Below are 72089 nucleotides of genomic sequence, written 5' to 3'. Positions count from 1 at the left end.
TCCTTCTAGGTGCTCCAAACTCCTTCCAGGTGCTCCAAACCCCCTTGTACACTATCCGTTCCTTTGGCACTTGATCATTTCCTTTGTCTGATGATCCATTCCTCTCTTATAAGATCTATTCCTTTGTTACATGCTCCATGAACCCCAAGTGCTCCATTGAGTTCCAAGTGCTCCAAATGCTTCATGAACATGATCCAAATGCTCCAAATGCTCGCGTTACATTTAACAATCTTCACCTTGACTTGAGCATCCTCTGAACTCCACCTTAAACAAGAACTTCCTCTCCCGTCCTACCATTCGTCCCTGAAGGGACCTACCTCCTTCGAATATCAACCAAGTCCAAGAAAAGCTTGAACTTCTCCTTGGGCAACGACTTTGTGAACATATCTGTTAGGTTGACCTTAGTATCAATCTTCAGTATTGAAAACTTGTCTCCTTCTAGAATATCCCGAATAAAATTCAGCCTGACATCAACGTGCTTCGTCTTCTCATGATACACAAGATTTTTTGCAAGAGTCAAAGCACTTTGACTGTCACAATACAAGACAGGTTTTCCACCTTCAGACCAAGACTCTAAATAAGCCCTTGCAACCATATCTCCTCCTTTATTCCTTCTGTCATGGACATGTACTCGGATTCAGTTGTAGATAAAGCAACGGTATCTTGTAACGTTTACTTCCAACTGATGGCACAACCGAATAAAGTGAATATGTAGCATGTCCGCGACCTGCGCTTCAACAAGTCACCACTATAATCAGAGTCAGCATATCCCACCAAGTCACTCTTCGTATTTTCTCCATACACTAGGCAAACATCCATCGTTCCCTTCAAGTATCGCAAGATCCACTTTACAGCTTCCCAATGAATCTTCCCTGGCTTACTTATAAACCTGCTAACCACACTAACTACATGAGCCAAATCTGGTTTGGTACAAACCATAACATACATGAGACTTCCAACAACACTAGAGTATGGAACCCTGCTCATGTACTTCCTTTCTTCATTAGTAGTGGGTATAGTGCTTGGACCAAGTTTAAAGTGAGCCGCCAAAGGAGTTCCAACTGGCTTGGACTGATCACAATTGAAGGATTGCAGAACTTTCTTAATGTACTTCTATTGAGAAATACACAACCTCCCTACTTTTCTATCCCTTTGTATCTCCATCCCCAGTATCTTCTTTGTTGCTCCCAAATCCTTCATCTCAAACTCATTCTTCAGGGTTGCCTTCAAGTCATTTATTCCAGCCCTGTCTTTGTGATGAGCATATCATCAACATACATCAACAGATATATGTAGGAATCTGGTGACAATTCCTCTGAGTAAACACAATTGTCAAACTGGTTCTGAGTGTAGCCATTTGAGATCATGAATGAATCAAATATGTTGTACCATTGTCATGGAGACTGCTTCAAACCATACAGGGATTCTTCAACAAACATACATGGTCCTTCTTAGCATCAAGGAACCCTTCTGGCCGGGACATATAAATCTTCTCTTCTAAATTTCCATGAAGAAATGCAGTTTTCACATCAAGTTGTTCAAGTTCCAGATCAAATGCACTCACCATGGCCAAAAGAACTCGAATTGTCTTGTGTTTCACGACCGGTGAGAACACCTCGTGACAATCAATTTCTTCTTTCTGAGAGAACCCTTTTGCCACCAACCTTGCCTTGAACCTAGCAGGTTCAACTGCTGGTATCCCTTCCTTCTTCTTAAAGATCCACTTGTATCCCACTGGCTTTGCTCCCTTTGGTAATGGAACAAGATCCCATGTTTCATTCTTTTCTAAAGATTGAATTTCTTAATTCATGTCCATCAACCAGTCATTTTCTTCTTTACTCGCCACATCCTTTTTATACGATTGAGGCTCCTCAGTGTCAATGTCTTCTCCAGTTGCTAAAGAAAAAGCAATGGAGTCAAGTTCACCTGAATTTACACATCCCACATATTTGTTAGGTTGTTGAATAACCCTCTTCGATCTTCTCCTTGCTATAGATTCAGACCCATCATCTTTCCCAACATCAACACCACTGGACGAAGATACCATGTGTTGCTCTTGGGTTTCATCTTGTCCAGGCTGTTCACTGCCTCCTTGCTCTTTGTCACTTATCACAACTCTGTCTGGAGTTTAAGATGCAAACTACACCTTCTGGCTAGCACCCTGATCTTTGTTCCATGCTTGACTTGTTTCACGTCCTCCCTGTATACCCATGGCAGATTCATCAAAGGTCACATCTCTGCTCATGATAACCTTTTACTCCTGTACACCACAGTCGATAACCACGTCTTCCTTCTTCTGTACACCACAGTCGATAACCTTTTACTCCTGTCATGTATTCTAGAAATATGCACTTCATTGCCCTTGGCTCAAGTTTACCATCGTTCACATGAGCATATGCGGGGCATCCAAATATACGTAAACTAGAATAGTCAAAGGGTTTCCCGGACCATACCTATTGAGGAGTCTTCAAGTCTATTGTAGTTGATGGTGATTTGTTCACCAGATAGCATGCAGTGTTAACTGCTTCCGCCCAAAATTGCTTGGATAAGTTAGCAAATATCCGCATGCACCTTGCATGCTACATGAGTGTTTGGTTCATAAGTTCTGCCACTCCATTTTGCTGTGGTGTGTGCCGTACAGTGTGGTGCCTCACTATACCTTCCGCCTTGCAGAAATTATCAAATGGAGCATTGTAGAACTCCAACCCATTGTCAGTCCTCAGAGTCTTGACCTATTTTCCAGTCCTTTTTTCAACCATGGTCTTGTTGGGTTTTAAGCACTATAACACTCATATGGTGCACATGCAACCCTAGATTCTTTAGATCTATGTTTTCTCTAATTATACATGCAATTTCAATTTTATAAAGCATACATCCTAACTAGCATACAATAGAGGATATACAATATAAAACTCATAGTTATATGAATACCTCTTGATGTAGTTTGTAGTTCTTAGCCTTTTAAGAGCTTAGCACCTCAAGTGTGATGCCTCAAATGGTTCACAAACACCATGAGCAAAGGAGGACTTTGAGAGAGAGGTTAAGCACCACCAAAGTCAGCTAGGGTTCTTTTAGAACTCTTAGAATGCTTAGGGTAACCAATTTTGGCTAACGGATAACCCATATATAGTGTAGGATTCCAAGATTCATGGGTAAACCCTAATCCATACACTTAGGTTATGATCCATATCTCATGTGGGCTAATTCTTCATGGATACTTACATAAAACTTAGCCCAACATGGATCAATAGCCCAAACACTATATGTATCACTGATTTACATAATCAGTCCCCGTTAATTTAATTAGTCTCTTTTGATCACTAAATTAATTCCAAATTAATTCTTGATCAATACTATTTAAATATTATGATTTCATATTACTATATTATACTTGTAATATATTAATAAATCATAAATAACCTATTTCTCAAATATCCATTCTATCAGATTGTTCTGGTGAAGGCAACCCAAATGGACCATGCTACTCTCGGGTCAAGTACATACCAATTATAGTTATGGGCTTAGACACCTAATCCAACAGTCTCCCACTTGGATAAGTCTAATAAATATTATTGCAAGTACGACTCCAAAATCCCAACTAGCAGTCGTAGCTCTCAAAAGCCGCTATCGAACTTTGACCTAGTCAAATGACGCGTCCATTAGATAAGGGATCATATATTCCTCCATTCTAGATATCGTATGAACTGAGACATGGATTATAATCATTCTCTCTGTTCATGTGTTGTTTCCCGATTTCTGATTTATGATGACCGACTAATTGAACAAATCAAATCAGTCTAGGCTTGGCCAAGCACTTAGGGTTGTCATCACTAAATCATCGAGGGGCCCACATATATCGCTTTTATCCCACATTGGGTAAAAGGAATTGATAAACTTCGACTCAAATTCTTGCTTGTACTTACTCATCAAATCACACACAACAATATGTTTTATAACACCAAGTTACTGGTGCATTTACATATGTCAATGTGCAACCGACTTGTAAAATACAACTCACATGTCTTGGTTTCAAGAATACAAGATATTATCGTCTCATGATCGCTCGTGATAAAATCCATGAAGTGATACAAATGAGCGTGGGTTTAATCCAATACTCGAATCTTATTCCAGAAGTACTCATGAACACTGCAGCAAACTTGTGATATGTCTAAAACACTTTAGACAATCTACAGACAGATTCATGACAGTCTTGCCTCAATACCTACTCCCAAAGTATGATCTACGACGGATAGTTTGAATAACCTAGTTATGCGGGAAGTCAAAACATGCAAAGTGAAACACAAGAATAATCGAATCCAATATGGTCTCAAAACTTTTGAATATAAATAAAACACCTGTATTTAATCACCATATTGATTACACATTATTCATTGTATAATGTTTCGATTTATCAACTTAATACTTGAATTAAAACAATAGTTATCCCATGCTCCAAGAATGCACATTATGTTTGCCTATGGTCCTTACTTTGTGAAATAGATCAATTGTAAACATTTCCAATGACACTCATTTCACAATTCCAAATCCTTATCGTAAGTGAAAGAGTACCAAGTCCTTCCCACTTATTGTAATCTATTATATTATAAGCTTATATGCAGTGATCCTTTTGTAATGACTATGTACACAAGTCATGGAGACTTTGCCAATTACAAAACTTTCATTAGAGATTGTTACAAGACAATTCATAGATACGAAGTCTCATATTCAAAGCACATTCCTTTGAACATCCTTCTTGCATAAAAGTTTCTAACTTACTCATAGATTCTTGATATCCAACTCCCATTATGGAAACTTTTCCATAATTGCATTTGACTATCCATTCTTAATAAAATCCTATCTATTCAAAATCATATCAATATGGTAAATTCATTACTATACTTCCAACTCTCCTTAAGCAACCAATCCTCAGCGAACCTCAGATCGTCCTTGACAGTTGTTTAATAACTTTAGTCACATCCGGTTCTAGTCCTTTTTTGTCACACCCCCAAACCAGACAGCTGAAACGTCCGGGGGTGGAGGACTTCACTTGTAGTATCACAACACATGCATCATAGTAATCAAAGTACAAACAACCATTGTATTTAAAAAGTATAAGTATTTACATGTGTTCAATCATTGTATATTGAAACCAAAATAGTTATACAAAAGAAGAAGATATGACTCAAAATAGCTCCATCTTCTCAAAAAGCTCGGGGAGTACCTGTTTATTGTTTCCCGGAGAATACAAGTAATTTGAAAAGGGAGTATCAACATAAATTTGAGTGAGTGTATAAGTGTTTATGTTTAAAAAGGGTGTCTATGTATCTTGCATATGTAAAATGTTCCAGAAAATCCTATATTTTCTGTTGTATATGAAAAGTAGTTTTATTCCCATAAAACTGTTCTATTTGTAAACCAATGTTCTGTGTTTGTAAAACTTGTAACTGAGAGTGTGCCTGGCTTCACCAGCTGTTATTGAAAACTGTATTCAACCATTGTAGTTTGTATTCTGTAAACTGGTACTTTGAAGGTGTACTTACGTTTAGTTGATTATACACTAACGTATTGTTAATATCTTTTAAATGAGTTATTATATCCATACTGAGACATGATGGCCTGAAACAAACGCTTTGTGGGCGTTTAAACTATTGATAACAATTGCCACTCATTGGCGTGTATGTCTGACTGTAGTTAGCAGCCTGAGTGCGGGGTTGTCAATCCCGATATAGATCTATACACAACTTGTTTCGATCCCCTGGCTGGAGATTCTGGTTATAATGTCAGGACTTTACCTTGGTTGTCTAAATGAATTAAACAACCTGAATTGAATGCCTCATAAAAATCATATAAACGTTACATGTATATTAGTCATGAAAACCCAATCATTCTGAAATAAATGATTGACAGTATGTTCTTGAATTAGTATTCCGAACATGTATTTGACAATTGTAAACCCTTGATTTGTTTTGAATCAAAACCCTTGTTTCTTGTAAAACAGTATATTCTAGTATACTTGAATTATGAATTATTGTTCTATGAATCATAAATTATACCTATTATAATTTATATGTACTTTCTGAATCGGTATTTAACTATTTTTGCATGTAACCCCTTGCTCAACATGTTACAAAGGTATTTGAACTGATGAAATAACTTTTATATTTATATACATACACAATTCTATATATAAGTAAAATTTAAACGACACTCGGACAAATAACCGGTACTATAAGCGCACATCCAAACAAGGAAAAGGACCCAGAATGAGTTATCAGTCCTAAGCCTTTTAAATCTTATATATATATATATATATATATATATATATATATATATATATATATAATATGAATTTTGGGGAAAAATATAAGTTTATAAAAGAGTTTAATGTTTTGAGTATTTTTGATGATTTAATGTCGTTTTTATCATGTTTTGAATTCATGATTTTATAACACAAAGTTCTTGTGTTATACTTGTATTCCCCCCCGCCCCTTAAAACAGTAGAATTTATGAAAATACGGGGGTATGAACTCACTTGATAGGTGGTGATTTGGACAGCGTTTCGTTTCCTGGAAAGGAGTTTATTTGACGAAAAACCGGCTTAAATCGAGCAGAGTTTCGAATGGAGAAAGTTGTTTTTCTCGGGAATCTCGGGGCTTCGAGGCTTGCTTAGGGTTTTATACTTGATACCGGGGATTTAGGGGTTGTATGTGAGTTTGTGGAAGTGAAATAAGTGAAAATAAATGGAAAATGGGGTGAAAAGTGTGAAAAATCTGGAAGGTCTCGCATGCCTTATATAGGCCGAAGCCTCGGATCCGAAGCTGGGGGAGGCTGCCGCACGTTCGGACAGGTGGCGAAGGGAAGAGGCTCGCTTCGGACAGCTGGCTCGGTGTGTCGGACCAGGAGTGGACCGAACTTCGGTCCAATTGGAAGAAGCCGCGTGTCTGAGGGGTGTGGTCCTGCGAGGGTGTCGGCTGGCTACTGGACCTCGGTTGCGGTCCAATCAAAAGGCGACACGCACAACTTCGGTCCAATTAGAAGGTGCCACGAAGCGGACATGGGGAAGCCTCGCATGCGAGGTGACGTGGCCGAAGGTACACCATGCGAAATTGCCCGGTTTTCAATATTTCTCGATTTTTGTGCCAAAAACTTGCGAAAATCATAACTTTCGCATACAAGCTCCGTTTTTGACGTTCTTTATATGCACGCGTAGGTAAACGTATACTCTACGAATTTCGTTTGGACTTCGTCGGCTAATTTTGAATTTATTTTTAATATTATTATTTTTAACAGACCGGGACAGGAAATTTGTTAAAAATTCATAACTTCTTCATCCGACGTCCGTTTTTGTCTGTCTTTTTACCGTTGTACTACTATTGACGAGACCTTCAATTATCGTTTAGGTTGTGTCGGCTAAAAATCATTCGATCTTTATTTCGAGTTTTTAGCTGTACACTGCTATACTGAAACTTAGAAAAATCGTAACTTCCTCATACGAAGTCAGATTTTGCCGTTCTTTTTATGAAAGTTCTCGGTTTAACATAAACTACAACTTTCATTTAGATCGTTATGGCTAAAAATCCTTTTATTGAAAATTCAGTTTTTACACTGAACAGTGTTTTGCCGGTTTTGTCGCGGATCTTCGATTGGTCATAACTTCTTCGTTATAACTCGAATTTTAGTGTTCTTTATATTTTTAGAAACCTTGTTACAATCTCTACCACTTGGTTCATCCCAATCGAGATTGTTTAATAATTTATTTTTGAGGGTCAATTATGTAAATATATACAGTATGCTAAAATTTCTCTTTATTGTTTTAAAAAGAACTACAAATTGACCTATATTATTACATAGGTTTGAAATAATGGTTCTTTACATTATCCCCCGTTAGAGAGAATTTCGTCCCGAAATTAACATTACAGATAGACTAGGGAAAAAGATGTGGATATTTCTGTTGCATTTGATCCTCCCGCTCCCAAGTGAATTTAGGTCCCCGTTTTGCATTCCAACGAACCTTCACTATCGAAACGTGGAAGGTAGGATGAATGTTACTTAGTTCTTGGGGTAGTCGAAGTTTGTAAGCTACAGGACCGATTCTGGCAAGAATCTCGAATGGCCCTACGTACCTTGGATTCAGTTTGTCACGCTTTCCAAAGCGTATCATGCCCTTCCAGGGTGAGACCTTTAACAAGACGCGGTCACCAACCTGGAATTCCAAGGGTTTTCTCCTTTTTTCAGCGTAGCTTTTCTGTCTATCTCTGGAAGCTTTAAGTCGCTCCCGAATTTGTACGATCTTCTCGGTAGTTTCTCGAAGAATTTTCGGACCAGTGAGAGCACTGTTAGGAGTTTGACCTCTAGCTAGCTGCGTGTCACCCACTTCAGCCCAGCACAGAGGGTATCTGCACTTGCGGCCATAGAGGGCTTCGAATGGAGCAGCCTTTATGCTAGTGTGATAACTGTTATTATAGGAGAATTCAACAAGGGGTAAATGAATATCCCATGCCTTTCCAAAGTCTATCACGCAAGCTCGCAACATGTATTCTAATGTTTGAATCGTCCTCTCACTTTGTCCGTCAGTTTGTGGATGGTAGGCTGTACTCATGTCCAGCCTAGTTCCCAGGGAATTTTTTAAAGACTGCCAGAAACGAGAGGTGAATCTACTATCTCGGTCTGAAATAATAGATATTGATACACCATGCAGTCTAATAATATCCTTGAGGTAGGTTCTGGTTAGCTTCTCCATCTTGTCGGTTTCTTTTATTGGCAAGAAGTGTGCGGATTTGGTTAATCTATCGACGATTACCCAAATAGTATCATAACCACCCGTTGTCTTGGGTAACTTAGTTATGAAATCTATTGTAATCCGCTCCCACTTCCATTTAGGGATTTCAGGTTGTTGTAATAAACCTGAATGTTTCTGGTACTCTACGTTGACTTTGGCAAAAGTAAGGCACTTACCCACAAAGGTAGCGATTTTGGCCTTCATGCTAGGCCACCAATATTGTTTCTTGAGGTCCAGATACATCTTGTCTGAACCTGGATGAATGAAGTATCGGGTTTTGTGTGCTTCATTCATAACCACGTCTCTGTAACCACCGAACTTTGGCGTCTAGATCCGATTCATGAAATAATAGACTCCATCATCCCTGACTTCGAAGTTCTTATCCATTCCTCTCAGAGTTTCACCTGCCACGTTTTCGGGATTCAAGGCTTCAAGTTGAGCTTCTTTGATCTGTGTGGACAGATGTGAAGTGATTGTCATGGTCAACGACTTTACCCGGCGTCCCGGGTATTCTTTTCTACTAAGGGCGTCAGCTACTACGTTAGATTTACCAGGGTGATAAAGAATCTCACAATCGTAGTCGTTCAGCAGCTCCACCCATCGTCGTTGTCTCATGTTCAGCTCTTTCTGATCGAAGATATGCTGGAGACTTTTATGGTCCGTGAATATTGTGCATTTCGTGCCATATAAGTAATGTCTCCAGATCTTCAGAGCAAATACCACTGCTCCTAGTTCAAGGTCATGTGTTGTATAGTTGACTTGATGTGTCTTTAGCTGTCTTGAGGCATAGGATATAACCTTTCCTCTTTGCATAAGAACACATCCAAGCCCTTGATTAGAAGCATCACAGTACACTACGAAGTCCTCTGTCCCTTCGGGTAGAGGCAAGATTGGTGCAGTGCACAAAGCTCGCTTCAGCGTTTGGAAAGCTGTTTCTTGCTTTTCTCCCCAGCTAAAGGTTACACCCTTTTACGTCAGGGTGGTAAGAGGCTTAGCTATTCGAGAGAAATTATGGATGAACATGCGATAATAGCCAGCAAGACCTAAGAATTGACGGATTTCTGTAGGTGTTTTGGGTGCTGACCAGTTTTCAATTGCCTTTATTTTGGATGGGTCGACGTGTATTCCTTCTGAACTGACCACGTGACCTAGGAATTCAACCTTCCTAATCCAAAACTCGCACTTTGAAAACTTCAGATAGAGTTTTTCTGTTCTAAGGGTTTGTAATACTTGACGAAGATGTTGGCCATGTTCCTCTTTGCTTCCTGAGTAGATAAGGATGTCGTCAATGAAGACTATGACGAATTTGTCCAGGAATGGACGACACACTCTGTTCATTAGGTCCATGAACACAGCAGGTGCATTCGTCAATCCGAATGGCATCACTATAAACTCGTAATGAGCATAACGAGTTCTAAACGCGGTCTTGGGAATGTCTTCCTCCAAAATACGTAACTGGTGATCCCTGGATCTTAAGTCTATTTTCGAGAAGTAGTTCACACCTTGAAGTTGGTCGAACAGATCGTCAATGCGAGGCAGATGATATCGATTCTTGATGGTAAGTTTATTCAGCTCGCAGTAGTCTATGCACATGCGGAATGATCCATCCTTCTTCTTTATGAACAAAACCGGTGCTCCCCAAGGTGAGAAGCTTGGTCTTATGAAACCTATTCTAAGGAGTTCGTTAAGCTGGCTGGATAATTCTTGCATTTCAGAAGGTGCAAGACGATAGGGAGATTTGGCTACAGGGGTAGCTCCAGGGATTAAGTCGATTTGGAATTCGACTTGACGTTCGGGAGGTACTCCTGGAAGATCATCGGGAAAAATATCGGGAAAGTTACAGACCTCAAGAATGCTCGCGATATCTTTCACTTCTTGCTTTTTGTCTACCACGTGAGCTAAGAAAGCACAGTACTCTTTGCGAAGGTACATCTGTGCCTTGATGCAAGAAATGATCTGAAGGTTCGTTCCGGGTTTGTCGCCATAGATAATAAGAGTTTCATTAGTTGGCAAGTTCAAACGAATAACTCTTTCATAACATAGGATGTCGGCATGGTTGGGGCACAACCAATCCATACCTATTATGATGTCAAAACTTTTGATAGAGACCGGCATAAGGTCTATTGGGAAAGACAAGTCATTCAAGGTAAGGATACATCCTATGTATATATCGTTGGTGGATTCAGATTTCCCGTTAGCCATTTCTACTGTGAAAGTTTCATTTAGTGGTTGGGAGTTTTGATTTAGTAGATGTTTAAAATTATGGCTCACGAAGCTCCTCTCAGCACCACAATCAAATAGAATGCATGCATAAGTAATATTGAGAAGGAACGTACCCGTGACCACTGCAGGGTCTGCCACCGCTTCTTCATGACCCAGTGCTAGAATTCTCCTAACTCCACCGGCATTTCCAGCTTTTGGACAATCTTTCTTGAAATGCCCCACATCACCGTATTGGTAGCACGCTCGGCCTACTCCAGCGGCAGGTACTTGGTTAAGTGGTTGGGGTGGTATTCTATAGAATCAGGAGTATTCCCTTTCCTGTTGCAGTTACGGCACTGCATTTCTTGGCAATTTCCGTTGTGGTGAAAATTGCACTTGTTGCATTTAGGGAGGTTACCAGCATAGGGCTTAGTTGGTGCAAGGTTATTAGGGACAGCAGTAGGTACGGTGGTAGGTATGGTAGCAGGTACAGTAGCGGCATGGAGTGCCACTACTTGTTGCTTCTTTGAAGGTTCCAGAGGAGATTTGCCCTTCCCCTTGTTCCAACTCTTCTTCTTGCTGTTGTTGTCGCTCTCCTTAGGTTGTTCTGGAACAGAAACCACAGAGTTTTGACGGGCTCTGTGGTCGATAAGAGATTGTGCCAGCTCTTTGGCACTGTCAAAAGTAACGGGCTTCGAAGCTAAAACACTTGACTGAATTTGGGGCGACATACCCCAAATATATCTCTCAATCTTTTTGCTCTCCATAGGAACCATATCCGGACAAAGAATTGCCAGATCACAGAACCTACTGGTATAAGTTGATATGTCAGAACCAACCATTGTAAGACCCCACAGTTCTTGCTCCAGTTTCTGTATTTCCACTCGCGGACAGTATTCCCGCATTAACATGGCTTTTAGGCTCTCCCAGCTGATAGAGTTAGCCACTACCAGAGTTAGTGACTTAATGTGGCCATTCCACCACGTTAGGGCCCTATCTGAAAAAGTACAGGCAGCAAATTTAACTTTGCTACCCTCCGGACAGGAGCAAATTTCGAAAATTGCTTCTGTCTTCTCTATCCACTGTCTTAGTGCCATAACTCCCCCAGTCCCATTAAAGATCCTGGGTTTGGCATTAGAAAAATCTTTATAAGTGCACTCTCGCGAATGCCCATGACTCTCGCCAGGGTTAGAAGGATGTGCACCAACTCCCGACCCACTAGCACCAGGAGTATTGATATGCGACATGGCAGCCGCTACAGCCGCCGTGACCGCTGCTTGAAACATAGCAGCGTCGAATTGAGGAGGTGGTGGTGGGGGTGGCGTTGGTGCTTCATTGACATTGATATGTCTTGGATTTCTACGAGGAGGCATCTTTTTCTATAAAAGTCAATAGATAAAAAGATAGTGAGATATCAAGAATGAATATGAATTTGATATCTCTGAACTAAACACTTAATTCGACATGAATCTTGTAAAGAATTGGAAATAGAAATCCATTGCAAGTACAACTTGCAACAAGATAATATAAAATTGAGTGGTTATTTTTCAAAGAGTATGAAAGTACATGTCGAGTGTATTGGTATATTAAGTATATGTAATCTGGAACACTTGACCTTAAAGCAGGTCTATAATATACCACAATATGGAGGAAGTGTCGACATCAAACCGACCTACCGAAAATAAAATTTTCGCGGTCGTATGAAAAATAACACTATAACATATCTGTAAACCAAAACTTTGGAATAGAATGTTTATGAGAATTGTAATAAATCTTGTTGAAGTAAAGTGCTTATTGTTTTATTGATACCCAGTTTTGTACATATCATGAAAAGTAGTATATACATTCGATATAGAAAGTAAAAAGTAGAAGTAGTGCGAACACTACTTGCGGTGGTTGCTACGACGGTTGCTGGGTCCTGCCTCATCCTGCATCTTCCAGCGCCTTTCTTGTGTAGCTTGATGCTCTCTCAACTCCCTTATCTCGGATTGAGCAGCATTGAGTTGCCTTTGAAGGGCTTCAGTATAGTGCTGGGTGTCGTCCTTCATTTCATCAAGACGAAGGATATCTGCAGTGTTAGCCTGCGCAACCGTATTCACTTGTAGGATTCGATTGATCGAAATCCTTGATTGATCGAATTGTCGGGCTATTCGGTTTACTATAACTGGAAGAGCTCTATCGGTTGTTCCTCCTCTAGAGACGTTATAGAAACCTCGTGCCATTCCGTAAGGAGGGCGTTGGCCGTCTTGCCGACTCTAATGGTTTATATATTGGCCCCACTCGGGTATGGGTTCTGCTTCATCTTGTCTCAGGGGACGCTCCCCAGGATTGCAGACTTGTGGCTCTGTATCCGTACCACTTGATTTGCGGTCTTCAAAGGGTTCTTCATCTGGGTCTGAATTCCAACCTGCATTTTGTGGATTGTAGGGGTCCCCAGGTAAATTGTGTTCAACCATAGGTTCTGTATTAGAAGTACGGTTAGTAAAATACTCTTCGTAGTATTTTAATCTTTGTGTTCTGTTCTATAGTTCTTCTGAATATGTATGGTAAGTTTTAGACATGTCGCAACACTACTATCACTCCCAAACACATGTTGGTCATATCTCAAATCAATATAGTTGATCAGGCTATATTAATTCTAGATATGATTACATAACTGCCCAGGTTTGACTATAGTGTTCAACATCCAAATACTTTTAAGTTCTTCTGATTGTGATAATGTACTTGTAGGTATGAGTGTTAGTATACTTCTTGTAAAAATACTTAGAATTTTTAAAAAGTATACTTGTAGTCAGAGCTCTTAGCCCCGATGTATTTATAGTTTGTAAATCATTTATGGATTGATATACTAAGTTCACTATAAACAATGCTCTGATACCAATCTGTCACACCCCCAAACCAGACGGCGGAAACGTCCGGGGGTGGAGGACTTGAATTGTAGTATCACAACACATGCATCATAGTAATCAAAGTACAAACAACCATTGTATTTAAAAAGTATAAGTATTTACATGTGTTCAATCATTGTATATTGAAACCAAAATAGTTATACAAGAGAAGAAGATATGACTCAAAATATCTCCATCTTCTCAAAAAGGCCCCATCTTCTCAAAAAGCTCGGGGAGTACCTGTTTATTGTTTCCCTGAGAATACAAGTAATTTGAAAAGGGAGTATCAACATAAAGTTGAGTGAGTGCATAAGTGTTTATGTTTAAAAGGGTGTCTCTGTATCTTGCATATGTAAACTGTTCCAGAAAATCCTATATTTTCTGTTGTATATGAAAAGTAGTTTTATTCACATAAAACCGCTCTATTTGTAAACCAATGTTCCGTGTTTGTAAAACTTGTAACTGAGAGTGTGCCTGGCTTCACCAGCTGTTATTGAAAACTGTATTGAACCATTGTAGTTTGTATTCTGTAAACTGGTACTTTGAAGGTGTACTTATGTTTAGTTGATTATACACTAACGTATTGTTAATATCTTTTTAATGAGTTATTATAACCATACTGAGACATGATGGCCTAAAACAAATGCTTTGTGGGCGTTTAAACTGTTGATAACAATTGCCACTCATTGGCGTGTATGCCTGACTGTAGCTAGCAGCCTGAGTGCGGGGTTGTCAATCCCGATATAGATCTACACACAACTTATTTCGATCCCATGGCTGGAGATTCTGGTTATAATGTCAGGACTTTACCTTGGTTGTCTAAATGAATTAAACAACATGAATTGAATGACTCATAAAAAGCATATAAACGTTACATGTATATTAGTCATGAAAACCCAATCATTCTGAAATAAATGATTGACAGTATGTTCTTGAATTAGTATTCCGAACATGTATTTGACAATTGTAAACCCTTGATTTGTTTTGAATCAAAACCCTTGTTTCTTGTAAAACAGTGTATTCTAGTATACTTGAATTATGAATTATTGTTCTATGAATCATAAATTATACGTATTATAATTTATATGTACTTTCTGAATCGGTATTTAACTATTTTTGCATGTAACCCCTTGCTCAACATGTTACAAAGGTATTTGAACTGATGAAATAACTTTTATATTTATATACATACACAATTTTATATATAAGTAAAATTTAAACTACACTCAGACAAATAACCGGTACTATAAGCGCACATCTAAACAAGGAAAATGACCCAAAATGAGTTATCAGTCCTATGCCTTTTAAATCATATATATATATATATATATATATATATATATATATATATATATATATATACACAAATATGAATTTTGGGGAAAAATATAAGTTTATAAAAGAGTTTAATGTTTTGAGTATTTTTGATGATTTAATGTCGTTTTATCATGATTTGATATCATGATGTTATAACACAAAGTTCTTGTGTTATACTTGTATTCCCCCCCTTAGAACAGTAGAGATTATGAAAATACGGGGGTATGAACTCACTTGATAGGTGGTGATTTGGACAGCGTTTCGTTTCCTGGAAATGAGTTTATTTGACGAAAAACTGGCTTAAATCGAGCAGAGTTTCGACTGGAGAAAGTTGTTTTTCTCGGGAATCTCGGGGCTTCGAGGCTTGCTTAGGGTTTTAGACTTGATACCGGGGCTTTAGGGGTTGTATGTGAGTTTGTGGAAGTGAAATAAGTGAAAAGAAATGGAAAATGGGGTGAAAAGTGTAAAAAATCTGGAAGGTCTCGCATGCCTTATATAGGCCGAAGCCTCGGATCCGAAGCTGGGGGAGGCTGCCGCGTGTTCAGACAGGTGGCGAAGGGAAGAGGCTCGCTTCGGACAGCTGGCTCGGTGTGTCGGACCAGGAGTGGACCGAACTTCGGTCCAATTGGAAGAAGGCGCGTGTCCGAGGGGTGTGGTCCTGCGAGGGTGTCGGCTGGCTACTGGACCTCGGCTGCGGTCCAATCAGAAGGCGACACGAACAACTTTAGTTCAATCAGAAGGTGCCATGAAGCGGACACGGGGAAGCCTAGCATGCGAGGTGACGTGGCCGAAGGTACACCATGCGAAATTGCCCGGTTTTCAATATTTCTCGATTTTTGTGCCAAAAACTTGCGAAAATCATAACTTTCGCATACGAGCTCCGTTTTCGACGTTCTTTATATGCGCGCGTAGGTAAAATTATACTCTACGACTTTCGTTTAGACTTGGTCAGCTAATTTTGAATTTATTTTTAATATTATTATTTTTAACAGACCGGGACAGGAAATCCGTTAAAAATTCATAACTTCTTCATCCGACGTCCGTTTTTGTCTGTCTTTTTACCGTTGTACTACTATTGGCGAGACCTTCAATTCTCGTTTAGGTTGTGTCAGCTAAAAATCACTCGATCTTTATTTCGAGTTTTTAGCTGTACATTACTATACTGAAACTTAGAAAATCGTAACTTCCTCATACGAAGTCAGATTTTGCCGTTCTTTTTATGAAAGTTCTTGGTTTAACATAAACTACAACTTTCATCTAGATCGTTATGGCTAAAAATCCTTTTATTGAAAATTCAGTTTTTACACTGAACAGTGTTTTGCCGGTTTTGTCGCGGATCTTCGATTGGTCATAACTTCTTCGTTATAACTAGGATTTTAGTGTTCTTTTTATTTTTGGAAACCTTTTTACAATCTCTACCACTTGGTTCATCCCAATCGAGATTGTTTAATAATTTATTTTTGAGGGTCAATTATATAAATATACACAGTATGTTAAAATTTCTCTTTATTGTTTTAGAAAGAACTACAAATTGACCTATATTATTACATAGGTTTGAAATAACGGCTTGTTACATTTTTCCCTCTTAATGCCCTAGGCATTTGGAAAATTTGAACAGGAGAATATTATAGTACATACAATCGATCCTATATCCGAAGCATATGAGACACGATTCATAATGTCTTACATAACGACCTGATACTTTACCAGTCTCTTGCTATAACATTTCCATATATAGAATTTCCTTATGTCGAATCTTTTCAACATAACATTCATATATGTCCTTGACTAAATTTGATTAAAATCTCACAATCTAAGCTTTTAGACTTGAAATGAAGTATAAGTTCCTCTCCCTTAATTATATCAAAACAACTTTTCAAACCCTGCAACTTTGAGAATTGGAACCTTTGTTTTCTTTAATTAACATTGCTAACTCGCAACACTTACCATAATAATTATGCTCCCACTAGCATAATAATTATTATCTTACTAGCATAACACTTATGCTCCCACTAGCTTTGACATGTACCCAGAAATAAGATGGACTTCTAGAAATCAATACTTGTTGATTTTCTTACCAAAGTTCAGATTTCTGATACAAGATGCTTTGATAAGCCTTTATCTAAGCTTCTCAAACTCATACGCCTTTCCTTAGATAACTCATATGTGTGTCTAAACTATTCAGAACTTATAGCAATAAGTTCCAAATGTTTAGACCTTTTGCCATTTCTCACAATTCGAACTATGAAGAGGGATGCCGTAATCATAATCGAATTTGAGAATGCAAATATCATAATTGCGAACTCTTTAAAATCTACTTAGTGAAACTGTTTCCTCACAATCATTTTCATGAAGCGGAGAGACACCTTATGAAACTTAGAATTTATGGTGTATGTGTTCCTATCCATGTGAATTTGTCATAACCATAATCACAAGAAAAGGTTAGTGACAAATCCAAACTCATATGGACTGAACTTGTTCAATCTTAATTTCTTGCCACTTGGCAGCACGAGGGCCTACCATATCTTCCAAGTTGTTGAGCAGCTCACCCTTATTGATTAATGAACTTTCTCTGATCAAGTTTGTGACTGGGATGCCGAGGATCACAAACAAGGTGTGAATAACCATGCAAATTAGCTTGGTACACTTAATGTTACAAATCATCCAATCAATGTGCCGATTAACCATACACACTCCATTGATCCATGATTAACATCGAGCTACCCATTGCCATCCTTTATTAGTCCCAGATTAGTGTGCCGGTTAACCACACACGCTCCACTAACGACTAATAAGGTGCAATGTGCAATTTCATGAGTTAGCATCAAATTCACATTTTTCCGAAGTAACTAAGATTGAGAATTTATAAAAGTTTAGTTACTTGGTATTTTCATTATACTTTTAAGGAGAATTAATGTCCTATCCTACCCGTTCTGCTAACGACCCTCCACCAGTTAAGGAAGCGGTGGGTGAGAGTGGACACCCATTAAGCCACCATTTTATAGGCAGTAACCTTATACCACCTTATAGATCAGCTTCGTGAATGAGGCCTACTAACGGTAAGACTGACCTTTTACTTATACATATATAATATATTAAACTTTAAATTTTATATAGTATAAAGGTGTATTTTACACATTTAAAATACTTGGTGGTTTAATCTATTAATAAATTATACTTTTAATTTAATTTATCTCAAACCATGCTATTATGGATTTATTAAACTTCTCTTTTAATTAAACACTTTAATTAATTTAATAAAGTCAATAAGGTGTAATTGAACTATTCAAAGCATCTTGCTTATTAAAAATTCAAAATTAAAACTATTTAATTAATTTTTAAGTTATGAACCCAAGAGTTGTATCTTTTGAAACCATTCAATTACAAGTGTTAATGTTTTCATAATTTGAGACTTTTCAAATACCAAAACTTGAGGGCAAGTTTTGTAACTCTTGAAAACCTTTCCATTTTGATAACTTATGAAAACTTATGAGTTTTAATGTTCATGAATGAGACTCTTCATATAACTTGAGGACAAGTTACAAAACTCATTTGAAGAACAACTTAGATCAATTTTAACTACAACATTATCATATAATATTCTATTGATCTAATCTAACTCATATAGCAAGACAATTCATATCAAATAATACAAATAATTACTTTATTATCTTAAAATTTGACAATTGTCCTTTAATTGGATGAGGATCATCATTACCAAATCAGAAAATACATTTTTTATGATTACAAAAAAGTTTGTGGTAATGATCCTAGTCCAATTCTGGCCAAAAACTCGAAATTCTGCAACCAGAGCCATCTACTCGATGAGTGCATGATCATGTCTCGTCGAGTTTCCCTTTTACTGAGTGGACTTGTCGAGTCAGCCAGTGGACTCGGCGAGTTCATCATTCAGAGGCCAGAATAGTTCACATGCAAACCTAGATGCTTTGGATTTATGTTTTCTCTAATTATACATGCAATTTCAATTTTCCAAAGCATACATCCTAACTAGCATGCAATAGAGGATATACAATATAAAACTCATTGTTAGATGAATACCTCTTGATGTAGTTTGTAGTTCTTAGCCTTTCAAGAGCTTAGCACCTCAAGTGTGATGCCTCAAATGGTTCACAAACACCATGAACAAAGGATGAATTTGAGAGAGAGGTTAAGCACCACCAAAATCGGCTAGGGTTCTCTTAGAACTCTTAGAATGCTTAGGGTAACCGATTTTGGCTAAGGGATAACCCATATATAGTGTAGGATTCCAAGAATCATGGGTAAGCCCTAATCCATACACTTAGGTTATGATCCATATCTCATGTGGGCTAACTCTTCATGGATACTTACATAAAACTTAGCCCAACATGGATCAATAGCCCAAACACTATACATATCACTGATTTACATAATCAGTCCCCATTAATTTAATTAGTCTCTTTTGATCACTAAATTAATTCCAAATTAATTCTTGATCAATACTAATTAAATATTATGATTTAATATTAATATATTATACTTGTAATATATTAATAAATCAAAAATAACCTCTTTCTCAAATATCCATCCTATCATATTATTCTGGTGAAGGCAACCCAAATGGACCATGCTACTCTCGGGTCAAGTACATACCAATTATAGTTATGGGATTTGACACCTAATCCAACAGGTCTTCCACTCCTTGAACTTCCCAAACACCTCATCCTTCGTCTTCAGAAAGTACAGCCAAATCTTCCTTGAATAGTCATCAATGAACGTCACGAAGTATGAGCATCCTCCTTGAGACTTCACTGGTGCAGGACCCCACAGATCTGAGTGAACATACTCCAGGATTTGCTTGCTTGTGTGTTGATCGGTACCGAACTTCACTTTGCGATGCTTTCCCTTGACGCAAGCTTCATAAAACTTTATCTTTCCAGTAGCCTCTCTACCAAGCAGTCCTTGTTTACCTAGAACTGACATGCCCTTCTCACTCATGTGCCCCAACCTACGATGCCACAACTCTATCTTGTCATCACCTTCATTCAAGGATTGGGAGATAGCCACCGTTCCCATAACCGTACTGCCTTCTAGGATATAGATCTCTCCATAATTCATCTTCCCTTTCATTATAACCACAGGGCCTTTGGTCACTTTGACCCAGTCGCCTTCACCAGCGTACCTCATCCCATTCTTAGCCAATGTGCCAAGAGAAATTAGATTCTTTCGAAGCTCTGGAGCGTACCAACAATATAACTTCCTGACCATGCCATCATGCATCTTGATCTGCACCGTGCCACTACCTTTGATACTGCTCACCCAATCATCACCCATCTTGACCGTGCCATCCCACTCTTTGAAGGAGTCGAACCAGTCATGATTATACGTCATGTGATAGGATGCTCCAAAATCCAAGACCCAAGCATCAGCATAACTTGATGTACACACAGTCAGTACATCACCATCGTCCCCTTCATCAGAACTTTCCTGAACCACATCAATAGTGTTATGGCTGCTTGATTCACTATTGGACTTCCCATTCCTCAGCTGTGGACAATTTCTCTTGAAGTTCCCCTTCTCGTTATAGTTATAACATTTCATGTTTGATGAACCTTCGGACTTTGATTTTGAATGTGATCTCCCTCTGTTTCCCCCTTTCCTTTCTTCTGTCCTCCCTCTCCCTGCAAACAAACCGGAACTGGACACTTCCTCTCCACCTAAAACTTTTCTTTTCAGTTCCTTGGACATTAGAGAGTCCTTCACATCATTCACAGTGATCGTTGTCCTACCATAAAGAATGGTATCAACGAAATTCTCATATGAGTTAGGAAGCAAATATAAGAGAATGAGCGCCTGATCTTCATCTTCAATCTTCACGTCAACACCTTGTAGATCCAAGATGATACGATTGAAGTTAATCAGATGATCTTTCACTTGAGTACTTTCAGACATTTTGAGAGTGTACAACCTTTGATTCTGACACAACCTGTTCGGTAGTGAGTTGTTTTGGTACTTGTCACAAAGTTTATCCCAGAGCCCAGAAGCAGTTATTTGATCTAAAACCTCCCTCAGTACTTCATCTGTTAAGCTCAATAGAATGGCACTATGTGCCTTTGTCAAAATATCCACCTTCTTATCAGCCGCCATGTACTTTGGCAGTTTTGCCTCTCTTTCCAGTGCCACCGCACATCCTTGTAGAACCAGAAGAGCCCTCATCTTCACCTTCCACAAAGTGAAGTCATTTAAGCCATTTAAATTTTCCAAATCAAACTTGTGAGTAGACATCTTCAATCACAGGAATACAAACTGCAACTCTGATACCACTTGTTAGGAAGTAAAGTGGATAACTAGTAAAACCAAAAGCACACAAGACACAATATTTACGTGGTTCGGTCAAGGTGACCTACGTCCACGGGCAGGAGGGATTATTCTTTATTTTGAGAGCTCTCAATACAGAGGTTACAACTACAATTACACAGAGATTCGCCTATCACTCTAGAATTCAAGATACTAAATGAACTAGCATGCATCCTTATTTATACTTGAGGGATCAGACCTAAAACCCTAATGGGCCAAGCCCATTAGCCCATAGGCCCATGAATGGTGTCAACCAATCACAATACGCCATGTAGCTGTTGGGTTTTGAGCATTCTAACACTCCTATGGTGTACATGCAACCCTATAAACCTTGGATCTATGTTTTCTCTATTATACATGCAAATATTAACTAGTCCAAGGTTTCATCCTAACTAGCATATTATGAAGCACCTATACTACAAAGTTCTAGTTAGATGACATACCTTTTGATGTAGCTTGATGTCTTCAAGCTTTAAGAGCTTAGCCCCAATAGTGTGGAAGCCTCAAATGGAATCACAAATCACCAAAACACCTTGGAAGAACTTGAGAGAATATGTATGCACACTAAAATCGGCCCACTCTTATTTTCACACACTTGTGCCAATTTTGTGAGCCAAGGACACCTTTATATATTATGGGGGATTAGGGTTACATCCATGTAAACCCTAATACCCATGACCTTTCATTTACATAGGATCCATGGGTTAAAAGCTCCATGGACCATCCATGAAAGCTTAGCCCAACCTAAATGAACTTGGCCCATTTCATATATATAAGAGTCCATATTTAATTAGTTCTTTTTGATCACTTAATTAATTCTAAATTAATTCTTGATCAATACTAATTAAATAATATGATTCCATATTAATATATTAGAACTTATAATATATTAATATAAATCATAAATATACTATTCTCAAAAGACTATCCATATAAATTATGCTGGTGAAGTGCAACCCAAATGGACCATGCCGGGTCGGGTCAAGTACATACCAAATATAGTTATGGACTTAGACATTAATCCAACAGTCTCCCACTTGGATAAGTCTAAAACTATTATTGAGTATGACTTCAAAACCTAACTGACAATCGTAGCTCTTAAAGCCGCTGTCGAACTCTGACCTTGTCAATGACTTGTCCATTAGATAAGGGATCATATATTCCTCCATTCTAGATATCATATGGACTGAGACATGGATTATAATCATTCTCTCTGTCCATTTGTTGTTTCCCGATTTTTGATTTATGATGATTGACTGATTGAACAAATCAAATCAGTCATGGCTTGGCCAAGCACTCACATGTGTCATCGCTAAATCATCGAGGGGCCCACAGATATCGCTTTTATCCCGAAGGTAAAAGGAATGGATAAACTTCGACTCATATGGCTTGTTCTACTACTTGTTGAATCATACACAAAGGAACGTTTTATAACATCGAGTTACCAAATGCGTTTTCGTGCAATCAATGTATAACCAACTCATAGTAACAACTCATATCTCTAGGTTTGAAGAATATAAGATATTATCGTCTCATGATCACTCGTGATAAAATCCATGAAGTGATTCAAATGAGCGCGGGTTGAATCCAATACTCAGAACTTATGAGCACTCATGAGTGTTGTAGCACCACTTTGTCCACCAACTTGGACCTCTACAAACCAACCCATGACAGTCTTGATTCATATCTACTTCAAACATATGACCAACTGTGGATGGTTTGAATAACTTAATCATTCAGGAAGAGCGACTTAGTTATGCTGGAAGTCAAAACATGCAAAGTGAAACACTAGAATAAATGAATCAAATATGGTATCAAACCCTATGAATATAAATAAACACTTTTATTTATCACCATACTGATTACTCATTATTCATTGTTTCGGTTTTATCAACTTTATACTTGAATTAAAAACACTAGTTGTCCCATGCTCCAAGCATGTACACTATGTTTTTCTTAAACAATAGCTTTGCCATACTCCAAGTATGCACTCTATGTTTGTCTATGATCCTTACTTTGTGAAATAAACCAATTGAACATAGTTTCAATGATTCTAATTTCACACTCCCAAATCCTTATCGAAAAATGTGAGAATTTCAAATTCCTATCATTTATCAAAATCTGTTTAGATTTTAAACTTATATGCACTGACCCTCCTGTAATGAATATGTACAAAGTCACAAAGACTTGTCAACAGTCATTATAAGGTATTCCAATGGAGATCAACTCCATGGAAACTAAGTCTCATATTCAAAGTACATTGCTTTGGACATGCTTCTTGCATTAAGTTTTCTAATCTTACACAGATAACTTCCACCTATGGAGACAACTCCATATTCTCATTTTGACTATCACTTCTGAATAAGAGATGCCTCTTTTTAGAATATGTCAATATGGTCCTTCCAAAATTAGCACTATACTTCCCACTGTCCCTGAGCAACCAATCTTTGGTAAACCTCAGATTGTCCTCGACAATTTCTTAATCATTTTAGTCATATCCAATTCTAGACCTTTTCCCTTCTTAATGCCTCTGGGCATTTGGAAAAATTTAGAAATGACAAATATTATAGCACATGCAATCGATCCTATACCCAAAGCAAATGGTACACGATTCATGATGTCTCACATAAAGACATGATTCTAGACCAGTCTTTTGCTACAATATTTTTATTTGCCATGTTTTCAAAATTTGACTATGAAGAGGGATGCCGTAATCATAATCGAATTTTGAGAACGCAATATATAGAATTTCCTTAAGTTGAACCAATCCAACATGAAATTCATATATATATTCTTGACTAAAGATGATTAAGGTCTCAATCTAAGCCTTTAGAACGGAAATGAAGTATATCCTCTCCCTTAATTATAGCAAAACAACTTTTTCAATCCTTGCAGCCTCACGAATTGAAACTTTTGTTTTCTATAATTAACATTGCTAACTTGCAACACTAACAATAATTATCATGCTCCCACTAACATGATGATTATTAGCATAACACTTATGCTCCCACTAGCTTTGACATGTACTCAGAAATCAGCTGGACTTCTAGAAATCAATACTTTATTGACTTTCTTACCAAAGTTCAGATTTCTGATACGAGATGCTTTGATAAAACTTTATCAAAATCATACACCTTTCCTTAGATAGCATGCATGTGTGTCTAAACAATTTCAAAACTATGAAAAGGGATGCCGTAATCATAGTCTCAATAGTTTAGACCTTTTGCCATCTGCTTCAAATCTAGTTGGTGGAAGTGTTTCCTCACCATCATTTTCATGAATCAGAGAGAAACCTTATGACCCTTAGATTTTATGGTGTATGTGTTCTTATCCATGTGAATCGTCAAAACCATAGTCACAAGACAAGGATAATGACAAATCCAAACTCATATGGACTGAACTTATGTAATCTTAACTTCATCCCACCTGGCAGTACAGGGTCTGCCATTGCTTCCAAGTTGTTATGCAACCAATTGAGAACTTTCAGAACTCCTATGCAAAGCCAACTTTAACTGGAATGGGCACAGAATATGTCAACACGATAGGTTATAAACCTCAAGTCGTGTGCTAGTGAAGAACCTCAGGTTTTATTCTTGATTAGTTCTTGACATTCTTTTTAGGATCTTTAAGACTCCCACTATCCTCTTGACATATAAGACTATCTTGCCAAATATTCAAGAGATAGTGCGGATTCTGTATCAAGACAAACACTTCACACAATTGGCCTTAGTTGGTCTTTGTTTTATCCAAAACATCACAACTTACCAATTTCAAATGTACAAGAGTAGGACACTTTTACTCTTACGTTTGACAAGTGTTTTAAACCTTTCTTTAAGATATGTCACTCAAGTTACAATCTTGGAGTATGACTCTAAGAATTGTTTTGGAACGAAGTATGACTCATCTTCCTGATCTAACCATTTCAACAATTCATGACTCCTCTTCTTAGTCATAAGAATGCACTAAGATGACCTTTAGAGGACTAATTGTGATATTATTTCTAAATCATTAAGATGATCACAAACATGATACTAAAGTACTCTCCCATCTTTTCAGATTTGAGAAACTTTTATCTTTCTGCCTAATTTGATTCTTCCCATTCGTTCTGCCATACATTGAGACTTTTCCAATGTTTCAGAATTATACTTAAACTTGTAAGTATAACTATATTTACTAAACTTTAGTAAATCAAATAGTCTTAACGAGCTTTGTGGTGGACATGACCAGTGCACAAGAATGTGTACTCGATCCCTTTAGTCCTTCACTTGACTCACACATCCATGTGAACAAGTAATTAGTCTTGATTTTCCAATGCTTGAAAGTTATCATTCATCATACTATTCAACTTGCATGATTCCAAGTTTCGGTCCAATTGAAACTTGGGTGATGAGGAACTTTCCTGATTTGGTAAATTTAGACACTACCACAAATGAAAGAATCAAATCCATTTTCCAATATTGCTGTCAGTGGAATCATATAAGCAACAATTTTCCACAAATGCCATTGTAAGGATACTTCAAATAAATAAAATTAAAAAATTTTCTTTTATTTTAAAACTTTGCGGAAAAACTTATCCTTACAATCCACATGGAAAACTGTTGTTATCTATTCCTTAGCAATATATCATAACTTCTTAAGCAACTGCTCAAAATTCTGATGTGATCGAAATCCACCTTCGCGATCAGAATCAGCATATACTTCCTTTAAGATTTCTCTCTATTCTTTGATTCTTAAAACATCAACATGTGACCCAGTCACATCATGTAATGAGGATCTCAGAATAGAACTTAACAGAGTTAGATAATGGGCTCTACCTGATGTAGAGTCAAACATATTGACTTTAACATCCTTAGGTAAATTTGGCAGCTTTGCAATCAACGCCCCTTCCTTTGGCAAAATAAACATATGGACCCTTTGGTAATGGGACTATCTCAGACTTAGCCTTTCTCTTTACCATTTGGTCAACCGGGTTGACTATGGCCAATCCCTTTCCATTGGGAAGAGAATGCTTTTTCTGGATTTCCATTGTCACCATTGTCACTGTCCATAAAGTTTTTGGGAAGTTGATCTTCTAATCAAATTTACTTTACTATCGTTCCAAATCATTGCAGATTCAGCAGCACCAACCAAATAGATATGATCATTAAGGTTCATGTCATAGTCTGTTTCATAGTAGTCCCAAAGGAACTCACTATGTGACTTAGAAAGTGATTGAACATTAGAAAGTGATTGAACATCCAACTTTCTCAAGACTTTGACACCCAACTCTCCCGGCTTGTCAATATATGACTTCATCTCTAAGATGTGATCACACATAGACCTTGCTTGCCATTAGGGCTTGAGTGACCTTGAACTTGTCGGTTAGGGAGAATAATTGGAGGAGGTGGAGGAAGAGAAGTATGACTTCCATGAGCCAAACTCGGGAAGTCATATTCATTAGGAAAGCTTGGTTTGGGAAGATCATTGTTGTCTAAACCAGACATCAACAATGGGAGAAATTCACGTAAAGTTGATTTAAGTCCTTAATATAACACCCAATATAATATATTAAGGCTAGGACCCAACAAACTATTTTATAACTTGGAAGAGGGATGCCGTAATCCAAGCTATAAAATATTTGAAGGTAGGTGAATGACGATTCACCAATTTCCACCAAGATAAACGAAATGTATTATTAGGTTTTAATTGGTTTTGAAACTCCTAGATTCTTTTGAGATTCATTGAACTTTTCAATGACATGTTTCAATCTCGAGTGTGCCCTTCAGGTTTTGTGACTGGGATGCCGAGGATCAGAAAATAAGGTGTGAAGTAACCATGCAAATATACTTGGTACCCTTAATATTTACCCCTCAATCGATGTGCCGGTTAACCACACAAGCTCCACCGATACTATGATAAATATTAAGTTACCCTTTGCCTACTTTGTTAAATCCAGGTTAGTGTGCCGGTTAACCACACACGCTCCACTAACGGTTTAACCAAAGTGCAAAGTGTAATTTCATGGATTAGCACCTTGTTCACATTTTCCTAAGTAACTAAGATTGGGAATTAATAAAAGGTTTAGTTACTTAGTATTTATCATTAATACTTTTAATGAAGGGAGAATTATAGTCCTTGTCCTACCTGTTCGGCTAATGACCCTCCACTAGTCAAGGAAGCGGTGGGTGAGAGTGGACACCCATTAAGCTGCGATTTTATAGGCAACAACCTTATACCCCCCTTATAGACCGGCTTCGTGAATGAGGCCTACTAATGGTAAGACGACTTGCTCTTATACATATAATATATTAAACTTTTAATATTATAATAGTATAAGGGTGTATTTTAGACATTTAAAATACTTGATGGTTTAATCTATTAATTAAACTAGACTTTTAATTTAATTAAACTCAAACCATATATTTATGGATTTAATAATACTCTTTTAATTAAACGCTTTAATTAACTATTAATAAAGTCCATAAGAGTTAATTTGAACTATTCAACAAAACATCATAATTCCAATTATTAAACTCAAAATTAAAACCATTTAATTAATTGTTTAAGTTATGAACCCAAGAGTTTTAGAATTCAATTCTTTTTTTTTCATAAAAAACTTTTCTCAAATTCCAAAACTTGAGGGCAAGTTTTGTAATTCTTGAAAACCTTTGGATTCCATAACTTATGGAATTAATGGTGTTTTATGATGAAACTTTCCATGTTCCATAACTTAAGAACAAGTTATGGAATTCTTTAAAACATTAACACCAAATTTTGTCACTCCATAAAAACTTTGAATCAATTTTTTTTTAAAAAAAAACTTTCATATCCATAACTTATGGAAGTTTCAAAAACCCTTAAGATCACAACTTTGAAAAAAACTTTTGAGCTCCAAAATTTTATGACAAAATATGTAACTCCTTAAAACATTTAGATCAAACTTTTAAAACTAATAAAATAATCATATCATTTTATCTTTTACTAAATTTGACATAATTCAACTCATATAGCAAATGATTCAAATTTTAAAAATAATTAGTTTTTCACAAAAACAAGTAATTATCTTAAAATTTGACAAACGTCATGTTTTTTTTTCTCTTTTTTCCAACTTTGAAAATAAAACATTTGCATCAATATAACAGAAAACAACCCATGACTCTGATACCACTGTTGGGTTTTGAGCATTCTAACACTCCGCTGGTGTGCATGCAACCCTATAAACCTTGGATCTATGTTTTCTCTAGTATACATGCAAATATTAACTATTCCAAGGTTTCATCCTAACTAGCATATTATGAAGCACCTATACTACAAAGTTCTAGTTAGATGACATACTTTTTGATGTAGCTTGATGTCTTCAAGCTTTAAGAGCTTAGCCCCAATAGTGTGGAAGCCTCAAATGGAATCACAAATCACCAAAACACCTTGGAAGAACTTGAGAGAATATGTATGCACACTAAAATCGGCCCACTCTTATTTTCACACACTTGTGCCAATTTTGTGAGCCAAGGACCCCTTTATATATTATGGAGGATTAGGGTTACATCCATGTAAACCCTAATACACATGACCTTTCATTTATATAGGATCCATCGGTTAAAAGCTCCATGGACCATCCATGAAAGCTTAGCCCAACCTAAATGAACTTGGCCCATTCCATATATATAAGAGTCCATATTTAATTAGTTCTTTTTGATCACTTAATTAATTCTAAATTAATTCTTGATCAATACTAATTAAATAATATGATTCCATATTAATATATTAGAACTTATAATATATTAATATAAATCATAAATATACTATTCTCAAAAGACTATCCATATAAATTGTGCCGATGAAGTGCAACCCAAATGGACCATGCCGGGTCGGGTCAAGTACATACCAAATATAGTTATGGACTTAGACATTAATCCAACAGTAGCATCTTCTGGAACATTCTTGAGCATTATCATCTTCTAGGCATACTTGGATCAACATGTCACAGTAAAGGAATCAATATGGCGCATCATGTACCAAGATGGTCCATGATGGCGCAATAGCTTCTTCAAGGTGCAACAACAACCCTAGTTGGCGCAACAGGGATCGAAATGGCACAAGAGCATCAAATATGGCACACAACATCAATCTTGGAGCAACAACATCACCATGAGCAACAAGCATATGCATGGTTCGACAAGAAAACATGATGGCGCAAGAGGAGAATAAGATGGCGCAAGAGCATATCTCTTGACCCATCTCTTCATCATGTGGTGCAACAAGGACCCCTTGTTGCTCCATATCCCTTCCAAGTGCTCCAAACCTCTTCCAAGTGCTCCAAACTCCTTCCAGGTGCTCCAAACCCCCTTGTAGACTATCTGTTCCTTTGGCACTTGATCAGTTCCTTTGTTTGAGGATCCATTCCTCTCTTAGAAGATCCGTTTCTTTGTCACATGCTGCATGAACCCCAAGTGCTCCATTGAGGTCCAAGTGCTCCAAATGCTTCATGAAAATGATCTAAATGCTCCAACTGCTCGAGTTACATTTAATATGATTTATGTGGACAAGATTCATTTTTGAGTTCTCGATTAAATAGTTGTTCTCGTGTATTTAATCAAATGAGATTATATGTATCTAATCACATATAATTAAACGTATTTAATCACATGTAATTATATGTATTTAGTCACATATGATTTATATGCACAGGATTTGGATCTACATTCTCGATTTAATAGTTGTTTTTTGTCCATCTTAGTCATATGTGAGTAAAGACATATAATTACATATGATTAAATCCATGAAAAAGATTATTGAATAGAAGACATGAAAACGAATGTTGTTAATATAAATCAAACGTGATTAGATACATCATACATATATTCACATGTGATTATATACAAGAGAACAATTGTTGGACCAAATGTGAAAAAAATATTTTCCACATACATCATTTATGATTACATACATATAATCACACTTGATTAAGTACAAGAGACCAACTATTGAATCAAAAACGCTAAAATGAATATTGTTCACATAAATCATATGTGATTAAGACATATAATCACATGTGACTATATATGTCTAATTACATATGATTTATGTGCATCAGATTTATTTATGTTATGATCGTATATTTAATCACATATGATTATATGTATCTAATCACATATGATTTATTTAAACAAAAACCAATCTTTCCCATATAATTCATATGTGTTTAAATACATATAATCAAATATGATTATATACACAAAACAACTATTGAACTAAGAACATGGAAACAAAAGTTTTGGACATAAATCATATATGATTAGATACATATAATCACATATGATTAAATAAACGAGACCATCTATTGAATCGAAAATGCAAAAGTGAATATTGTCCAAATAAATCATATGTGATTAAATACATATAATCACATGTGATTATATGTATCTAATCATATATGATTTGTGTGGACATGTTTCATTTTCGCATTCTCTATTCAATAGGTGTTTGTATTTAATCACATGTGATTATACTTATCTAATAACATATGCTTAATATGGACAATATTCATTTTGTGTTTTTTATTCAAATTTTTTTTGTTTTCATATATTTAATCACATGTGATTATATGTATCTAACCACATATGATTTATGTGTAGAAGATTAGTTTTTACGTTGTTGATTCAAAAGTTGTTCTTTATCTACATTAATTATATGTGATTAAATACATATAATTACATGCGATTAAATACATGAGAAAAATTATTGAGTCCAAAATTCAAAAACGAATGTTGTGTATATAATAAATATGTGTTTAGATAATATTATGCTTAGCGGTTACTCTTCCCGAATATCAATCTGGTAGTTACTCTTCCCAAATCTTTAGGATAATATTCTGCCTAGCCGTTACTCTGCCCGAATATCAATCTGAATCAACTAAACTAATATAATTATATAGTAAAATATAATTAGATGAGCAAAGTAATAAAAGAAAAAGTATACTATAAGGATAATCAAAACAGATGTTAATGAGACAACTATTCATCAATTAGCTAATTAAACTTTAGCTCATCCCCGACTTATAATTGTTAAATCTTAAGTGAGTGGGAAAGGTATGTATAGATCTATATGTGGCTAATGCCCATACCTACAGTTGTTAGCTACAACCTTGGTGGTCAAGCCATAGTAGGGATAACTTTCTAATCTACTACGACGTCCGATGAAGCGTTGTGCGGGGCAAATATCAAGTCAAAAGCTCGATTATGGGAACTAATTGTAACATTCTTCCACCAGACTTAAATAATGAAACTACCTAGATGGGAATGCCTTGAAGCAGAAACAGTATACATAAAACAACTAGTAAGGAACATACTTTAAAAGGAACTAAACAAAATTAAACGATAAATACGATAGAATTCCTTTAAAAAGTATCTTAACAAATATCCAAAATACCTAAAATTTTATACAATGATGTATATGAGTATTTTCAAGACTTAAAAACTTGTGAACTCACCAACATTATGTTGACACTTAAAATCACATGTACTCTTAGGGAAATGAGAGTCGGAAATGGCAATGTCTTTGGAGATTTACAGAAGGGATTGATTTGCAATGTTATTTGTTTGTCGGCGTTTGACATGTAGTTTGTATTTGTTATGCTATTACTGCAATAAGACAATGTAATATATTATACTATTAATATAAGTAATGTGTGTGTTATATTTTTGTGTGTTGTTCAATTTATTCAATATCCGTGATCCCTATCAAACGTCGCACAACCTGATGATTCTACTGCCGGCCAGGGGAGTGACAGTTGAAGGATCTTTTATGGTCGAGAATCATATTAAAGGGATATTGCTAATTAACATATGATACTAAAGGGTCACACTAACAACAACTTGATATAATTGATTATTTATTAGAAAATGATTTTAATAAATATTAAATAAAATCTTATAATTAAAATTGGTAATTATTTATTAATACAAAATAATAATTTCAATTAGAAAGTAACATTATATATAATTCATATGGTATGAATCAATAAGTCATGCACAATATTTTTTGGACTAGATAAATGTTTTGTCTTTCACTGTGATAACCCGAATTTTTTTTAAAAATTTTTGCCTTGTAAAGCTCAGCCAGTCAACTCCGCTGAGTGTCAGACTTATTTTTGCTATCGTTTAGCCTTGTTTAGAGTCCGTTTAAAGGTTCAAAGCTCAGTACATTCAAGCCTTGGGTATGGGATTGGGTCGCGTACACTTCTAGCACCAAAATCGAGCCTTACACTCCAACATAAGGAGTGTACGGCCGCACACATGGGTGTGCGGCTGCACACCCCTCTCTTGGCAGCACACTCACGTGTACAAAGGCGGAACTTAACCTTGTTTCACCCCTTTTCACACTCCCAAGCCTAGAACATGATTTCTCTCTCAACTATCATCCGATTTGCAGCCTAGATCTTCGAGTTTGTAAGTGTTCTTCCTTAGCTTTGTTGTTAATCTTCATAAACTAGTAACATCCTTTGATTTCATCCATTGGAAATCATGTTTTGGCTAGATCTTCAAATCTTCATCCATTTCACCAAGAACACCAAGAACACACACTTGTTCTTGGCGATTTTGAGCCTTCTCGAGCCTCCGGATCGTAAGTACTCTTCCCCTTTGCTTGAATCTTGTTTAGACCACTTGATTTAGTCTTAGAAAATTCCCAGAACTCATAATCATATGGTGTGTGCGGCCGTACACCCCTCAAAACACCCTCAAACACCCTCAAAACACCCCTAAAGGCTTCTATCTTGTAAGTACCATTCCCTAAGCTTGTTACTTACTAGATATGAGCCTTAGAAAACGTCCAAACCATGTTTATCAAGGAGTTTGCGGCCACACACACTCCATGTGGCCGTACACCCCTTTGTTTAGTGCTTAAGGGCCTCCAAAGTGACTTTCTAGCTTCAACACTTGATGAGCATTAGTCCTACAAGCTTCCATATCATTAGAATAGACTTTTGTGCACTCATTACCATGAGTGTGCGGCCGCACACTCCCTGGCCGCACACCCATGGCCGCACACTCCTCAAAGTGGCCGTACACTCCCTCTTAGTGAATCACATGTGATTCTAACACTTGGTCAAAGTGTTTCCTAGTCCCGTAAGGAGTTTCTTTGCATTTTGTTGCTTCTAAACACTATATTTATGTCAATATATGCCATTATATTTCATTTAGGACTCGTTAAGTCTCGGGACTTCATTCGTGGAACTTCTCATCCTTACGCACATATTCGTTTGAATCACCCACATAAGGTGAGTTCATACCCGTGTAATCAATCTTTTAAACTGTTTTAAATGCTTTTAAGGGGGGGGGGGGAATACAAGTTGAACACAATGATAATTGTGTAATTGTTTGTTATAAACATTTTTAAGGGATTGCTTATGTCATTAGTAGTCAAAACGTTTCAAAAACTCTTTTAAAGTTATGTTACTTTATAGTTTAACAAAACTCCGTTTTTAAAGTACAAGCATAACTTAGTAGAAAAATGAGTCTTTTCAACAAAAGTTCAAGTAAATTACTATTAAACTATAAGGGGTATAGTGTAGGGGTTCAGTTCATACTATAACTAGAAGATACTAAGATGCTAGATACTAGAAGATACTAAGATGCTAGATACTAGAGAATACTAAGATACTATAACGAGAACATACTAAGATACTATAACAGAACGAACATAATAAGGTGATGCAGCATGGGACAACTACAGGATCCAATAATACCAATGAATCACTAACTCAATGTTCTAGGCAATTAGTGATAGTTATATTGGGTATACCTGATCAAATAACTTTAATGTGAATTTACACGGCCTAGCAACTGGTTTGCGGAAGTCGTGTTTGGTTCCCAGAATCTCTTGCAGGGAGAGCGTATAGTATGGGTACTAGCTTTCTCATTATGACCTTAATAAAGCAAACATATTTTAAGGTAATCAGTACTGTAGAATGTCAGTTCATAAGACAACTGAGTACTTATATTTTCCAAATACTTTCATATTGTGACAGTTCCACTTGAAAGTTAATATAAACTATTTCCGAGTCAAGATAGTTATAAACTAGGGAAAACTTACATTTTACAACCGACACACAGAACAGTCGAGTCTAGTACATTCAGTAGAAGGGGGCCTATAATGCTAACTTTATGATTCCTTAGTGTATGCATTCAGGGATATATATTAGTCGGATCCGACATGTTGTAGGATGTGTGCTTTCCGCTTCATTTTCTGTTCCTTGTTTGGTTGTGGGCTTAGAGCAGATACACCCAACCTACTATCTATCCGATCTTAGATATATATATATATATATATATATATATATATATATATATATATATATATATATATATATATATATATATATATATATGTTTCCGTATACACCAAATAATCATAAGGTGTACCAGGTATGGGCCAGGTCATAGGACATTAATTCAATGCATAATTTTCTAGTACAAAACATACTTTTCAAATAGAACATTTGGGTACAAAACTAGAAACTTACCAGTAAAGGGTTTAATCAATTTTATTAAACCAGTATAACTTAAAGGACCTTAGGTGGTTAATCCTATAATACCTTAGTTTATACACCAGGGTTATATATAATTAATATCCGATAGGTAGTTGAATGTGTGGTTTCCGCCTCATTCCCTGTTCCTTGTTTGGTTGTGGGCTTAGGGCAGATTCACACAATTAACTATCTGTTTGATATTAGATTATATATAGCTAGTATAAACTAAGTGATTATAGAAGGAATTACTGTGGTTACCATTTTTATTATAAGAAATAAGGGGTTTCTTAAGGAATTTTTTCATCAAATATAAAGGAACTATTACAGTTAACTCCGTGAGTACCAAGTGAATACGCCATGGTTATATACAACAATGATCTAACAAACAATGGGAGGTGTGCCTTCCGCCTCATTTCCTGTTCCTTGTTTGTTGTGGGCTTAGGGCAGATACACACAACCGATTGTTTGTTTACTCTGAGTTTTATATAACTTGTATCCATTTAATACTCATATAAAGGACTGTTGAGTCATTTTTACTTATCTTTCATCAAAGCAGGAAATATAGGATTTTCTGGAGGAACATGCAAACTTTTCTAAACAGAACTTACTACAACTTACTATAACTTTCTACAACTTTCTTACTACTCACTTACATCACCTAAATTTTATGAACTCACCAGCTTAAATGCTGATCTACGCTTTCAAAATAACTTGTATTCTCAGGAGACCAGTAGACAGATACGCGCACTGGGATTCAGAAGATGGAGCAGTATAACTTCATGTCTTTTTGTTATTTGCTGTGTATTTTATATTATGTGAATCGCATACTTTGTAAACACTTTCTTTCTAAATGAAATGGTTGTTTATTACTTGCTTACTATGATGCATGTCTTGTGATACTAAACATGACGTCCTCCACCCCGGAACGTTTCCGCCGTTCCGGTTTTGGGGTGTGACAGATTGGTATCAGAGCATTGTTTATAGTGAACTAAGTATATCAACCGATAAAAGATATACAACTATAAATACAATGGGGCCGAAGTGCTGTGGATAATTATATATTATAAATATATAAGTATACCTTATAAAAGTATACATACTTGCTTATACATATATACATACTAGAACAAGTATCACAACAAGAATAGAATAGAAGAAGTTAAAGGTTGAACACTATGGTCAAACCTGGACAATTCTGTAATCATAGCTAGGATCAATATAGCCTAATCAACTATATTCATTCGAGATGTGACCGACATGTGTTTGGGAGTGATGTGGTGTTGCAACGGTCTTAAAACTTACCTAATACTAGTCAAGAGAATACTAGATCAAGTACATAGAGTTAGAATACTATAGGAGTATTCTATGATACTATAATGCGATAACAAGTTTAAAACATACCAAGTACATTACGATAAAATACTATAGGAGTATTTTAGGCACTATACAAATAACTTATGTGATAACTTAAAAGTCCCTTACGGATAGGTCTATAATCTAGCAATGTATACTCCTAAGGTTATATATAATTGAGATTTTATAGACTTAGAATTTGTGATCTACGCTTCACTACCTGTTCCTTGTTTGGTTGTGGTTTTGGAGTAGGATCACTTATTCGAAGGTCTATCTCATCTTAAATTATATACAACTTGTATACATTGTGCAATTATAGAAGGACTCTGTAAGGATCACCCCATAATGTTTCACTTAAATCTCATAGATTCTTTAGTCACATCCATTCTCGCACGACAAACCCAGATAGATGTAACCACTTCCTCATAGTAGTCAATAGAAGAGTTAAGGAGGAACAAGAGCAAGTTCATGAGAAGTTTTCAAGGAAGGATCAACCGAAGTAACCAGAACGTCTTATGCGTCACACTAATAAATAATAATCTTGGTTAACTTAATGGGCTAGTGGAAGCACTGCTCACATTATATGTTAGGATTATTTTCTTACATGCAGCTGGTAACAGTTATACAGGTAACATATATTCATTCAAGGATTGCCATTCCAAATTCATAAAGTTTATATAGACTCTTTTATGAATTATCTCTAGAACCCTATGGAAGTTAGGACCCGATACACTTAGAACTAGGACAACCTTGTCTTTTCAGCTTTCGGCTTATAACCACTGCTATAGACTTATTCCGTCTCATCTTTGTATTCTTTTAGCAAAGATGCCTCCTCGCAGATCAATCAGACGCACTACTCCGATAACTCCAACTCCAACGCCACAATTCGATCCTGCTGCTCTCCAAGCAGCGATATCCTCCGCAGTGGCAACTGCTCTAGCTCACTTCGGTGAAAGTGGTACCCTTGGATCTGGTAGCGGTACCCACTTAACCAACCCCGGAGTTACTCACGGACACCCAAGGGAGTGTTCGTATAAAGACTTCATGAACTGCAAACCCAATTCCTTCGATGGAAATGGTGGAGTCATCGCTCTGATGCGATGGTTCGAGAAAACAGATTCGGTCTTCGCAATCTGTTCGTGCCCTGAAGGGCGCAAAGTGAAGTTTGCTTCCTGCACCTTCTCCGACAGAGCCCTGACATGGTGGAACAGCCATGTTAAGTCACTGAACCTATCAGTGGCTAACTCAATAGGTTGGGAAAACCTAAAAGAGTTAATGCTGGAAGAATACTGCCCCTTGGGCAAAGTTCAAAAGCCAGAACAAGAACTGTGGGAACTCAAGATGGTCGGCTCAGACATAGTGGCCTACACTGACCGATTCAGCGACCTAGCAGCTCTATGCTCCGGGATGGTTACCCCGAAGAGCAAGAAGATAGAAAGATACATCTGGGGTCTAACTGCCCCGATCCAAGGAGATGTGCTGTCTTCTAACCCAGCCACATTCGATAGTGCCAAACGCCTGGCACAACGACCCATCGACCATTGAGTCTGCCATGGTATAGAAGTCCTCGCTCCCGAGCCATCAAAGGGAGAGGACTATAAACGAAAGTCGGGGGAACAAGAGGAAGAAGAAGCGAACAACACAAGAATCCCCGCAGGAGGAACAAATGAGTACTATGTACGCCGCCACGACGCCTGCTACTCCAGCACCTGCCAGTCGATATGCTGGAACCCTCCCAAAGTGTGGAAAGTGCAACTATCACCACACCGGAGTATGCCGGGAAATGCAGTGTCTGAACTACCATAGAAAGGGACACACAGTCCGTTTCTGCAGGGCACCGGCTCAACCGATCTCCCAAGTCCCCGAAGTTGAAGAAAACCAAGCCTGCTATGGCTGTGGTGAGACTGGACACTACTAGAAGGACTGCCCGATAGCAAAGAACTCAGGAGCGGATGGACGGATTCTGATGATCACTGCAGGAGAATCGACCTCGGAGTCGCCAGCGAGCAGCGGTACGTTTTCGATTTAGTAATTACTTTGGAAAATTAATTTATATTTATATAAGATTAAAACTTGGGGATAACACTTCAAAGTAATTATAATAACTCACTTATTGAAATAAGTCACAGTATTCAAGAGAACTAAGGGATCCGTTCTGAGAAGCTATGATGGCTTAGTATGTACGTTAGGGTTGTGCATAGCTAAGATGTTGTAGACTTAGAGTGAGTGATTCCACCTTAATTCCTGTTCCTTGTTTGGTTGTGGAATTGAGGCAAAGTTACTCAGTCGACCGTCCAATTCATCTTAATTATTCGTAACTTGTATATTCCAGGCGATCGTAGTGGTACCAAGGAGGATCGTAGTTTAAAGTATCAATATTAGTTATCAAAACACTTTCACGGTATGTACGCGCACATCGCGGTACGATGCGTAGAAGTGTTAACAACAAGAGGAAAACAGAAAACACTTGAACATTTACAAAGAGTACATTTTCGAGCATACTAGGGAGGTACATCATCGTATAACAAACGTTTCTTTCAAATCGGCCAAAACTTTGTTCAGTAAAGAGTCCGTTACTATCGTTCGTCATGAGTTGGCGTGGTCCTCACCATACTAAGTTAATATGTTCCTATTTCCTCGACCGTCAAATTCACGAAACCTTCGTCATTTGTAACGACAGTCCGAGCTAAACCTCAGTTTTGTCTTTCGTATTCTAAACTCCGAAGTACTCGTGCGAAGGGTACTTTGTCTTCCGAAACCTTGCCGTCGTATGTTCCAGCAGACCAAGTTCGAGCACAGAGGCTAAGGACAAATACAGCCCACCTATCACTATTTAGTGTATACGTGAGGGTGGTATATGATTATGATTACGCAGATCTAGTATGTGTGTTTCCGCCCTATCTCCAGTTCCTCGTTTGGTTGTGGACCTGGGGCAGAGTCACACATCCGACCGTTTAACTAATCCTAAATATATACGAGTTGTATACATGAGGTAATGAGAGATGGACCGAGTATGAATCCTATCATGAACAGTAGGGCAAATTTGCCAAGGTCTACGAGTGGGTATTCTGCCAACCAGAGGAGCGCAACCCCAGTAGTACTATTAAGAAAGATAATTTCGGGACGAAATTCCATCTAACGGGGGGCTGATGTGACAACCCAAATTTTTTTTTAAAATTTTTGCCTTGTAAATCTCATCCAGTCAACTCCGCTGAGTGTCAGACTCATTTCTGCTATCGTTTAGCCTTGTTTAGAGTCTGTTTAAAGGTTCAAAGCTCAGTATATTCAAGCCTCGGGTATAGGATTGGGTCGCGTACATTTCTAGCACCAAAATCGAGCCTTACACTCCAACATAAGGAGTGTACGGCCGCACACATGGGTGTGCGGCCGCACACCCCTATCCTGGCAGCACATTCACGTGTACAAAGGTGGAACTCAACCTTCTTTCACCCCTTTTCACACTCCGAAGCCTAGAACACGATTTCTCTCTCAACTATCATCCGATTTGCAGCCTAGATCTTCGAGTTTGTAAGTGTTCTTCCTTAGCTTTGTTGTTAATCTTCATAAACTAGTAACATCCTTTGATTTCATCCATTGGAAATCATGTTTTGGCTAGATCTTCAAATCTTCATCCATTTCACCAAGAACACCAAGAACACACACTTGTTCTTGGCGATTTTGAGCCTTCTTGAGCCCCCGGATCGTAAGTTACTCTTCCCCTTTGCATGAATCTTGTTTAGAACACTTGATTTAGTCTTAGAAAATGCCCAAAACTCATAATCATATGGTGTGTGCGGCCGCACACACAGGTGTGGCCGTACACCCCTCAAAACATCCTCAAACACCCTCAAAACACCCCTAAAGGCTTCTATATTGTAAGTACCATTCCCTAAGCTTGTTACTTACTAGATATGAGCCTTAGAAAACGTCCAAACCATGTTTATCAAGGAGTGTGCGGCCGCACACACCACATGTGGCCGTACACCCCTTTGTTTAGTGCTTAAGGGCCTCCAAAGTGCCTTTCTAGCTCCAACAGTTGATGACCATTAGTCCTACAAGCTTCCCTATCATTATAATAGACTTTTGTGCACTCATTACCATGAATGTGCGGCCGCACACTCCCTGGCCGCACACCCATGGCTGCACACTCCTCAAAGTGGCCGTACACTCCTTCTTAGTGAATCACATGTGATTCCAACACTTGGTGAACGTGTTTCCTAGTCCCGTAAGGTGTTTCCTTGCATTTGGTTGCTTCTAAACACTATATTTATGCCAATATATGCCATTATATGTGATTTAGGACTGGTTAAGTCTCGGGACTTCATTCGTGGAACTTCTCATCCTTACGCGCATATTCGTTTGAATCACCCACATAAGGTGAGTTCATACCCCTGTAATCAATCTCTTAAACTGTTTTAAATGCTTTTAAGGGGGGGGGGGGGAATACAAGTTGAACACAATGATAATTGTGTAATTGTTTGTTATAAACATTTTTAAAGGATTGCTTATGTCATTGATAAGTAGTCAAAACGTTTCAAAAACTCTTTTAAAGTTATGTTACTTTATAGTTTAACAAAACTCCGTTTTTAAAGTACAAGCATAACTTAGTAGAAAAATGAGTATTTTCAACAACAGTTCAAGTAAATTACTAGTAAACTATAAGGGGTATAGTTTAGGGGTTCAGTTCATACTATAACTAGAAGATACTAAGATGCTAGATACTAGAAGATACTAAGATGCTAGATACTAGAGAATACTAAGATACTATAACGAGAACATACTAAGATACTATAACAGAACGAACATAATAAGGTGCTGCAGCATGGGACAACTACAGGATCCAATAATACCAATGAATCACTAACTCAATGTTCTAGGTAATTAGTGATAGTTATATTGGGTATACCGGATCAAATAACTTTAATGTGAATTTACACGGCCTAGAAACTGGTTTGCGGAAGTCGTGTTTGGTTCCCATGATCTCATGCAGGGAGAGCGTATAGTATGGGTACTAGCTTTCTCATTATGACCTTAATAAAGCAAACATATTTTAAGGTAATCAGTACTGCAGAATGTCAGTTCATAAGATAACTGAGTACTTATATTTTCCAAATACTTTCATATTGTGACAGTTCCACTTGAAAGTTAATATAAACTATTTCCGAGTCAAGATAGTTATAAACTAGGGAAAACTTACATTTTACAACCGACACACAGAACAATCGAGTCTAGTACATTCAGTAGAAGGGGGCCTATAATGCTAACTTTATGATTCCTTAGTGTATGCATTCAGGGATATATATTAGTCGGATCTGACAGGTTGTAGGATGTGTACTTTCCGCTTCATTTCCTGTTCCTTGTTTGGTTGTGGGCTTAGAGCAGATACACCCAGCCTACTATCTATCCGATCTTAGATATATATATGTTTCCGTATACGCCAAATAATCATAAGGGGTGCCAGGTATGGGCCAGGTCAAAGGACACTAATTCAATGCACAGTTTTCTAGTACAAAACATACTTTTCAAATAGAACATTTGGGTACAAAACTAGAAACTTACCAGTAAAGGGTTTAATCCATTTTATTAAACCAGTATAACTTAAAGGACCTTAGGTGGTTAATACTATAATACCTTAGTTTATACACCAGGGTTATATATAATTAATATCCGATAGGTAGTTGAATGTGTGCTTTCCGCCTCATTCCCTGTTCCTTGTTTGGTTGTGGGCTTAGGGCAGATTCACACAATTAACTATATGTTCGATATTAGATTAAATATAGCTAGTATAAACTAAGTGATTATAGAAGGAATTACTGTGGTTACCATTTTTATTATAAGAAATAAGGGTTTTCTTAAGGAATCTTTTCATCAAATATAAAGGAACTATTACAGTTAACTTCGTGAGTACCAAGTGAATACGCCAGGGTTATATACAACAATGATCTAACAAACAATGGGAGGTGTGCCTTCCGCCTCATTTCCTGTTCCTTGTTTGGTTGTGGGCTTAGGGCAGATACACACAACCGATTGTTTGTTTACTCTGAGTTTTGTATAACTTGTATCCATTTAATACTCATAGAAATGACTGTTGAGTCATTTTTACTTATCTTTCATCAAAGCAGGAAATATAGGATTTTCTGGAGGAACAGGAAAACTTTTCTAAACAGAACTTACTACAGCTTACTATAACTTTCTACAACTTTCTTACTACTCACTTACATCACCTAAATCTTATGAACTCACCAGCTTAAATGCTGATCTACGCTTTCAAAATAACTTGTATTCTCAGGAGACCAGTAGACAGGTACGCGCATTGGGATTCAGAAGATGGAGCAGTATAGCTTCATGTCTTTTTGTTATTTGCTGTGTATTCTATATTATGTGAATCACATACTTTGTAAACACTTTCTTTCTAAATGAAATGGTTGTTTATTACTTGTTTACTATGATGCATGTCTTGTGATACTAAACATGACGTCCTCCACCCCAGAACGTTTCTGCCGTTCCGGTATTTGGGGTGTGACATTCACCAAAAAGTTAAAGTTTATATTTTATAAAGTAGCTTATAAAATTTATAAACTTTGTCATCTACTTTGTCCTTATTTTCGAAATTAAGCAAGACAAAAGAAGGTATGGCTTTTTGATTATCTTAATGAAAAGCATGGCTAGTCTTACAAGCATGGGGGACATGTTTGTCTAAAGTGATAAAGTGTTATATAGTTAAAGACTTGTGGACTTTGTTCTTACATTAAAAACTAGCATCAAAGGCTTTCATGTCTAGTCTTTTGATGTAAATTACCCCACTTTTCCTCCCATAACTAGATATTTTGGGTGGTTCTAGGAGCCATGATGTAAGAAAGATCATATCAATATAAATGAAGCTGCTTGGAATACTGGGTCTGTTTAAGGTGGAGGAACTGGAGGTGACAACACTCAGGGTGATAACAAAGTCTCTTCACGGACCTAATCCTACAAATATTTCATGAACTATAAACCAAAACCCTTATATTGAAATGAAGGCATGGTCAGACTGACTAGGTGTATAGAGAAAATAGAATCTATGTTCGAAATCACTTTATGTGCTGAAGACTGGAAGGTGAAATTCGTTGCATGTACTTTTATAGACGCAACCTTGACCTGGTGGAACAGCTACACCAAGACTATGGAAGTTAGTGTTGCCAACACCATGCTTTGGGGCGACCTAAAGCAACTTCTGATCGATGAATATTGTCCCCAAGAAGAGATGTGGAAGATCGAGCAGGAGCTGTGGATGTAACATCCGGTTTTCAAGGTATATTTTATTTTAATTTTAAATTTGATTTTGGGGGTCGCCACAGCATGGGGAAGGATCACCATGGCGTAGCCAAGCATTTTTTTTTGTTGCGGTTCTCTTTTGACTCACCACAACATGGCAATTAAGGCCATGGTGTGGCCGCCGCTGACGTCTTAAATCCTAATTTTTCTGGTTTTGCACCCTATTTAAAGGAATGTAGAGGCTAGTGTTCTCTCACCCTTAGCTTCCACCACCCTATTTAAAGATTTTGAAGGAAGAAGCCAGAAGGAGTAAGCCAAGGATCAGTAAGAAAGTCTGCATTTCCCTTCTTAGCTCAATTCTAGATCCTTGTAAGTGTTCAAGGCTCCACCTTTTTTATAACAGATTGCTAGATCTTGAGTTTTGTCCCATTTTCTTCTTGATATTGTTAGTTGGGATGGTGAGAGTTCATAAAGGTTGCAACTTTATGAATCTCTAGATCATTTGGAGTAATTCATGGTTTGGATCTGAAGTTTGGTTTGTTGTTTGAGCCATGCATAAGATTTGGTCACAATCCCCATTTTGACCTAATTTGAGTCCAAGACATGCATTGGACATGAATGTCTAAAAAGCACCAACCTTTAATTTGATTTTGGTGTTATAAGCTCTTCTGGAGTAAAATGGATTTGAGACGTAAGGGATTAAGTGCTTCTTGGTTGAGACCATGCCATGTTTGTGCCTTTATGGACCTAAGACTTGAGATTTTGGCCTCTTGGTGACTCTTAAGGGATAAAGTTAGAAACTTTATCCATATAGACAATAAAAATGATCAAATATGGACTTTGGAATCTTTGGCATCAGAGGACTCAACTTAACCCATTAAAACGCTTTGAACCCAGTGCCCATGGTATGGCCTAGGTTGCCACGGTGTGGCGACTAGAGAAAACGCGTCTGTTTTGTCGTTTGAGGGCCACAACGTGGCCAAGGATGGCCACGACGTGGAGAGTCAACTTTGACCATTGACTGTGACTTTTGACTTGCGTTGACTTTTGGTAAAACCCCTATTTTTGGAAGGAAAGCTAAGGGTGTACTTTGTATGGTTGTATAGGTGGTTTATATCATCTGTATTTGTGGCAGTAGGAGCAGTAGCAGTTGATCATCGTTTGTTAGGTGAGTCACCTCACTATATTTATGGGTCGAAGGCACCAATGCCGATGTAACGTCCCAAAAATAAGACCCAAAATTTTCATTTTTCAATTAATAAAACGTTATCCCAAAACATCAACATAATTCTCAAAAAGATGAAATGTATTAAAACATCATAAATTATGAGAGTTATCATGAAAATGCGGAACTATATCGTGTGTGCACTGCAATCACCCCGAGCTATTCCCTTTTGCACGAGTAGTACCTGAAACATAAACTGAAGCTTAGTGAGTTTCCCCCAAATACCACATACCACACATATGAAACATATGATGGGCCCCACCCGATGAGTGTAATGGGCCCCTCCCCACTCGCATAACATGCCCCGCCCACTGAGTATAACGGGCCTCGCCCTAACTCGCATAATGGGCCTCGCCTACTGAGTATAACAGGCCCCGACCTAACTCTCACAACGGGCCCCGACCAGAATACAAACATACAAGTAAAAAAAGTAATGACATACAGATTCCCCATTGGGCCCCGCCCACTAAGCACACATACACATGCAAGAGTCAAGCATACATATAGCACCATAGCATAAGAAACCATGTTTCGACATTAGTGCCTTCGACCCGCTAAGCACAGTGAAGAAGATTCACATCGAACTGTTGAATCACACTGATACATCTCTGGCTGTTGGTCCGACAAATCCTCGTGCTATCAATACCAATAACATCCAATTAATAACTGGATTCCAATCCATAACCATCAGTCTAAATTTGGGTAAAAAGACCATTTTACCCATTACTTAGCTTGGTCCTAGACTAAGGCCCAACCCACCACCCTAGAAGGCCCAATTCGAAAATGGTCACCCAAAGCCCAAATATGGCCCAATTCCCTTTGTAGGCCTTCATCCAAGTGAACCTAAAATAAAAACATCAGCCCAACTAAAACCTAATGGCCCAATAAGGACCCAAACACCTAAGTCCAAACAAAGCCAAAAAACGAGAGCCCAAGAGTCTGAAGCCTATCTACTGAGTATGCGGGGCGTAATCAGCTCGTACGCTTAGCGTACTCGCTTTGGAGCTTGTACGCGCAGCGTACCTGCTTGTACACCCAGCGTACTCCCCAGCTTAGCCAACTTCCATTATTCAACTCTTAATCGATTAAGACTTCACCCAACACTTAGATCTGACTTCCTTAAGGTGGTTTATCATGTGAAGTTGGCAACTTTACGTGCATGCATGGCTTAATGAGGCTCTTAGAGCTCAAAAGAGCTTAATGATAACGTCTATTTTTTTGCATATATTTATGATGTTTTCTTATTATTTTATATTATGTTTTTATGTTATTCAGAATTAACAGATACTTAATACGCTTTGAAATGTTCAATTACAGTTAAAATGGGAGTTGGAATGCAAAAGGAGAAGAAATGAGCTAAAAAGACGCAAAACGGATATTGATGGCACATTGACCCATCTTCAGTGTTTTAGGTATATCTGATGACTCATAAGTCCGATTGATGAGATTCAAAATGTTCTGGAAACTAGACTAAATTTCCTACGACTTATGAGAGAGGGCATTTGTGCTAATTTGGCTTTTATCATATCTATAATCGGCCTTGAAGATAGAGCATAAAAGCTGGATTGAAGTTCCCTCCAAGTTACTTATTCCCCAAGCACCACTTACCTCATTTTTAATTGCTTAATCACTAAGCCACCATCAGTTTCCTTATTCCAATCCAACTCTAATATTCCATATTAATTCCATCTCTATTCAACTATAAATACCCCATATGATTCCACCATTTTCATCGTCTATGATATTCCACTTCGACTTGTGCGACAAGAAAACTTCATAGCTGTCGTTTTTGTTGGATTAGGTGTCTAAGACCATAACTATAATTGGGATGTACTTGAACCAATGGTAGCATGGTTCTTTTGGGTTGCCTTCACCAGTGCAATTTGATAGGATAGACTTTAGAGAATAAGGTTATTTATGATTTAGTAATATATTATAAGTATAATATATTAATTAAGAAATCATATTATTTAATTAGTATTGATCAAGAATTGATTTGGAATTAATTTTGTGATCAAAAGAGACTAATTAAATATGTGGGGATTGATTATGTAAATCAATGATTCTTATAGTGTGGGCTAATGATCCATGGTTATTTAGGATGGGCTAAACCAATGAGATAATCCATGGATAGTCCATGGAGGTTTAACCCATGGAGCCTAATTAATATGAAAGGTCATTAGGGTTTGCAAGGTGTAACCCCAGCATTTGCAACACTATAAAAGGACCCCCTCATGGCAAAAATCGGTTGCACCATTGAGTCTAAGAGAGTTATAATCGATTTTGAGCTAAGTAACTTATTCTCTCAAGCCTCTTCTTGCATTTGGTGTTTGCGACACATTAGAGGCATCACACTTGAGGTGCTCAAGCTGTCAAAGGCCAAGATCTACACCCTACATCAAGAGGTATTCATCTAAACTAGTTTTTTTGTTGTATAGCTTCAATTGTATGCTAGTTAGGATGTTTGCTTTGGAAAATTGAAAATGCATGTATAATTAGAGACAACATAGATCCAAAGCATCTAGGGTTGCATGTGCACCATAGGAGTGTTATAGTGCTCAAAACCCAATAGTGGTATCAGAGCCTATGATTGTTTTCTGTTATACTTGATGTTTATTGCTTTTCAAAGTTGAAAAAAAATCGATTTTCTGGCCTGTGACTGATGAACTCGCCGAGTCTACTGGCTGACTCGACGAGTCCACTTAGTAAATGACCAACTCGACGAGTCATGTTCTTGCACTTGCCGAGTTGATGGTTCTGGGTGCAAAATTTCATGTTTTTCGCCAGAATTGGATTAGGATCATTACTACAAACTGTTTTTTGAAACATATAATCTGTTTTCTTGATATGGAAGTGATCATGCTCATCCAATTAAAAGATAACTGTCAAAATTTCAAGATTTGTATTAGTTTATATGATTAAGCTAATTTGTTGCAATTGTTGATATGAATTATCTTGACTTATGTGTTTAACTAGATCATAGATAAATTGTTTGATAATTTTTGTTAGTTAAAATGTTGATCTTAATGATTTTAATGACCTCCATAACTTGTCCTCAAGTTATGGAAAATGAAAAGTCGTATCCACTAATATAACATTAAACTCATAAGTTATGAATTCCAAGGGTCATCAAAAGATAGTTGTCAAAATTCTTATGATAGTTGTTAGTTTATATGTTAAACTAATTACTTGTATCATTTGATTTGAAACTATTTTGCCTTATGAGTTAGTTTAAATCATGATTAAAAAAATTATATGATAATTTTCCTTGTTAGAATTGATCTAAATGTTCTTTAATGAGTTCCATAAGTTGTCCTCAAGTTGTGGAACATGAAAAGTCTTATCATAAATGTTTTAATGAACTCCATAACTTGTCATAAAGTTATGGAAAATCAAGAGTCTTTTCATAAAACCAACATTAACTCATAAGTTATGGAAACCAAGAGTTTTGAAAAGTTTCAAAACTTGTCCTCATGTTTTGGAATTTGTAAAGTCTCACAACTGAAACATTTAATTCCAATCCTTAGAGTTTTAAAAGTTAAAATCCAACCCTTATACTATTATTATATTAAAAGTTAATATATATATATATATATATATATATATATATATATATATATATATATATATATATATATATATATATATATATATATATATATATAAGACAAGTCAGTCTTACCGTTAGTAGGCCTCATTCACGAAGCTGGTCTATAAGGGGGGTATAAGGTTACTACCTATAAAATGGCAATTTAATGGGTGTCCACTCTCACCCACCGCTTCCTGGACTGGTGGAGGGTCGTTAGCCGAACGGGTAGGATAGGAAATTAATTCTCATTAAATGTATAATGATAAATATAAAGTAACTAAACTTTTATTAAATTCTCAATCTTAGTTACTTTAGGAAAATGTGAAAATGGTGATAATCAATGAAATTACACTTTGCACCTTGTTAAGTCGTTAGTGGAGCGTGTGTGGTTAACCGGCACACTAATCTGTGACTGACAATGTGTGGCAAAGGGTAGCTTGATGTTTATCATATATCAACGGAGCGTGTGTGGTTAACCAGCCCATTGATTAGATGATTTGTAACATTGAGTGTACCAAGCTAATTTTCATGGTTATTCACACCTTGTTTGTGATCCTCGGCATCCCATTCACAAACTTGAAGGGCACAATCGAGATTTAAACATGCCATTGAAAAGTTCAATGAATCTCAAAGGATCTAGGAATTTCAATCCAATTAAAAATGAATAATCTATTTCGTTTTTCATGGTGGAAATTGGTAATCGTCATTTACCTACCTTCAAATATTTTACAATTGGATTATGACATCCTTCTTTGCAATTGTAAAATATTGTGTTGGGTCCTAGCCTTAATATTTCGTTTTGGGTGTTATATTAAGGACTTAAATCAACTAACTTGAATTTCTCCCATTATAGATATCTAGGCTAGAAACCTGTGGTCTTCCCGAATCTGTTGGAAAAGGCTTTCCACTTGAAGATAATATTTCACAATTGTTGGATTATATGTCTAAGCCCATAACTATTATGGGTATGTACTCGACCCGAGAGTAGCATGGTCCATTTGGGTTGCACTTCACCGGAACAATTTGTATGGATAGTCTTTTGAGAATAGTATGTCTATGGTTTATTAATATATTATAAGTTATAATATATTAATATGAAATCATATTATTTAATTAGTATTGATCAAGAATTAATTTAGAATTAATTTAGTGATCAAAAGGAACTAATTAAATATGGACTCTTAGATATATATATATATATATATATATATATATATATATATATATATATATATATATATATATATATATATATATATATATATATATATATATATATATAGGATGGGCCAAGTTCATTTAGGTTGGGCTAAGCTTGCATGGATAGTCCATGGAGTTTTAACCCATGGATCCTATGGAATTGAAAGGTCATGGGTATTAGGGTTTACATGAATGTAACCCTAATACTCCATAATATATAAAGAGGTCTTTGACACATGAAATGGGACTAGCATGTGTGAAAACAAGAGTGGACCGATTTCTAGTGTGATTACTATTCTCTCAAGTTTTCCAAGGTGGTTTTGGTGATTTGTGATTCCACTTGAGGCATCCACATTATTGGTGCTAGGCTCTTGAAGCTCCAAGGAATCAACCACAAGAAAAGGTATGTCATCCTACTAAGTTTTATATTAAAAGTTCTCCATGGTATGTTAGTTAGGATGAGAACCTTGGAAAAATCATATTTGCATGTATAATAGAGAAAACATAGATCCAAGGTTTCTAGGGTTGTATGTATACCATAGGATTGTTAGAATGCTCAAAACCCAACAGTGGTATCAGAGCCTAGGCTTGGTTTTCAATTATACTTGATGCAATTGCTTAAAAATCGATTTTCTGCTGTTTTGGGCTTGGGACTCGCCGAGTCCACTGATGGACTCGCTGAGTCCATGTACAAATTCATCCCACTCGACGAGTTGGAGCCCCTGAGTGCAGATTTTCGATGTTTTTGGCTGGAGTTGGACTAGAATCATTACCCTAAGCTGTTTTTGAACTTATAAACCTGTTTTTGATGTGGTAATGATCGTTCTAATCCAATTCAAAAGATAATTGTCAATAGATTCATGTTTTGTATTAGATTAATGGTTAGGCTAATTACATGAAAATTGTTTGATTTGAATTGTCTTGTTCATATGAGTTTAATCTAGATCATAGGTTTTCTTGACATGTTTGTTTGTTTAAAAGATGATCTAAATGGCCTTTAATGGATTCCATAACTTGTCCTCAAGTTATGGAAAACCAAAAGTCTTTCTTATTAAAGAGTCTTAGGTTATGAACTTGAAGAGTCTTTTCCCATAAATTATTTTATGAGCTCCATAACTTGTCCTCAAGTTATGGATGTCCAAGGGTCTTGCCATTAAAATCCATATTAAACTCATAGGTTATAGAAATGAAAAGTTTTTGAATAGTTTCAAAACTTGCCCTCAAGTTTTGGAATTTGTAAAGTCTCACACACACTTTAATTCCAAACCCTAGAGATGTTCCACGTGAGAGGACGACTGGATAACAAAAGACTTAAGATGGCTATGTTAGAGAAGGACCTAGAGTTAGAAAAGGATGCAAGAATGTTAAGTGAAACCCAATTAGAGATAACTTTAAACCAGAGAGATTTAGCTCAGAGAGAAATTGTACGCTTAAATCTCTTAATTGAAAAATTATTTAATGAAAGTGAAGCTATTGAAAATTTGGTAAACAATGGAACCGTGGACAATACATACAATTGGGGTTGGTCAAATGGATATCCTACCTCAATGGATTCCTCACCCCGGTTCAACAAAGACAGACTGTATGTCCCTCCAGACCGAGAATTTCATTTCCCTGTCAATGACAAGACTTTTCCCGAAGATATTAAAACTCACTTCGGTAGACTGCACAACTTAAGCAATAATTGTGTCATTGAGGAAATTATGCCGGAGGTTTCGGGTCACACATGTGATCAAATTCCTATCTGTGGCACCATCTATCCAAATTCTCAACTTCATCCGTAGTTGATGAAGAGATTGTTGTTGAGGGCCCCGAAGTCTCAAAAGACTTTCCATCTCTGTCCTCAGACCGCAGTGTCTCTCACTGTAGTTAAATGTCCCACAAATGTCCCACCGAAGTCCCATCTAAGACTTACTCAGCGGTAGTCAAGTCATCTCTACCGCAGTCATCAGTTCAAGGAACTGTAACTCTTCAGCCAATATTTCATGAACTACCTATAGAAAATTTTGAAGTAGGTCAATGTTCCCAAATTCCTGAATACTCAAGTTCTGATGACTCAACTCCGCGTTTTCAAAATCATTCTAAGAATTCCAGGAAACCGCAGTTGAACAACAATGACTGCGGTCACCAAATCTTTGGCAAAAAAGGCTTTTCAAGAAGAAATCAGATCTCGCGGTACTAATAGACAAATTTTTTCAAAAAACAAGAAGCAAGTCAGATTTCCTAAATCCAAAAGTCCTAAAAAATTTGTTTTCTCTCACTACATTTCAAAAAACTCTTCTTTCAAGAAAACAAACAAAAAGGAAAGTTCAGTTTCAAAAGTCATTCCTACTCCTTCTGACACAACCCAAAAGGGTGTTCAATCTTTTCGAAACTATGTTTTTCAGGTCTATTCTTCAAATGATCCTAAATGGAAAGGTATTTTACCCACTCCAACACTTTTAAAGTCACGTCAAAATTTCAAATGGAAGGGTATCTTACCAAATCCATCAAAAAGAATTCAGAAATCTACACGTGCTAAAACCTTTCATAAACATACGTTTTCAAAACCCAAAAACACTCGTGTCAGGAATTACCCATCTCGGACCGGTAACGGATCCAAAACATCCTTAAAACCGCTGACCAATCACAGTGTTAGATCAAAAGACAAAATCTCCTTTTGTAAATGTCAGTGTAGTTGTCAAAAGGTTTTATCTCATGTCAAATCAAGTCAGAGTCAGAAACCTCGTATTTTTTCAAAAAATCACAGCACTCCAAATCTACTCAAAAACCCAGGACTAGGCTCAAAAGTTGACAAGAGACCTGTCCCTGCAACCTCGGACCATGCATCACTCAAAAACACATCAATTGTCCCAGGCTCCAAACTTGTTTGGATGCCTAAACTAACCGTGTAATTCTCAGGCTTTGTGCAAGGAGGAACAAGAAGAAGAGTGGTTAATTGACAGTGCCTGCTCCTTGCACATGACCGGAAGGTTAGAGTACCTTCGGGATTTCAGGCCTATATGCAATGGTGGAAATGTCACGTTTGGTAACAATGCAAACGGTGTCATCCGAGGTTACGGTGTTCTCACTACGGGGAACTTTTCCATTCAGAAGGTTGCTTATGTAGAAAGCCTTAAACACAATCTCATCAGTGTTGGCCAACTATGTAAAGCAGGACATCGTGTTGAATTTGATGATCAGTTTTGCTACGTAATGACGAGTGATAGAAACAATTGCCTGATCAAATCTCGATCCGAAGGTACCATGTACCCTTTGGATGTATCTCTAATCATTGGTAAACCGCAATTATGTTTCTTGTCCAAAGCTGTATCCGAAGTCAGCTGGCTATGGCACCGTAAGCTAGCTCATCTCAACTTCCGGTACATCAACAACTTAGTCACTGGAGAACTAGTCCACGGTCTCCCTATTCTCAAATTTAGCAACGATACTCTCTGTCCGGCTTGTGAATGTGGTAAGCAGTCTAAAGCAAGTCACCCTCTGATAATGGACTCTTCTATTTCTGAACCACTGGAGCTATTGCACATTGATCTCTGCGGTCCATCAACCGTAGCCAGCCTCCACCACAAGAAGTATATACTGGTTATTGTTGATGACTATACACGCTTCACATGGGTCTTCTTTCTCAGACTCAAATCAGAGACACCGCAGATCTTCATCAACTTCATCAAAGAAATCGAACTTCAGATCAAGCTTCCAGTTAGACGCATCCGCAGTGATAATGGAACCGAGTTCACTAATCATCTTCTTAACAGTTTCTTGGTGTCCAAAGGCATTTCTCACAACTTCTCAGCACCCTACACGGCAACAAAATGGTGTAGTAGAAAGAAGGAACCGCACACTGGTAGAAGCAGCCAGATCCATGCTTAACTTCGCTCAACTTCCTCTCTACTTCTGGGCTGAAGCAGTAGCAACCGCATGCTTTGTCCAAAACCGAAGTATCGTGTGCAAACGCCTCAATAAAACACCATATGAGGGCCTTAACAACCGTAAGCCCAATGTTCGCTTCTTTCATATTTTTGGGTGTAGATGCTTCGTGATCAACAACATAGATCAGCTCAACAAGTTTGCACCGAAGTCCGACGAAGGCATATTCCTTGGTTACTCCACTAACAAGGTTGCTTATCGAGTGCTCATCAGGCGTACAAGGCTGATCATAGAAGCTTCGATGTGAAATTTGATGATTCTCACATCCGCGACGCCCCTCCATCCACTGAAACCACCGCAATCATGGAAAGTAACATTCCTGCCTCTTCAGGTCCCTTGAATCTAGTTGAAGTCAACTATGAGGATCTTTTCGATCCTATTGAAACGGCGAAACTTGTTGGATTAATGTCTAAGTCCATAACTATATTTGTTATGTACTTGACCCGACCCGACATGGTCCATTTGGGTTGCACTTCACCGGCACAATTTATATGGATTGTCTTTTGAGAATAGTATATTTATGATTTATATTAATATATTATAAGTTCTAATATATTAATATGGAATCATATTATTTAATTAGTATTGATCAATAATTAATTAAGTGATCAAAAAGAACTAATTAAATATGGACTCTTATATATATGGAATGGGCCAAGTTCATTTAGGTTGGGCTAAGCTTTCATGGATGGTCCATGGAGCTTTTAACCCATGGGTCCTATGTAAATGAAAGGTCATGGGTATTAGGGTTTACATGGATGTAACCCTAATCCTCCATAATATATAAAGGGGTCCTTGGCTCACAAAATTGGCACAAGTGTGTGAAAATAAGAGTGGGCCGATTTTAGTGTGCATACATATTCTCTCAAGTTCTTCCAAGGTGTTTTGGTGATTTGTGATTCCATTTGAGGCTTCCACACTATTGGAGCTAAGCTCTTAAAGCTTGAAGACATCAAGCTACATCAAAAGGTATGTCATCTAACTAGAACTTTGTAGTATAGGTGCTTCATAATATGCTAGTTAGGATGAAACCTTGGAATAGTTAATATTTGCATGTATAATAGAGAAAACATAGATCCAAGGTTTATAGGGTTGCATGTACACCATAGGAGTGTTAGAATGCTCAAAACCCAACAGTGGTATCAGAGCCACAGGTTGTTTTCTGTTATATTGATGCAAATGTTTTATTTTCAAAGTTGAAAAAAAAAAAGAAAAAAAAAGATGAAGTTTGTCAAATTTTAAGATAGTTACTTGTTTTGTGAAAAACTATTTATTTGTAAAATTTGAATCATTTGCTATATGAGTTGAATTAGGTCAAATTTAGTAAAAGATAAAATGATATGATTATTTTATTAGTTTTAAAAGTTTGATCTAAAGAGTTTTTTGAAACCTCCATAAGTTATGGATATGAAAAGGTTTTTAAAAAAATTGATTCAAAGTTTTTAATGGAGTTACAAAACTTGATCTTAATGTTTTAAAGAATTCCATAACTTGTTCTTAAGTTATGGAACATGAAAAGTTTCATCATAAAACAAGTATTTAACTCCATAAGTTATGGAATCCAAAAGTTTTCAAGAGTTACAAAACTTGCCCTCAAGTTTTGGAATTTGGAAAAAGTTTTTTTATGATAAAAAAAAAGAATTGAATTCTAAAACTCTTGGGTTCATAACTTAAACAATTAATTAAATGGTTTTAATTTTGAATTGAATAATTGGAATTATGATGTTTTTATTGAATAATTCAAATTAACTCTTATGGACTTTATTAATAGTTAATTAAAGCGTTTAATTAAAAGAGTATTATTAAATCCATAAATAAAGATATGGTTTGAGTTTAATTAAATTAAAAGTTTAGTTTAATTAATAGATTAAACCACCAAGTATTTTAAATGTTTAAAATACACCTTTATACTATTATAATATTAAAAGTTTAATATATTATATGTATAAGAGCAAGTCGTCTTACCAATAGTAGACCTCATTCACGAAGCCGGTCTATAAGGGGGGTATAAGGTTACTGCCTATAAAATGGCAGTTTAATGGGTGTCTACTCTCACCCACCGCTTCCTTGACCGGTGGAGGGTCGTTAGCCGAACGGGTAGGACAAGAACTATAATTCTCCCTTCATTAAAAGTATTAATGATAAATACTAAGTAACTAAACTGTTAATAATACCCAATCTTAGTTACTTAGGAAAATGTGAATTTGGTGCTAACCCATGAAATTACACTTTTGCACTTTGCTTAAGTCAGTTAGTGGAGCGTGTGTGGTTAACCGACACACTAGCTTGATTTAACAAGGTAGGCAAAGGGTAACTTAATGTTTATCATAGTATCGGTGGAGCGTGTGTGGTTAACCGGCACATCGATTGAGGGGTAAATATTAAGGGTACCAAGTATATTTGCATGGTTATTCACACCTTGTTTTGTGATCCTCGGCATCCCAGTCACAAAACCTGAAGGGCACACTCGAGATTGAAACATGCCTTTGAAAAGTTCAATGAATCTCAAAAGAATCTAGGAATTTCAAAACCAATTAAAACCTAATAATACATTTCGTTTATCTTGGTGGAAATTGGTGAATCGTCATTCACCTACCTTCAAATATTTTATAGCTTGGATTACGGCATCCCTCTTCCAAGTTATAAAATAGTTTGCTGGGTCCTAGCCTTAATATTTCATATTGGGTGTTATATTAAGGGCTTTAGATCAACTATCTTGAATATCTCCCAAAAAGATGTTTGGTTCAGACATCTATGATCCTCCCAAATCTCTTGGAACTTCACTTCCTCTGCCTCCTCCAATTATTCTCCCTAACCCACAACTTCAAGGTCACTCAAGCCCTATTGGCAAGCAAGGTCTATGTGTGATCGCATCTTGGAGATGAAGTCACATATTGACAAGCCGGGAGAGTTGGGTGTCAAAATCTTGAGAAAGTTGGTGGTTCAATCACTTTCTAAGTCACATAGTGAATTCCTTTGGGACTACTATGAAACAGACTATGACATGACCCTTAATGATCTTATTTATTTGCTTGGTGCTGCTGAATCAGCAATAATTTGGAGCACTGGGAGAGCAAATTTGATTAGTAGATCAGCTTCCCAAACTACCATGGACATTGACAATGGTAACATTGGATATCTAGAAAAGCCTTCTCTTCCCAAGGAAAGGGATTGACCATAGTCAACTAGGTTGACCAAATGGTAAAGAGAAAGGCTAAGTCTGCGATAGTCCCATGTACCATTCCCAAAGAGTCCCTAAGTTTCTCTTGCAAAAGGAAGGGGCATTGATTGCGAAGCAGCCTATTTACTTGAAAGATCATAAGGTTGATCAAGTCAAGAAGATTGACTCTACTTCAGTTAAAGTCCACTATCTAACTCTGTTAAGTTTCTATTCTGAGATTCTTGTTACATGATGTGACTAGGTCACATGTTGATGTTTTAAGAATCAAAGAAAAGTGAAGAAACTTAAATGAAGTATATGCTGATTCTGATCGTGAAGATGGATCTCGATCGCATGGTTCTGTGATCAGAATGTTGAGCTGTGGCTTAGGAGTTATGATATATTGCTTAGGAATAGATAACAACAAAGTTTTTCATGTGCTTTTGCACTGTAAGGATAGTTTTTCCGCAAAGCTTTAAAATAAAAGAAAAAATTGATTTTATTTATTTTAAAATATCCTTACAATGGCATTTGTGAAAAGGAAACAAATTGTTGCTTATATGATTCCATTAATAGCAAGAGTGGAAATATGAATTTGATTCTTTCATTTGTGGTAGTGTCTAAATTTTCCAAATATGGAAAGATTCTCATCACCCAAGTTTTAGTTGGATAGAAACTTGGAATCATGCAAGTTGTATAGTATGATGAATGAGAACTTTCAAGCATTGGAAAATTAAGACTACTTACTTGTTCACATGGATGTGTGAGTCAAGTAAAGGATTAAGGGATCGAGTACACATTCTTATGCACTGATCAAGCCCACCACAAATGTAACTTGAGTGACACATCTTAAAGAAGGTTTATTAACAGTAGTGAAATTTAAGAGTAAAAGGTTTTCTACTCTTGTACATTTGAATTTTGTAATTTGTGATGTTTTGGATAAAACAGAGACCAACTTAGGCCAATTGTGTTAAGTGTTTGTCTTGATTAGAATCCACACTATCTCTTGAATATTTGGCAAGAAAGTCTTATAGGTCAAAGAGACAGTGGGAGTCTAAAAGATCCTGAAAGGGTTTCAAGAAGTAATCAAGAGTAAAACTTGTATTTCATCACTAGCACACAACTAGAGGTTTATAACCTATCGTGTTGACATTTCTGTGCCCATTCCAGTTAAGTTACCTATATATATTTGAGTTATACATGTTCTTAATTGTTTGCATAACTACTTGGAAGCAATGGCAGGCCCTTGTGCTGCCAGGTGGCAAGAGGTTAAGATTGCACAAGTTCAATCCATATGAGTTAGGATTTGTCACTAACCTAGTCTTGTGATTATGGTTTGACAAATTCACATGGATAAGAACACATACACCATAAAATCTAAGTGTCATAAGGTTTCTCTCCGATTCATGAAAATGATGGTGAGGAAATTCTTTCACTAAGTAGATTTTAAGTAGATAGCAATTGTGATATTTGCAGTTCTCAAAGTCGTTAGTGGAGCGTGCGTGGTTAACCGACACACTAACATTGACTTATGAGAAATGGCAAAAGGTCTAAACAATTGAGACTATGATTATGGCATCCCTTTTCATTGTTCTGAAATTGTTTAGATACACCTGTGATCTATCTAAGATAAGGTGTATGATTTTGATAAAGTCTTATCAAAGCAATGTCGTATCAGAAATCTGAACTTTGGTAAGAAAGTCAATAAAGTATTGATTTCTAGAAGTCCAACTGATTTCTGAGTACATGTCAAAGCTAGTGGGAGCATAAGTGTTATGCCAATCTGAGGTTTACCAAAGATTGGTTGCTCAGGGACAGTTGGAAGTATAGTGCTAATTTTGGAAGGACCATATTAACATATTCTGAAAAGAGGCATCTCTTATTCAGAAGTGATAGACAAAATGAGAATATGGAGTTGTCTCCATAGGTGGAAGTTATCTGTGTAAGATTAGAAAACTTAATGCAAGAAGCATGTCCAAAGCAATGTACTTTGAATATGAGACTTAGTTTCCATGGAGTTGATCTCCATTGGAATACCTTATAATGACTGTTAACAAGTCTTTGTGACTTTGTACATATTCATTACAGGAGGGTCAGTGCATATAAGTTTAAAATCTAAACAGATTTCGATAAATGATAGGAATTTGAAATTCTCACATTTTTCGATAAGGATTTGGGAGTGTGAAATTAGAATCATTGAAATTATGTTCAATTGGTTTATTTCACAAAGTAAGGATCATAGACAAACATAGAGTGCATACTTGGTGTATGGCAAAGCTATTGTTTAAGAAAAGCATAGTGTACATGCTTGGAGCATGGGACAACTAGTGTTTTTAATTCAAGTATAAAGTTGATAAAACCGAAACAATGAATAATGAGTAATCAGTATGGTGATAAATAAAAGTGTTTATTTATATTCATAGGGTTTGATATCATATTTGATTCATTTATTCTTGTGTTTCACTTTGCATGTTTTGACTTCCAGAATAACTAAGTCGCTCTTCCTGAATGATTAAGTTATTCAAACCATCCACAGTCGGTCATATGTTGGAAGTAGATATGAATCAAGACTGTCATGGGTTGGTTTGTAGAGGTCCAAGTTGGTGGACAAAGTGGTGCTACAACACTCATGAGTTCTCATAAGTTCTGAGTATTGGATTCAACCCACGCTCATTTGAATCACTTCATGGATTTTATCACGAGTGATCATGAGACGATAATATCTTATATTCTTAAAACCTAGAGATATGAGTTGTTCCTATGAGTTAGTTATACATTGATTGCACGAAAACGCATTGGTAACTCGATGTTATAAAACGTGCCTTTGTGTATGATTCAACAAGTAGTAGAACAAGCCATATGAGTCGAAGTTTATCCATTCCTTTTACCTTCGGGATAAAAGTGATATATGTGGGCCACTCGATGATTTAGCGATGACACATGTGAGTGCTTGGCCAAGCCAGGACTGATTTGATTTGTTCAATCAGTCAGTCATCATAAATCGAAAATCGGGAAACAACAAATGGATAGAGAGAATGATTATAATCCATGTCTCAGTCCATATGATATCTAGAATGGAGGAATATATGATCCCTTATCTAATGGACAAGTCATTGACAAGGTCAGAGTTCGACAGCGGCTTTAAGAGCTACGATTGCCAGTTAGGTTTTGAAGTCATACTCAATAATAGTTTTAGACTTATCCAAGTGGGAGACTGTTGGATTAATGTCTAAGTCCATAACTATATTTGGTATGTACTTGACCCGACCCGGCATGGTCCATTTGGGTTGCACTTCACCGGCACAATTTATATGGATAGTCTTTTGAGAATAGTATATTTATGATTTATATTAATATATTATAAGTTCTAATATATTAATATGGAATCATATTATTTAATTAGTATTGATCAAGAATTAATTAAGTGATCAAAAAGAACTAATTAAATATGGACTCTTATATATATGGAATGGGCCAAGTTCATTTAGGTTGGGCTAAGCTTTCATGGATGGTCCATGGAGCTTTTAACCCATGGGTCCTATGTAAATGAAAGGTCATGGGTATTAGGGTTTACATGGATGTAACCCTAATCCTCCATAATATATAAATGGGTCCTTGGCTCACAAAATTGGCACAAGTGTGTGAAAATAAGAGTGGGCCGATTTTAGTGTGCATACATATTCTCTCAAGTTCTTCCAAGGTGTTTTGGTGATTTGTGATTCCATTTGAGGCTTCCACACTATTGGGGCTAAGCTCTTAAAGCTTGAAGACATCAAGCTACATCAAAAGGTATGTCATCTAACTAGAACTTTGTAGTATAGGTGCTTCATAATATGCTAGTTAGGATGAAACCTTGGAATAGTTAATATTTGCATGTATAATAGAGAAAACATAGATCCAAGGTTTATAGGGTTGCATGTACACCATAGGAGTGTTAGAATGCTCAAAACCCAACAAAACTATCCGAAGTTCTTGTGTCACCCGCAACTCAACAACAAGATGCTGATGTTTCTGCACCACTTCTATCTGAAGTAGCCTCTCTCAATACTTCTACCTCTCCAGTTGAGGGGGAAAGATCTACTCCGGATCTAGCCGCAACCGTCGAGGTTCAAGTACTTGATGTTGTTCAAATTCCTATCCGCAGAGAAGCATTACCATCAAACGTATCTTCGGATTGGGATGATGAACTCATAGAAAATATCGACACTAGATCTGATCCAAGGATTGTCACTCTCCCATCCGCAGTCCAGGGGGAACCTTCTCAGGTTCCAGAGGAACTCCTATCTGCAACCCAGGGGAACCTCTCCTAACTGCTCAAGAGAATTCCGTTCCAATAGATCAAGATGACTCAGCAGGATGTTCTCAAGTCCAGGGGGAACTGTCATCTCCAACCGCAGATTCCTCTGACATTCAAGATATTCCCTCTACCGCAGCTGCTGATCATTTGCTGCCACGTCTTCATGTATGGACGAAAGACCACCCACCAGGTCAAATCATTGGGAACCCATCCGCATGCATCCAGACTAGATCTTCCAAGGACCTATCTGATCACTGCCACTATGCATCATTTATGTCCTCGGTAGAACCCAGAACGATCAAAGAAGCATTGCTTGAACCTGACTGGATAGCCGCAATGCAATAAGAGCTTGAAGAATTTCAAAGAAATAAAGTTTGGCAGCTCGTTCTGAAGCCACGTGGTCACTCCATTGTTGGCACTAGATGGGTGTTCAAAAATAAATTGGATGAATCTGGTGCGGTAGTCAGAAACAAGGCAAGGTTAGTTGCAAAGGGGTATAGTCAACTTGAAGGCATTGACTACGATGAAACGTATGCTCCGGTAGCACGCATGGAAGCTATCCGGATCTTTTTAGCATACGCAGCCCACAAAAACGTCAAGGTACACCAAATGGATATTAAGAGTGCCTTTCTCAATGGGGAACTAAAAGAAGAGGTTTATCTTCAGCAACCTCCAAGCTTTGAAAATGTTGAATTCCCAGACCACTCCTACAAGCTTGAAAAGGCAGTCTACGGTCTGAAGCAAGCCCCAAGAGCATGGTATGAGACTATTTCTGAATTCCTTGTATCATCCGGGTACAAGAGAGGAGTGATTGATCCCACACTATTCAGAAAAGAAAATGGCGACCACCTCATGATGGTACAGATATATGTGGATGATATCATCTTCGGTTCGACTGATCAAGGCATGGTGGATGAATTTGCTAAGCTCATGACCAACAAGTTCAAAATGAGCATGAATAGAGAGATTAATTTCTTTCTAGGTCTTCAAGTGAAACAAGTACCGCAAGGCATATTCATTCATCAAGAAAAATACACCACTGAACTATTGAAGAAATATTCTATGGACAACTGTTCATCTACTAAGGTCCCCATGGCCTTCGGTTATAAGATCTCTGCTGATCCCTCAGGCGAATCTGTGGATCACAAGACTTATAGAGGCGTCATCGGCTCTTTGATGTACCTCACTGCAAGCAGGCCAGACATTGTCTTTGCAACTGGTGTATGTGCAAGGTATCAGGCTGACCCAAAAGTCTCACATATGACCGCAACCAAACTGATACTACGGTACCTGAAAGGAAGCAAATCTCTTGGTCTATGGTACCCCGCAGGAAATGACTTCAGCCTGCAAGCTTTCACAGATGCGGATCATGCTGGATGCAAGCTCGATCGAAAAAACACTTCAGGAGGATGTCAATTCTTGGGTGAAAGACTAGTCAGCTGGTCCTCAAGAAAACAAAGTTGTGTCTCTCTATCAACTGCAGAAGCCGAGTATGTGGCCGCAGCCAGCTGTTGCTCTCAAGTAATGGACTACGGGTATAGAATGCTGTGGATACCGATCTATTGTGACTCTGAAAGTGCTATTGCTATTTCTCACAATCCAATTCAGCACTCCAAGACTAAGCACATTGAACTACGGTATCATTTCGTCAAAGACCACATCTTAAAAGGTAATATTGAACTCATCTTTGTCCCTTCTCATGAAGAGATTGCTGATGTGTTCACAAAAGCGCTCGATTCAATAAAGCTTAACATCTTCCTGCAAATGTTAGGAATGATGAATCCAGACCCACAATTCTTTTTGAATTGTTAGCTACCGCAAACCATCCTTGGTCTCCGTTGCGGTACTAACTGAGAATTACGTGTGATAGATGGTTTTGGTACCGCTGTCTAGGTATCGCAACCATATATCATACGTATCTCTCATGGGTCTTTATGGTCTGTTATTACTAATCTTTGTACAAGTGTTTTCCTCAGTTCCTCACTACAGTCTTTCCTTGTTCATCCGTAATGACGTTTCACAACCGCAATGAAAGTTTCATCCGCAATGACGTTTCTCAACCACAATGAAAGTTTCATCCGCAATGACGTTTCTCAACCGCAATGAAAGTTTCATCCGCAATGACACTTCTCAACCGCAATGAAAGTTCCATCCGCGATGACATTTCCAACTGCAATGAATTTTCCATCCGCGATCATCATGATAATTCCTCAACTGTTTTATCAACTCTTGAATCTTTGTGTGCTATTTAATGATCCTTCATTAAATTAAACATTAAAGACAAAAAACATTCTCTTTAGAAAGTGTCACATTCTCTTTCTGAATAATCCTTGTATCAGACCTATTTTAGGGATGATGACAAAAAGAACGTTTTTCAATAAACTGATCCTTAATTTGTCCTTTCCTCTCCTCAATACGTCCCATCCGTTACAACTTCCTCTCCCATCACCCCCTCGATCACCTGACGTATTGACATGCGTCTGACTTTACGTTAAATGCAAAACCCCTTTTGGAAATCTCCCAAAATCTCTTCAAACCCGTTTTAATTATGTGTGGCTGAGATTTAATCCAAAATTCATCGATTCCCCCCAAAACCCCAATCGACGTTTTACCCTATCCTTACCATTTACCTAGGGTTAAACATTTTTTTACCCCCTTTATAAACCCATCTTCTTCCCAAACAATACTTTACGTTTTCTGAATATCGATTCTTTCTCCCAAATTCCTCAAAACCTTCAAAACTTTCAAGAACTCTGTTTTCTTCTCTCAAATCTTCAATAATGGTGAAATCAGGTGCATCAAAGAAGCAATCCAGGGCTTCAGGTTCTGTAAATCCAACAGGTTTCGACTCTCCAACAATCGCTTCAAGTAATTTCAGAGCAATATTTGAAGATCATCCTTCATATAATGCTCCCATCAAGCTTATGATCAAGTTTCTCAGAAACCACCCTCTGTTTGGTCCATTCGATGCATTTACAGACGTTGTTCCAGTCTCTACTCTATTTAAATGTGCATTCTCTGCATATCGCCCAATGGAGAACCCCCAAGAAGTTCACCTCAATCTCATGAACGATTCTTTGGTCATCTTGTCCAAAGAAAAGTTCTTAAATGCCATTAATCTTCTGGTTCACCCCTCCATCAAGATTTTCTCACCTTCAATGGCAGACGTTACATCTGCACTCTACCAGATGGGGTATCAGAAACCAATTCGAGGGAGTGGTGAGTTCAAAAAGAATCAGCTGCCTGCGGTATGGCAGTTTGTGTGTCATTTTGTCATCCGCTGCCTATCCGGCAGAACCGGAGGCATCGACAACATGGGACTGAAGCTACTGGAATTGGTATGGAGCATCTACACAGGCCACGACGTAAACTATGGACAAATCCTTTGGGACGACTTCCTCCAATACATTCCGAAAGAGCACCCAAGGGAGAACCCAACCGAGCTCACATTTGCACGGTTATGGTCACTTTGCATCTCAGACTTACATGCGGATGCTGGAATAAACATGGGTAGTGACATCAACTTTTTTGTCACTAAGGATCTTAAAAGGTACAACCCTTCTTTTGATCAAACGATATTTGGACCGATCCGCAGACTCCCTACTCATATCCTTTCTTCTCTTGGTCTTGAGACTGCTGATGTCTCAGACCACATTGAGGCTACGGAGGGTATTGCCCCATACCCTCCTACCCCGCCTCTTCATCCGCAGCCATTATCCTTGAGGGTACCGCGGTCCCCTCTTCCACTACACTATCCAATCTTTCTCAAAGAAGAAAGCAGTTGGCAACCAAGAAACAAAGAACACCCAAGAAGTATGTTCCTAAACGAACTGCACCCACCAAGAAACGCAAAACAAAACCTGCCCCAATCATATCTAGCAGTGATTCAGATGAGGATAGGCATCCAATCTCTATCTTCAAGAAAAGGAAAACAACCGATACCACTATCCATATGCGTGACCGGACCGATGCTGAAGCCTCTCAACAGGCTCCAGTAGTCCTTGGGGTGCCCGCACACCCATTCGACACCACCATCATTTTCCAGTCAGACTCAGAAAGTGAGTCTGATTCTCAACTACGTGGAGACTGCCCCCCAGTGCACTCCCAAGAGGACGACACTGATTAACGCCCTAAGGTCTCCAGGGCTTCCCGACTGTATTTCTTTTCACCAGAGGAGTTGCGCTCCATTCTTCTTTCTGTCACCCAAACACTACAAACACCTTCCCACCCGCAGGGCACTTCTTTCGCCCATGCCAGAACTGAGCAGAGGCCACACTTGACCACGGGTCAAGGAGACCGAGGAAGCTCAGGAAATCCTACTCTGCTTTCATCTTTTACAGGTGGTTTTAGGCACGGTGAGCACAAATGTGCAAGGATCCGTGGACCCGAAGGACACTTCGATGCGCTTTGAAGGATTTGACCATGATGCATCCAATGACTCTTGGTTACAGTACAATCCGGTAACTGAGTCAGACAAGAAGAAGTATGCTGCGTTCCAAAGGGCTTTCCAAGCCCGCAAGGAACAACAAATCAAGCAGCAACAACAGAAAGAACAGGAGATCCAGTCCGTGGCTAGGTATTGGGCAAATGCCATCAGCAATGCCAGTACCGTAGCCACCATTCAAAAAATTCAGAACTGGATGGATCAGCTGGCTGAAACAATTTCAAAAGCTCAAGCTTCAGGTGCAGCCGCATGTACCTCCAAAGTTCCTCCTACTCCAACTCCCATTCCATCTCCCACTCCTACAGTCAATCCATTACAAGACAAAGAACCTGCAATCGAACTCAGTTCAGCTCCCACCTTCGGTCTTGATGATGAAGACATCCAAGAAGTAAACAAGCCAAGCCCTTCTGAGGATGACCTCATGATGTTTGAAGAAGAGGAGTCCAGCGGTTCTCAACATTTGACTTCCAAGCCTAAAGAGAAGAAGAAAAAGAAGAAGAATGTTGTCACCGGGAAGGAGTTCATGAGCCTTCAAGCCAAAATCGATCAGATCTTGGCTACGGTCCAGCCTACTCAACCGCAACCTGAAGACACTCCAGGACCGCAGTCACTGATTGAAAGAATAGAGCGTCTGGAAACAAGGGAACGCATGGCTGCTGAACAAATCTCTCTCAACGTAGAGATGGGGATCCGGTCCCTTGATAATAACCGCAAGGCTGACCACAAGGACTTCATGGATGCAGCGGAACACCTCATTACTGAGCTGGCCGCAATCAAAATGGATCTTCAAGCGGCCATCGCGGATCAAGCTTCTCAGTCTCAGAAATTGATAGATGAGACTCATACTGCTTATGAGTCCACTATCTCTGTTCTTCAAGCAACCATCAACAGACTGCAGAAATCCATTTCCTCCAACTTCCATGGCCCTGAGATCCTCCAGCTCACCAAAGAAATCCACAAGTTGCTCTTCAGCTCCACTCCAAACAACCAACATTTGGCAGAAGTTCTCAAAGCTCAGTTCCAAGAAGTCTTCAACAAGGTGGATGGACTTAAGCAATGGCTTGAGGAAGCACCGGGGTTGCATCCCTCAAGAGGGGGAAGTGATGAAGAACAAGAAGTCCATCACTCTGATACTTCTATTCATCAGAGTCCCCCCATCATCACTAAAAAAATTCCCACACCACCGCAACCATCTCAACATACTCCATCTCCTCACACTTCACCTCCAAAAGATACTCCCAAAAAGCCAGAGACTCCTCCGCACTTCAAGAACTTGGCTGAAAACATGTCTTCTCCAAGCACCACAGACTCCCCTGCCACCGCTCAAAGGAAGCATGATTGGAAAGCAGCCAAGCTGGCAGAGTTAATTTGGAGAGAATGCGGGTTTGACACCATGATGGATGAGTCCTTGATCAATTCTTGGATCAATCCGCACCGCAGGCTCCTAGACGAAGATTACAGACCGCACCTCACTTATGCTGAACCCCCTGCTGATGGATACTGGGATATACCAATTTCTCCAAATGCCAAGTACTTCACTGTATTTGAGCAGTTTGACCAAAGCCTTCCAGATCACAAGAGACTGCCAATGGAGTTTGAGAGACTTAGTCTTTTTCATGCTAAACATGCCTCCTCCATTTAAAACATATGGTCTAACGACGGACCATTCGCAGTCAAGAACTACAAAGTCAGGAAATTTATGAAGGCTGACTACATCCAGTATACCCTCACTAGAAGGGAGCATGACTACATCCGCACCCAGGCAGACTTTCCTTGTATGAATCCGGAAGAAATCTTCCTTATTGCCAGGGTGTTCCAAAACAAGTCAGAAAAGCACCCTAAAATGCAGATAGCGCTTGAAAAAGCCAACTCTTTTCTCAGGAATACGGTCTGTGACTTTGCCAAGATAGATGCGGATATCTACCCCACCATCCTCAAGAAGTTTGATCTCCCACGTTTTGAAGCTGTGCCAATGCCTACCGAAGGCTTCCAAGAAAGATCTCTAGGCGCAACAAACTACCCTGAACTTGGATTCATATTCAAAAGGAAGACTGACAACGTCAAATATTTCATTCCTATGACTGCCATGCACCGCCTGACCAAGAAACAACTTGACATCTGCCGGACTGCAATTGAAAGATCTAAGCATACTACCGCAGAAGTCAAGTTCGAGATCACAAGAAGAATCACATGGTTGGAAAACGTCAGGAAGTTCTGGTGGATTTTGATCAAGTTCCTCAAACTTGATAGCTGAACCGGAGTTAAAGAGGTCACTTAGGGGGAAATTGTTGAATCATAAAAGTGACCCTCTTGAACTCAGCTACCGCAACCATCTCAGCTACCGCAACCATCTCAGCTACCGCAACCATCTTTCTACAACAACCGCATCAGCAACCGGAGTCAGCTACCGCAGTCAACTTAGCTAGATTATGTTATTTGTCTTTTATGTAATACACTCTATTATCCAGTATGCCTTGCACGGCTGCTTATAGAGTTGTAATCTAGTGTAGTTTCTAAGTCTATAAATAGAGACTTACTCTCTTTGTATTCAAATAGGGGATAGGAAGAACCGATAACTTATGAATTCTATCTGAATACACATTCTGAAGTTATCTCTCTATCTTTCTTCAAATCATCTCTTCTTACTTAAATCTTATCATAATTCTGCTGATCATAATCTCTCTTCCGAGCAAGTCTTTAAGACTTAATCACTAAGCTTGATCTTCCTTATTAACTTGGAGTGAATGCATTCCTTGTTATGAATCAGCTTAAGTGTCTTCTTGATATAACAATTGCTGTCATTTCCATTCCTTTACATTTCCGCAACTAATTCTCTAACTATCTAACTATATTATTGTTGAGCTTTTAGATGCTTTGAGATTAACTATTCCGCATTATACTTGTTCTAACTTTTGTTCAAGTGTGTCTCCAAGTTTTTCTCTCAACAATTGGTATCAGAGCCAAAGTGGTTGCTTTTTGAAAACGGAACTCTGATTTTTCAAAGAGCCTTCTATACCACTAAAGCTTATTTCTTCAAAACAAAAAAAAACAATTTCAAATGGCACAATCATTATCTCTAAATGTTTCCAACAGTGTCGGTGGTTCTAACCGAGCCCCAATACTAGTCGCAAATGAATATCATCACTGGTCACAAAGAATGGAAAGGTACTTGAGAAGACTGGGTAGAGATGTATGGCGATCCGTAGAAGAAGGACCACATGTTCCAGTCCTTACACCAGTCCAAACTGACGGCGCTGCAACCAGGCTAGGAGGAGGTCAACCAGCCATGAGCTGTCCTACCAAGGTTGATCTCGATAAAATGGAAAATGATGCTGTTGCTTTTTATGAAATCTCCTGCGGAGTTGCTCCTGACAACTTCGATATTATCATAAATTGCAAATCAGCGAAAGAGATCTGGGATGTTCTCAAAAACCTGTACGAAGACTCAGAACAAGCACAAGATAAGAAGCTTACTACCGCACTCAACGAGTTCAACAAATTCAAAGCTCATACTGGAGAAAGTTTGGAAGACTCCTTCAAAAGGTTCAACCTGATAGTCACCAAGTTATCCAATGCGAGCACCATCCGTAGTAACCATGAAATCAATCTTCAGTTTCTTAATGGTTTGGGCAGACATTGGACTACGACCAAGATGATAGTCCAAGGCGATAGAAAGATTCACTCCCTGGCACTTTACAAGCTCTATGGAGAGCTGCAAGCTCAAGAATCCACCGTACTCAAAGACTGTTCTGACTTCGGAGGACCACTTGCTCTCACAGCACAAGCTCCACCGCAATCACCTTACCCTTGCTTGTATGACACTCTACCGCAGTCATACGAAGCGGATTCTGAATATGATGATGAAGATTTTCAGAAGGCTATTGCTCTGGTTAGCCAACGGTTCAACCGTCTACCACCTCCTTCCTTCCGCAAGAATCAGCAGTTCAACAAACCTCCATTCAACCGTAACTTCGGTTCTTAGAATAACTACTCTCGATTTCCCAAAAGTTCTCATCCACCACCGCAATCTCAGAATATTCAACCAAAGGAGGTACCGCAGTCTCCTCAAATCACTGACTCTGGTACTCCTTCAGAAGACAAGACTGATGTTGTAATTTGTCACAAATGCAACAAAGAGAATCACTTTGCACGAGATTGTAAGGCCAATGTAGTAAAAGACAGAGCATTCTACCTTAGAATGGCTCAAGAGTTGGAAGACAAAGAAAAAGCTGAAAAGGCAAGGGCATACGTAGCCCATGTCAAAAGAGACCATCAAGTCTGGTCATCCGGAGACGAAGATGAGGCCATCAGCAGTGTCAAAGGAAAAGGGAAAATCTGCATGCTGGCCACTGCGGATGATGATGGGTATACAATGTTGAACAAGAACTACTGCTACATGGCAAAGGATGGAACACTAAGCATCGTCGAACAGGTAAAACTTCAAAATCCAAACTCAAACAATCATAATAACCAAATCCGGATGATATTCTCTCCCTATTTTTGATGACCAATGACCGGATATCAAAAATCAACAAATCATCGGACGGAGAGTGTCGAATACCAAGAGCTAAGAGAGCTCTCCCTAGATGTATGAAGGGTCTCGATAAGAAACGAGACAGAGTAAAAGAGATACTCTTGCGGTCATGAGGAGGCGGGTGACATAGTTGCTGAAACTGTGCTGAGAATAATCTGTTGTGCCAAAAATATATCCAAATATCCAAACTGCGGTGCCGGAACACTTGAAGTGGTCTTCAATAGAAAGTAAAGTCCACATGCTCAAGATACATGATTCGTCAACCAAAAATCAAGAGCGACAAGTCATAAAATCCCATAATGTGAAGAACGCGAAACAACTTTGTTGATCAATCGCCGTTGCGGTGCAAGCATCACAAAAAATAATATGAAGTCCAACTGCGGTAGGAATATTCTTCCAATAATAATAACCGGCATGAAATGAACCAATGTGACAATCCAAGGTTCGGTTGTGGCAAAAATTGGTGTTAAATAAAATAATTGGTGTAAAAAAATAATTGGTTTTAATAAAAAAAATTGCTAAACAAAAATAATTGGCTAAAATAAAAAAAATTGGTGTTAAAAAAAATAATTGGCTAAATAAAAAAAATTGGTGTTAAAAAAAAAAATTGGCTAAAAAAAAAATTGGTGTAAAAAAAAATTTAATTAAAAAAAATAATGCAGAAAAAAAAATCTGAATAATAAAAAAATAATTCTAGAAAAAAAAGGGGTTTAAAAAAAAGGAAGGGGAAAAAAAAGGGGGGGAGGGGAGGAAAAAAAGGAGGAAAGGAGGGGGGGAGGAGGAGGAAGAAGGAAGAAGAGAGGGGAGGAGGGGAGGGGCTGAAGGAGGGTGTAGAAGGGAGGAGGGAAGGTCTGGTCGAAGGAAGGAGGAGGGTGCTAATGGAGGGTGGTTGCGGGTCTAGTACCTTGCGGATGAGAGGAGGTGGTTTGGGTGGGAGGTGATTGCGGTAGGAGGTGACTGCGGGTGAGAGAGGTGATTTGGGTGGGAGGTGGTTGCGGTAGGAGTCTTGGGTGCGGATGGAAGGGCTGGGCGCTGATGGGGTAGTCAGGTACCGAAGTCAAAGCAAGGAGTTGCGGATGAAACAGCTGACTGCGGATGCGAGCTACAGTGCAAAGGGGCTGACTTCGGTGTGAAACTGGAGGGAATGCCTGCGGACCGAGGCTGCGGTCTGAGACTGCGGTCCGAGCAAGAGGGATGGCTGCGGTTTTTCGGAATAAGCATATGACTGCAGTCTCTCGGCTGCGGATAGGGACCTGAGAGGGGCTGCGGTAGCAAGGCTAAGAAGGGATGCGGGTAGGCTTCTAAGGGGACTCCGGTAGGCAGTTTTTGGCTACGGCACTGGGGTCCGGAAAGGGCTGAACAGGTGACGAAAAAAGCTATTTTTTTCATGAAAAATGGTACCGCAAAGGCCATTTATTCATATTTTAATAAGGGAATCTTTTTATAAAGCATTCTAAGTCAAAGGTGGGTCTTGGGAAGACAAAAAGGAAGAGTGTGCAGGGGGTTTTAGGGACAAAAGGTGATGGGGAAGGACAATGTCACATGGTTTTTGCTTGGGAAGGCAAATAAGAGTGAATTACTCTTTACCCAAAAGAGCAAAAAGGACAAAGTGCTTTATGCAAACACATATTACGTCCATTTTTCCTTCAATTTAAGATTCACAGCAAGAAAATGAGGAATAAAGAACTTCATACCTCAAGAAGATTTCCAAGCTGCTGGGTAAAAAAAGAGCACCACTTCAAAGAAAATGAGCCCATTAATTGTGTCTTCTCATCCAAGAATAAGATACCTCTTGGAACAATTTCTTCAACTTTTTGGAGACCACAAAAATAATTTCTTCTCCCATTTTTTGTACACTTCTTCAACAGAAAAGTAATAAGAACGTGAAGAACATCAATTTTCCAGCAATAATAGAACGAGCAGCAGCAGCAACAATTTATTTTATTCAGATAGAATCACCCGGAAGATAGAAATAAGAAAGAACATCATAAAAAAAATTCTGGTTTGCAACCCGAAATTTTTTTTTTTTGCAGAAACACGGAAAAATCACAAGATAATCACCGAACGGGAGTCGTTC

This window comes from Lactuca virosa, chromosome 5 (genome assembly GCF_052849685.1).
Source record: "Lactuca virosa cultivar CGN04683 chromosome 5, Lactuca_virosa_CGN04683_v6, whole genome shotgun sequence".
NCBI lineage: Eukaryota > Viridiplantae > Streptophyta > Magnoliopsida > Asterales > Asteraceae > Lactuca > Lactuca virosa.
The sequence above is the reverse complement of the archived record's forward strand: the minus strand, read 5'-3'. Positions refer to the sequence as shown.